The sequence below is a fragment of the Colossoma macropomum genome, unplaced genomic scaffold (assembly GCF_904425465.1).
Source record: "Colossoma macropomum unplaced genomic scaffold, Colossoma_macropomum, whole genome shotgun sequence".
Taxonomy (NCBI): Eukaryota; Metazoa; Chordata; class Actinopteri; order Characiformes; family Serrasalmidae; genus Colossoma; species Colossoma macropomum.
In genome coordinates, this window is record NW_023494791.1 from 36096878 (window position 1) to 36168966 (window position 72089).

At 38.3% G+C, this 72089-nt stretch overlaps 2 protein-coding genes across 2 annotated transcripts; one reads left to right on the forward strand and one right to left on the reverse strand.

Moving 5' to 3' along the window:
• Nucleotides 1-21948: 21948 nt before the first annotated feature.
• On the forward strand, nt 21949-25736 carry LOC118809985 (caspase-6-like). The gene is made up of 6 exons (XM_036573502.1): nt 21949-22070; nt 22724-22859; nt 23186-23262; nt 23358-23533; nt 24005-24146; nt 25289-25736. The coding sequence occupies exons 1-6, from the start codon at nt 22046-22048 to the stop codon at nt 25501-25503; spliced, it is 771 nt and encodes a 256-aa protein (XP_036429395.1). The 5' UTR covers nt 21949-22045; the 3' UTR covers nt 25504-25736.
• Nucleotides 25737-28964: 3228 nt separating this feature from the next.
• On the reverse strand, nt 28965-55585 carry LOC118810855 (calcium uniporter regulatory subunit MCUb, mitochondrial-like). Its single transcript, XM_036574952.1, has 8 exons — nt 55326-55585; nt 35495-35564; nt 35135-35305; nt 32485-32589; nt 31858-32018; nt 30552-30755; nt 29600-29716; nt 28965-29511 (listed from the first exon to the last, which is right to left on the reverse strand). Exons 1-8 carry the CDS (start codon nt 55410-55412, stop codon nt 29431-29433), a joined length of 996 nt encoding a protein of 331 aa, XP_036430845.1. The 5' UTR covers nt 55413-55585; the 3' UTR covers nt 28965-29430.
• Nucleotides 55586-72089: the final 16504 nt, after the last annotated feature.

Consider the following 72089-nt stretch of genomic DNA (forward strand, 5'->3'; position numbering starts at 1 on the left):
TGTCCCAGCGGTTATTGGGCATAAGGCAGGAAACAACCTGGACAGGTCGCTAGTCCATTGCAGGGCAGACAGACATATACATTCACACCTAGGGGCTATTTAGTATTTCCAGTTAGCCTGACTGCATGTCTTTGGACTGTGGGAGGAAACCCACTCACACACGGGGAGAACATGCCGACTCCACACAGAAAGGACCCTGGTTACCCAGCCAGAGAATCTAACCAACTCCCTTCTTGCTGTGATGCGATAGCGCCACCCACTGCGGCACCGTGCCGCCCCCAAAGAGAAACTTGTGAAGTAAATCTGACAACTCGCTCAATTTCATTGAAAGAACACAGCTGACTCAGTTTCACTGACTTACATGCATTTGTCAAGTAAAATGAGCAAAAGATGATAAAAAATGAAATTGCTCTGTTGTTGGTTTTAATCGTTCTTTAAATTGCGATCTAAACACAGACTGATTTAGCAAATTTCACAGGTTTTCTATTGGGTTGAAATCTAGTCTCTGACTTGACCTTTCTAAGACACTGATCTTCCTTTTTGAAACATTTCTTGGTGGACTTGGATAAGTGCTTGGATCATTATCAATCATGTTGGAATGGGAAATTGCTCTTTATCTTAAGCTTTTTGACTGAGGCCAGTAGGTTTTGTGCCAGTATATCTTGATATTTTGAGGTTGTCGAAATCTTGACTAGAGCTCCTCTCACAACTGAAGAGAAGCAGCCCCTAAACGTGATACACCCAGCACCACGCTTTACATCAGGCATCATGTTCTTTAGTTGATGAGCTGTGTTGTTGTCATCAAATGTATTCTTTATAATTCAGGCCAAAAACTTTTGTCCCCTTAATCCAGACATAGGCAGAAAAGGAGGGGGGGGATTGTTTTCACTTGTAAGGAGTGGCCAGTACCTGCTAGACGGTTTCTCGCTGTTTAAAAATTGTTTTAGACATCTAAATAGCCTCCCTAATAAAATTTCCTTCTTGTGCTTTGTAGGGTTGTCATGACCATGGTGATGTCCCTGTGGTGCCACATTTTCTCCATCTGTGCATCACCTATATGGCGCATTCTACTGAATTAGTTCAAACTGCAGTACCACAGCAAAAAACTGTTTTTTTTTGTTCCCACCAGCCACCCCCCCTCTTCGGAGGACTATTAGGACTTTGTTATTTATTTTGTAATATTGTAAAATATTACATACGCACGTAGACACAGTCATAGGTGGGGGGAAGAGAAACGAACAAACAAACAAAAAAAATTATAGTAATACAAATCAAAGAGCAAAAAAAAATAAAGAAAAGGAGAAGAAAGAAAAGAAAGGAAAAAAAAGACAAACACTTGTAGGTACACCATATTTTTAGTAATTTGACTTGATTAATAGCATTGACCTTTGCTAGCTTTGTGTGTTTGTGTGTGTGTGAATGTGTGTGTGTGTGTGTATGTATATGTATGTATTCCAATGTGTGATCATATAGGGGTTTCTAGTTTGTAGGATGGCTCTTGGGGGGTTAAATCTTGTGACTAGGAGTTTTGGAGGTTACTGTAGGGCTTTGCAGGGCTTTTATCAGGAGTGTCCAGACTGGTTCTGGGTTATTGTTTTGTTATTGATGGATTCAGAGAGTTTTTCCATCGATATATAATCCATTGATTGGTTTTTCCAGTGGTTAATGCTAATGTTATGTTTTGTTTTCCAGTTCATGAGTATGGTTTTCTTGTCAATGGTTAGCGTTATGAGAAGCATTCTATTATTTTCTTTTGTCATATTGGTTGTTGATATGTCACCTAGTAGGCAGAGTGATGGTGATGGTTGGATGTGACTGACAAAGGCATGGGATAGGACAGTGATGATTTCTTGCCAAAACTGATGAATGGGTGTGCAGTGCCACATGGCATGGATATAGCTGTCATTTGTGTTTTGGGTGCATTTTGTACAGATTGCTGTGTTTGTGAATCCCATTTTAAACATTTTGTGTGTGGTGTAGTGCACTCTGTGGATGATTTTATACTGATAAGTTGTAAGTTGGTGCTCTTGATCATGTGGTGGTTATTATTGCATGTCTGAATCCAGAAATCTGCATCAGGAGCCAATGGTAAGTCTTCCTCCCATTGTCTGATTGGCATAGTAATTGTGAGGTTTGATTTAGCTATTATTTGATATATTTTGGATAGTAGTTTTTTTTTTTGTAGTGGTGATGTTAATAAATTCTGAGATTGGAATCGGTAAGTCTAGTGTTTTTGAGTTGATTTTTGGACATATTACTGATCTTAGTTGTTGGTATTGTAAAAACTGAGTGCTCCTGATATTATATTTCCGCATAAGTTGTGGGAGTGACATAAAGTTATTGTTGTGATAAATATGTTTAAGATATGTGATGCCTTTTTCCATTCAGGTGGAGAAGTTTAATGTTTTTTTATTGATGATAAAGTCTGGGTTATACCAGATGGAAGTGTAGATAGTTGGTGTGAGGACTGAATTTGTTATCTTGTGGAGTGACCACCAAGCTGTCAGAGTTGTTGCCACTGTTATAATGTTAAAGCATGAATGTTTTTTAATTGACTGACTGATAAATGGTAAATCAGATATTTGGATGTCTTTGCATAGTGCCTGTTCTATACTGATCCATGATCTGTCTGTTATGTTAGGGTTTTTCCATTTAAGTATGTATTGGAGCTGATTTGCAAGGAAATAATGGAAGTAGTTTGGGGCTTCTAGGCCGCCGTGAGACTTTGTGTTTTGTAATGTGGAGAGTTTAATTCTGGGTTGTTTATTTTTCCAATAAAATCTAGTTATTGTAGTGTCCAAAGTTTAGAACCAAACAGGTGGGGGTTGAATGGGGATCATTGAAAATAAGTAGTTCATTTTAGGTAATACTGTCCTTTTGATTGTTGCTATTCTACCAAGAAGGGAGAGGGGAAGGTTTGTCCAGAGTTGAAGGTCATCAGTTATTGTTTTGGTTAATGGATTAAAGTTAGGTTTAAACAACTCTGGCAGCTTGGGGGAAATTGTAATACCCAGATATGTGATGTAATTAGTGCATACAGGGATGGGTAGTGTTTTAGTTTTATCATTAAGCTTTTTCATATTTAATGGAAGGATTATGGATTTTGACCAATTGATGGAATATTCTGAGATTTATGAATAAGTTTTGATAGTTTCAATAGTTTCTGTTATTTATGGGTTCGGGTTTTGTAAGAAAAGCAAGATTTCATCAGCATATAGGCTAATTTTGTGTTCCACGTTAGGTGTATATATTCCTTTTATATTTGTGTTTTGATGTATTGTGGCTGATGGCTGTGATTGGCTGTGATATTACCCCGTTAGTATTGACTATGGCTTTGGGTGAGGTGTAGAATATCTGGATCCAATTAATAAATGATTCTCCAAATCCCATCTTATGTAGTGTGGTAAATAGGAATTTCCAGTTTACTCTGTCAAAAGCTGTCAAAAGTGTTATGATTGCTGTTGGTATTTTTTGTTGAGAGGAGTAGTCAATTAGATTTAACATTCTGCGCATATTGGTAGTTGAATAACGGTCTTTGATGAAGCCTGTTTGGTCGAGATGTATTAAATCATGGATTACTGTTTCGATTCTGTTGGCTAGTGCTTTACTGAAAATTTTTGTGTCTGAATTCATGAGTGATAGTGGTCTATAGCTAGAGGGTAAAATAGGGTCTTTGGTTTGAGGTGAAGGGAGATGGTTGCAGTATTCATGTTAGCTGGTAATATCATGTTTTGTTTAATTTATGATATCATTCTGTGAAAAAGTGGGGCTAAGATTGGCCAGAAATGTTTATAAAACTCGGCAGGGAATCCATCCGGGCCGGGAGCTTTATTGTTAAGCATGTGATTTAGGGCATTATAGAATTCTTCTTGCGATATTGGTTCGTCAAGTGTTTGTTTTTGCTCGTCGGTTAATTTTGGTAGATTGATATAATTCAGGAATTTATTAATGTCTTCTAATTTAGGTTCTTGATCTGTTGAATATACCTGTTCAAAAAAAAAAACTCGGAAAGTCTTGTTTATTTCTTCAGGTGTATGTACAATTTCTCCTGCTGAGTTTTTTATAACTGGAATTATTGTTTTTTCTTTATTTCGCTTAATGAGATTTGCCAAGTACTTTCCTGAGAATCCCAGAAAGGCTGAATATTTCAGAAGTAAAGATGGGCAGCAATTCACCACTCTGTGAAAGACTGTGTTGGGAAATAGTGCAAAAATTCAAGAACGACATTTCTGAACATAAAGTACAAGAGCTTGGGGATTTCATCACCTATGGTACATAATATCAGTAAAAGATTCAGAGAATCTTTCACATTCTCCATGTATTATAACAGAATGGCACTGCAGTTAAAGAGTCCAGGTGCTAAACTGGCCAGACCTGTCACCCACTGAAAACATTTGGCGCAATATGAAATGAAAAATATGACAAAGGACGAACTGTTGAACATTTTACTTTCAAAACTACAGTAATTGGTCTTCTCAGTTGCCAAACGCCTTAAGAGTGTCCATAAAAGAAGAGGTAATGCAACCATAAAAAACATACTCCTGTCTGAACCTTCTTAGAACCTGTTGCTTGCATCAAATTCAAAATGAGCATATATTAAAAAAAAAAAAAGTTCTATGAAATATAGTGTTTAAATGATTTGCACATCATTACATTCTGTTTTTATTTACATTTTGCACAGCGTTCCAGCCTTTTTGGAGGGGTTGTATACAAAATCATCACTTATGGGCTACTGTCTATTGGGAGGTGGCTGTCTCAAACCCTTACTCCAAAATTTCAAGTTGTGAAAACAATACTTACATATTTTGCATCTTTTTCATCTTTTAAAGTGAAGTTGAAAAATTCATTAAGTTTAAATTTTAAACCGAAAAACTTTATTTGGACATTTCTGTCCCACGTTTTCATATCAATACCGAAACACAAAGAGTTTAAGTCCATAGATGGAGCCTAATTTTAGCCACATCCCTGCATTTTAGAGCAGGAAGTGAGGCTGCATCCTTGTCCCTCATAGCCACATGGTGAGCAGTTCGATGCCATTGTTTTGAAGTAAATGTGTCCCAAATGTGTAAATCAGTGTGGAACATTAAGAATTAACACTACAGAAACACAGATTTTCTGCAGTTAGCAGAGGTGAGAACAAGTCACTAAGTAGCAAGTAAGTCTCAAGTCTTCATACTCAAGTCCCGAGTCAAGGAAATGTCGTGTCCCAATTCAGGTTCCGAGTCAGTCAAGTATGTATCTTTGCAGACCGGAGACCAGCAAGGGGGGAGGGACTTACACCGCAAGTGGGTGGATACCAGCAAGTGGGAGGTTTTTGTGCCACTATAGAGCTTTTTACCGAAACAGCCAAAACCATAGAATTTCTTTATGTGGAAACAAGCATTGCTGAAGGAAGCAGCTACGAAGATTTCATTGCACATCCGTTAAGGCACTGTAGTGTCTGTTTTAAAATTGTCTGTTACTTTATAAATAGTAAAAAAGCAGAATACATGTCTTTTCTCACCATGTGGGCTCTGTCATTTTTAATAGTAAATTATTTTGTTTGCAGTAACATTTGTGTGCTTTGTAAAAGCAAAATTTATTGTAGATGGGTATATCTGAGTAGAGGTTAATTTATTAAGTTTGATGTTTGCACTGGTATGTATTAGGTCTACCTACGTTGCACATGCATCTGACTTAGAAACACCTACCAACATATCACAAATGTCTTAACTGGAAAATGCTACACTAATATAAATAATCATTACTATATTTGTAAAGAATTTGATATTAATACTTCTAAACATGTGAGAACCTATTGTCTTTTTTTTCTACCCCTCAACAAAAGGAAGTTCACTTTGAATCCTCAGTGATATTTACTCATGGTGAGGGGCATTTCAAGTGGTCAGAATATATTCAAATGTTTACCCTCATTATTTTCCATAATAATTTTCATTGATCTCACCACATACAATGATAATGTTTATTCAAAATCACATGAAAACACTCAATAGTCTTATGTAGTTTTTAAATGTACAACAATGTTAATGCTAAAAACAAAAACAGAAATTATGTGGACATGCAAGCCTCTGTATTTGTAAAAAAAACAAAACAAAAAAACAATACAATTACTCAGTCACTAGAAATAGTAATATACAACAAAGCACCTGCTTTAAATATAAAGATGTGGTAATTGCAGACATAAGAGACCAACAAATCTGTGAGTTAAAAAAATAACTTGTGGAAATTAATATTATTTCTTCAGTTGTTTATCGACATTTAAAGAACAGTCTGAAACAAAAGCTCAGGCAGTGCGTGGTGAGGGGCACTGCAGTCCAGTGTCCATAACTCAGGCAGTCCGTGGCAAGGGGCACTGTGTAACAGTGAACATTGCGTTGATCCAGAGCTTCTGCTCGTCAAGGCAGGCTTGCAAAAACAGCTCCATATCCTCTCTGTATTCAAAAATAAAGGATTCTTTGGCCTCTGGGCCATCTCCTTTCAAGACTTCACTGAGGGCTTTCTGTCGGACCTCCTCTGTCATACACAAAAATCTTGGCTCAATCACATGCCGATGGAACAGTGTCCGATTTCTGACTTTCTGTTGGAGTGGGCTGTGACAGGTTTACCTGATCTTGAGCTGAGATGGGCTGTGACAGGTTTACCTGATCTTGAGCTGAGATTGGCTGTGACAGGTTTACCTGATCTTGTGCTGAGATGGGCTGTGACAGGTTTACCTGATCTTGTGCTGAGATGGGCTGTGGCAGGTTTCCCTGATCTTGTGCTGGAGTGGGCTATGGCAGGTTTCCCTGATCTTGAGATAAGGTGGGTTGGGACAGGATTGCCTGTGGCAGGTCCTTACATTCTTTGACTGGTGTAGATTGTTGCAAGTCCCTCTGTTCTTGTTTAAGGATGCGTTTTGTGAAGTCTGTTATTCTTATAACTGTTTGGCCACAGCTATGACAATGGTAGTGTGACTTTTCACGGCAGGCAAGGTGATATTTGAAGATTCTGAATTCTAAAATGAGTAACGCAGAAAGTGTCAACAATCATACAACTTTCTAATGTAAGCATTTAACTAGACAATAAACAATCTATGATAAATATATCAGACAACTGAATAATCATTTAGTTGTGTAATATAAATGTTTAAATCTTTAATTCGCATAAGTAAGTAATTTACTTACGCCCATGAAAAACCACCCAGGACATGTGAGACTGAAGTCACTTTTTGGACACAGACGGCAGTGAAAGTTGCTGGTCACTGGTATGCCACTGCAAGTCACTGGTATGCCTCAATGGTCTCAGACAAGTGTTGCACGGAGCAATGAACCTGAAAATGACAATTAAAGAATATACCTAGAGCTAAAATCTTACACTGGGGTGCAGCCAGCAATGCATATCATCATGTTGACTAATATGGTCACTGTTCTGAGACATTACAAGCTTTTCTTTAGTAGTTATGTAGCTAAAGTATTCGTAATTGGTGTGGTGTTTTACACCTGCCATTAAAACTTGTCTTTAATGGGGTCGGTAATAACTAATGCATGTTTACACCTGGCATGGAGGCATGCAATTAAAAAGATAGTCAATGATTTATTTAGATACAAGACATGCTCACGTCTGCTTTTAGTTTTTTGTTAGTACACAGACAAACAGCTTAAATGGCTTTTTAATAAACTCAACATGGAACTTGCTTTACCATATCTAGCTAAATGAGCAAATGGCTATATTCCACTGAGAGTGTTGTTGTAATTAATTTGCTAACATTAATCTATGGTTATCTGCTTGCGTCCGTCAACTTTTGACATGGCTTTTAATGAGAAATTACCCGATGACCCGAACTGGAGACACTTCCCAAAGCTGACAACATGAAAAAAATCTTAAAACTAACTTTAGCTACGTTCTATCATGCAAGCCTGCGAAATTAGCTGGCCAGCTACACTAGCTACAGGTTAACATTACCACTAACCTAATATTAACACACACAGCTAACACATAAAAAACGAAATACTGATTGTACATTACACACTGTATACACAGGTGACATAAAAAGTATTTTAGCTGTGTAGTCATAAGTCTTGCCTGTGTGCAATTTTACTTGCTACTTATGGTCAACAATTGACATTTTAACACAGGACGAACGAAAACACATTGAACATGCTGAAAATAGCCGTAATCTGCGATGTGCTAATGCATTGGCATGCCCCTTGGTGTAATGTCCAGCCCACTTGGAGCCAGTCCTGCGTATTTGGAGCTGTACCGCCCATTTGAACCTAGCTCCAGTCTGCAGTGATACCCATCAGTATAGGCGACCCTTAAGTCGAGTCCCAAGTCAGTAGTCCTAATCTTCAAGTCCTACACAAGTCAGTCTGCATTCTTCAGCTAATTTAAGGCCACAACACTGAATAATGGTAACAGTACATTAGCAGTGTATGGCTATATATTAATTTTTTATTATTATTATTTTACCCTTCAACTAAAATACAAAATTTAGACGACAACAGAAACCAAAATGACCAACCTGAACAAAGTTTACAGAAAAGAGCAAAGTGATGGTGAACGTACGAAGCTTAAGTTGCCAAATTCTTACTTGAATTTTCCGTTCCACAGTCAGGCACTGAAATGTAAATGTGTTTCCAGCTTATGGAGGCGAATTTGAGCGCTAACACTCTCTTGTCTTCTGATATAAAATAAGCTGAGAATCAGCACAGTAACAGACATTTGATGAGGTTGCTGTTTATTCAATTTACAGAAGGAAACAAATCAATAAACATGAAAAATAATCAACTGTGTGGAGTCCCGTCTGTAGTCAGACTCTGTTTCTTCCACTTTGAATCTTTCCAAGTCATTCTGGGTCATGACGCTCAAGTCTGAGCCAGAGTCCAAGTCACTGGTGTTCAAGTAAAAGTTGAGTCCTTTCTTGAAAGAAAGTCATTCTTGATTTTCTTGAGTCAAGTCTAAAGTCATCAAATGTGACTTGAGTCAGACTCATATGATTCAAGTCCGCACCTCTGGCAGTTAGGTAAACTTTTTTTAATAAAAATATTATGATTTTATGTGTGTACAACTGTTTAAAGCTGTGCTTCCTAGTCATGTAATGGCTAGTGTTTGTGAATTCTGCTCAGCATCAGTAAAAACTGTCACTACTAAATTATTTGGTAATGTTTTCATAGTGTTATGATTATTAGTGCCAAAAGGAAAAGGCCAATGTTTTGTTTTGATAAAAATAAACATAATAAAGTTACAGAGTCACTCAAAAGGATTTTAATCTAAAGTGCAAGTCAGTTTAAACACATCGTAACATGATCATTGAGAATATCTAAAGAGTGACTTTTTTTTACTGTGGAAACTAATCCTCTTGAATAGTTTATAAAATGAGATCCATAATTTTATTTTTTTTTTTTTCGTTTGAATGAATCTATTTCTTTCAAGTTTTACTGCTACCCTCTTAAAATCCCATGTTTTTTATATTCTAAGGCTTTTTATTGAGTAATTACATGGACTAGAAAGGATCTTGGCTGGGTTAGTCGCTCTCTCCATGGCAACCATAGAGCCAGAACTGGAGCCATCCTCTGCAATGTCCATTATGACATCATTCCATTCCTTTATAGCATCATTCCCAAATTTGCATATAGAACACAGCAGAAGTGAATCTAACAACACTTTTCTCATTCAGTGTCTTATTTGACTGACTTTCACCTGTGAAATTTGATTCTACGTGTTGAAGCACCTTTGTAAGGACCATGTCTGTGTATTTTCTGCGTTCCAGGAAAACAAAGAGTGAGTTTTGCCTGAAGGGTTTTTATCTCACACGATAATTACTTAAAAAAATTCTCAGTAATGAACTTTCTACAATAATTAAAAAACTTATTACAGAAGATGAAGCATAGCAATGTTTATGTAGTTGGACGATTCATTAAAGAATGGAAAAGCTCTGAAATATTTACTTTAAGTGGTTTAAACTTTATAATGAAGAGGTAAATTTAAGAAATGAGTCATGAATCAGATTTTATTCTGTTATAAGTCAGGAGCCTAAATGTGCTCATGTTTTACAGCTGTGAGACAATTAAAAAAATCTATTTTTCTTTGTTTCAAGCTGTTTTAATACATGAATGAGGCAATCTGCCAAAAGGCAGATACAGGTTCTGTAGTTAAGAGACATAACTAGAGCTCATGGATAGCTAGAGTCAAAAATTCAAATGGCCTTTTACTGTACATAATGTTCTACATAACCATGCAGCCTATGACTGAAACACAAACGCTTTTTCTTGGGCATTTAATATGTTTTGAAAGTAGAAGCCATAATGTGTGAAGGCAGATTTTCAGATCTTTTTGCTTTGCAGGGGCAAATTCAGACGACATAGAGCCCCAAGTGGACCACAGCGGTCATGACTGCACCTGCCTCGGCCCGAGAGGAAAGAGGAAGAAGAGCAGCAGCAGGCCGTCCCAAAGAAAGAGACAGAGAGTGGAGGCGGAGGAGACAGAAAAAGAAGAGCAGCAGGTTGTAACAACCACTGCAAATAGTGAGGAAGGGCAGCGGAGCTCTTGTGAGTCATCCAGTGTGTCCAGTGATGATGTTTCATCTGAAGGACAGAGTGAGACAGATCGCAAACCCGAGGAGTCACAGAGTGACCACAAGTCACAGAGTGACCACAGGGACAGCAGGGACAAAGAACTTGACAATCACAAAATATTGAAGGGTGTGTAACATGACATTAGAACCACACACAGGCACACACACACACACACACACACACATACACACACAGTGCATCCATTGATTAGTTAACTTTCTATTGTCCTTGCAGAGGAGCTGGATCGTAAGTATGTGCAGCAGGACCGTCTGGGTGAGGGAGGATTCGGCTCAGTGTACGCCGGCTACCGCAGAGACGACCTGCTACCTGTAACTAACACACACACACTTCTACAACTTCTGCAGCTGTTGTATAGATGCTTGTGAGATGGAGAAAAAAACAAAGACCACTTGTTAATACTGTGACAGTAAAAATAGTGTTTAGTTACTGATTTAAAAGCATTCACCACATAACAGTAATGTGTTTAATCCAACTTTTCTTTATCTTGCAGGTGGCTATTAAACACATCCCCAAAAACAAAGTGAAACGCACCAATGTGGTAAGCATACGCGCGCACACAAACACACACACACACATACACACACAAAAAAACATTACCACATTACCAAACTAAAAAGCATTTCCAAATGAAGAATTGTTAAACCAAACATTTTGTTAGCATTAAATCTAGAACCATTGTTACTATGGCGAGTGAGTTTGCAGCCAACTAGTGCTGGAGTCACCAGTCAACAAGGGATCCCCCAAATAGCAGGGGGTATTTCACACACATGCCTGCTTACCTACTGTAGGAGCAACACAATAGTCTTGAGAGTGAGATCTTTTGGTTTAAAGACTAGACTGTAGACTAAAGACTGTATGACATATTTGAGTAATGCATACTGGGTATTGTAGTGATATCACATCAATAGATACAAGGAAACAATATTTTGGAACCAATGAGGGATTCAGTGCTGAACTGCAGAATATTACATAGCATGATAACAAATTCCACACTAAACTGTAAAAGTCTCTAACTGAACACCTGCAAGGTGGATCTACAAGACAGAAGTTTTGTTGAGGTCTGAAGGAGGACTATGTGTAATAATGTGTTCTGTTATAGATCTTGGATGGAGAACAGAAAGAATACCCACTGGAAGTGGTGCTGTTGGCAATGGTGGGGGAAGATGATGCCGGACAGACACAAGGCGCTTCTGTGGTGATGCTGGACTGGTATGAGCTGCAGGATGAGCTGGTGATTGTGATGGAGCGGCCAGTGCCCTCAAAGGACCTGCTAGACTACGTCAAAGAAAGTGGAGGTTACTTACGAGAAGAGAAAGCAAAGGTGATGATGCTCCTGAAAGACACTCCCTTGCCTACTGAGCCTGGTTTTAATTTAAGCTACACCAATGAAAATAAGAATCTGTATTATTTCTATTTGTAGTTATATTGCTTTAGTTATCATCAACTTTAATAAAGAAAACCTGCACTTCCATTCTGCCTCCAACATTATACACGGGTTTCTGACACACAGTTATCTATAAAACCGGACAAAAGTACAGGCAAAATTCAGTTTTCAGGATGGCTCCTCCTAGTGTTCATAGCTTTGAAATGTACTTTTGTCTATTTTAATAGATAGCAGTTTGTTATACAGTGTCAGAAACATCATAAGCAAGTCTGGCGTACAAGCATATCGAACTGAACCAAGCTATGAATTTTTTGATGACCTTCTAACAAAAACGTGCTGCTTTTATTGTATTAACTCCATCCTCTTTCATACTGTAGGTAATCCTGAGGCAGCTAGTGGAGGGTATGATCGACATCCACTCTAAAGAGGTCCTGCACCGAGACATTAAGCCAGACAACATTCTGATACACATGGACCCTGAGGGTCTGCATGTGCGTGTTGTGGACTTCGGCTGTGGCGCCTACTTGCAGGAAGACCCCTACACCTACTTTTGGGGTATGGATTCACAGTAAACACTGACAAAACTGTATTTTAGGTATATTCTTCAACACTCAGCTTCATGTTCATCAACTGCCATCTTTGGTTTGAAGAGTTTGTCTACATAATGATTTTATGAACATAATGACACATAATGATTTATAACGATTATAACTTATACAACATATGTTTAAACATTATCATTGGATATCAGCCTCCAAACGGAATTTTTCAATGTATTCAATTTTTCAAGTATTTTTGACCAAAAAAAGTGATTATATGATGATAATTTTCTGTTATTATCTATTTATAACAAATGTTTTGTCACTTTGTCTGCCTTCAGCTTTGATCATCATTTATAGAAGTGTATTTTAGAATTTTGAAAGTTTGTACAGCTTGCTAGTTATATGAAACATGAAATTACACAGGGTTATCATATTAGACTTACCATATAAAACTGATTTTATGTAGTACAAAGAACTCTTATATACTCCAAAGAAGCCTTTTACTCTACAAGAGCCTTTATATGCTCCAAAGACGCCTTTATGGCTCCTGTATTATTGAAAAGGTTGATTGTGAAGTTTTGAACAGTAGTGTTTATAGTAAAGTCCACACGTGTCCACTCACTGTCATTGTTGTATTTTAAAGGAACGGCTGAATACGCTCCTCCTGAGTGGTTCCTCCAGAGGTCCTACCAGGCCGAGCCGTGCACAGTGTGGCAGATTGGAGTTGTGCTGTTCTTCATGCTGATTGGACAGCACCTCTTCAACACCTCTGAAGAAATCATTAGTAAGGAGCCCTACATACGATACCCGCTGTCCAAAGGTGAGTGTGGACACACAGTTGTCTGCAAAGCGTTCTCTGTGCATTTATTGTCCAAACGTCTGTGTGTGCGTTAGGGGTGGGAATCTCTAGGCACCTCACGATTCAATTCAATTATGATTCAGAGGGCTGCGATGCGATTATAACAATTATCGATGCATCTTGATGCAACCTTTTTTTCTATACAGGATTTCTTTTTTTTCTCACTGTGTGAGGACTTGGTAATGTTAAAGCAAAGTATTTGTAATGATCCATAATGAATTTATTTCCAATATCGTTTCTTAATAAAACAAACAGAAGTGATGTGGCAAGTGAACTGGAAGACTCTCCTTGACTGCGCTTCTTTGGAGCACATGAGATGCAGGCTGCCACTCATCTGCGCAGTAACAGTGAAATTAGATTCTATGGCAGTGGCTGTCCATGCAGCAGATTACAGCTATCCTAAGCGTTTTCCTGAGTTTGTAATTCACCTCCGAGTTTGACATCGCTTGCTCGATAGTGCTCTGGTTGGCAGCAAGTACAACCGGATGGGAAACCGGTGGAAACATGGTTTCTCATGTTTGTCGTTTCCAAAATATTTTAGTTTAGTGTGACACAATTTGCATATAGTGTGGCTCTTGTCCAGGTCCTTTTTCCCCTTCAACTTCATAGGAGCCAATTGCTTCCATACGCTAGTTCAGCAACATGTGGATCTTTTACTGTCCTGATAAAAATAATCCTCCTTTGCAGTAAAATAAAGCTCTGCTGATCGTTCTAACGCTGTTTTAACAATAGATGGTATTAAACGCTGCTAATTCACCACCCTATAACCCTGCAGGCTGGCGTGCAGACTGCAAGTCACATAGCTACGCACAGTCTCGCCTCGCTAGTAGCTAACGAAAAGACAAAAAGACAGATTTAAGATTCTGAGACAAATGGACTTATTCGCATTTATAAGCAGCGCAGTTGGTCTCCTGGTACATTCAATCTGCAACAAGAGACTGTCAAACGCTAAAAAGTCGCAAAGCTGAAGTCAGCTTCTCTTTCGAATTGTCCCATTCCACCTTAAATGGTGCTGCATTTACATTCTGGCGCCTCAGGCACCATTTAAGGTGGAACGGGACAATTCTAAAAAGAAGCTGGCGAATGAGAAGCGACTTCAGCTTTGTAAAACAGTCGAACATTGAGAAACATTTTATAAGAAACTGATCTATTTTTGAAGAAAACTTTTCTGGCGGAGAAGGGAGGAAAGCGGCTATAGCTAAAGCTTAAAGCAGAGCGAAGTAAGTCATTTTTTTAGTCTATACTAGGACATTAGCACATACTGAGACATACTGGATATTAAATGTTGTGGCTCCCAAGGTGGTTTGATTTTTGTTGAAAGGACAAAATGTCTCTTCTTAACATTTGGGTTGTCGACTCCTGATCACAATCCTGACCTAACCCGGCTTTTAAATGCAGAGGGTGCCGGTCAGATTTCTCACTCATCCATGTGTGTTTTGTTATGTGCACCTCACAGAGTGTCCGGACGCTGCACTTGCGCACTTCTAGGTTCCGCCTTTTGCATAGCATCAATATTACGTTATACAATAAATATTTAGAAAATCGATTTTTAACATTTGTGAATCGATTTAGAATCATCCACGTCTGCATCGCGATGCATCTAAGAATCGATTTTTTCCCGCACCCCTAGTGTGTGTGTTCACATACATCTACAAAGATACACAACCTTTTAAAAATTTGGAATTACTTGCACTATTAACATTTTTCATCATTTTATGCATAATATAAACTCATACTGTGGATTTAAATCTTTTAAATCATTTCATATTTTAAGAATTATTTAAACAAGAAATTATTAAATGATAAATAATATACTGTAATTTTCTGTTTATAGTCATTTCTACAGTGTTTACAAAATATCATTTAATATGTAGTTTACAACATTTTAGTAATTCCAAACTTGTAATGTGAAGTCACATTATATTTGTATATAACAGGACATTAAAAATGCACAAGTAGAAATACCTTCACCAGAGAGAACCAGTTAAGCTTGTGTCCAGAAATTCTCTCTCTCTGTCTCTCTCTCACACAAACACACAGTTCTGACCAAGCGTATCTCTATGTCTCTGCAGAGTGTGAGGATCTGTTGAGGAGCTGTTTGGACAAGCGGTCTCAAAGCAGACCCTCTCTCCAAGACATACTGCAGCACCCCTGGCTACAGTGACCCCCACGGACCAGCTGATATATTTTGATGAATCTTCTTTTAATGCTTTTATTTCAGTACCCTTAATTTGTTACTCTTAATTTAGCAATATTAACTCAGCAACCTTAATTTAGTTCTTTGATTTCAGTACCCTCAGTGCCATTCTTTCCGTCGCAGCTCTTCCAGGGCATGGCAAAGCTGACCCACAGTGCGCCTTCCATGCCCTTCGCCACCCACCACTGACGCTTACATGAACGCTGCTTGTGTCCGGTGGAACCACGCCTCCACTGCTGGTAACTGACCTGAGCTGGACGGTGGTTAATGTGTGTAAGCACACCTAGTTGCAGTGAGAATATCAGAGATCCTGTGATGGCAAGTTCGGTGAGCCGTGTGCGTCCACGCTGCACTGGACACACCACGCCCAAACCTCCCAGCCTGCATCCGATTACCTGCCGGCTCATTTTCTCTCTCTGCAGTCCTCGGTCAACAACTGCTCCGCCGCTTGCTGCGATGCCTCCACACTCCACTTCAAATCATTCATGAAGAGCCCTACATAGGAGACCAACTGTCCCAAGGTGAGTGTGGACAGACAGTAGTCTGCAGAGTCTTCCCTGTGCAGTTATTGTCCAATATTGTGTGTGTGTGTGTGTTTGTGTGTGTGTGTTCACATACAGTCATCAACAAAGACACACAACTCTTTTAATTTAGAATCAGTTTAGAATTACTTGCAATATTAACATTTTTTTATTTCATATACAGTAATAACTCACACAGTGTAGAAGTGTACCAAATATATTTTGGTAAGCACCTTCAGCCACAAAGAACTGATTCACAGTTCTGACCAATGGTGTCTCTGTGTCTCTGCAGAGTGTGAGGATCTGTTGAGGAGCTGTCTGGAGAAGCGGCCTCGAAGCAGACCCTCCCTCCACGACATACTGCAGCATTTCCCTGGCTACAGTGACCCCCACCAACCCATTTTTTTAATAGCCTGTTTTAAAATCTTTATTTTAGTTCCCTTAATTTTTTCTATTAACTTACTATCCTTTGTTTTGTACTCTTCATTTAGTACTTTTATTTTAGGACCACTCATTTAAGACCCTTATACCCAAAATGTAATATCCTTATTTTTATACCCTTTGTTTGATGCCCTTATTTTAGTTTGCTTTAATTTAGTACCCTTATGTTTTACCCTTAATTTAGTACCGTTTTTATTACCCTCAATTTCATTCTTTTATTTTAATATTCTTAATGTAGTACCCTTAAATTTAGTGAACCTAATCTAGTAATCTTATTTTATTTTCCTTCTTTCCTACTTTCCTGCTACAACTTATACACAAATAAAAAATGTACATATGATTTAACATCATGACTCAGTTTGTCTTTGTAATGAGCAGTGGAACTCTAGGGAGGCCTTGGCTGGCTGAGAAAATCACAAATGGGTGTGATCCAGAACTTTTTTCAACACTTCCAAAGTTCAGTCTTAGAAGTTGGTTTCATTTTCTGCTTTTCACAGCCCAAGTAATACAGGTCAGAGCTCATGCTGCCCTTATTGAGAGCTTCTCGTGGCTCCCGTTAGCATTTGGTGTTCAGTTGCTGGCGCCATGCCACCTCTTGTGGCTCTCACCGCCATATATAAGGTAAAGTCTGGCAACTGACAGAACTTTAATTGATGGAAAAAGTAGAGGTTTTACAGTAGTCATACACCTCAGGCCTCCAACCCTTCCCATCACACACACACACACACACACACACACATACACGCACACACACAGTAAATCTTTTGTCGTTATTTTGAGGGACATTATTTTGCTCACCTTCTCTTTGGACATTATTTTGAGGGACATTATTATGCATATTCTCTCTTTCATCATTATTTGGGGCAACATCTATCTGCAATACACAAAGTCTAAATTTCCTAAAGCAATAGACACAGATGTTTTTCAGTTGGTCGATCCTCTCGAACACACCACCTTCTGCCTCATACTCTTCCTGGACTGGATCCTGGACTGTTTCTTGGTACACTATGTTGCTGACGACTTCAAAAAATGTCTGAGCACAGAGCAAGTGATTGGAAATACAATAATAAGAAAAGAAGAACAATTAAAAATGAACTACCTGAATGTGTTGGAGTAATTACAGAAACAAGAACCCCACTGTTAAAATCCTCACCGGGATTTACCTTTACAGTTCCTTCATCATCATCATCACCTCAATATAAACAAAAATCATGGATGTGTGTTAAAGAAAGTGTTTTAAAACAGAAAACAATTGCAATCTGCGTTAATCACTTAAAGATGTTTAAACGGATGTGCGAGGCGGAGGTGCCGAGGGGCTGCAGCAGCTCCAGATTCAGGACTGCAACCACAAAAAATAACGATAATAATGAAAGGTTTTAAACTTTATCATATTTTGAGCGTAGTAAAGACCCATGTGTTCTTATTTTAGAATTTGTATTGCATTTCATTTACATTTAAAAATCTAGATTTTTAAAATCATTAACACGCATTTTCATTACAGTGAGCTGACAGCTGTAAAGACAAGAGTTCCATAAAGAACCATGAGCCAGTCCAGAACCATTTGCATGCTTTAAAGTTTCTTTGCACGGTGAAATGGTTCTACAAATTTATGAAAAGTGTGTTGTTTATGGTTCTATGTAGCATCAAAAAGGGCTTCTTCTGTTGTTGAATGCTTGACATCATAACAACAGCAGAACCCTTTTTGGTGCTATATAGAAAGGTTCTATATAAAACCATAGACAACACATTGCTCATCAATCAGTAGAACCATTTCAACATGCAAAGTATGAAATGGTTTTTAGAGTGTTTGCGGTTCGATATAGAACCATTGTCTCTAGCAATAAACCCTTTGAAGAACCATTAGCATTAGTGACCATTGGACTCCACCAGGAACCAGCAGTATCTTTGAATGGTTTCTGTGATGTTTTTCAGCAGTTTTCAACAATCTGTTTGGTTGCCACTCAGCTCATTTGCATAAAGTTGGTCCAGGGCGAAAGAGCAGAGTGATGATGTGTGTTAGTGGTTTGAGGTGTCAGTTATATGTAAATACTGTCATCTGACTGTATGACACATTCTGATGTACATTGGCCAAAATAAATAAATAAATAAATAAGTAAAAAAGGCGAATCATTTTGCATGACGTCACCGTTCACATCACATATATGCTACTTAAAATATCAGCATCCCCAACTTAAAATACCTTCCTGCATCCCTGTGTTTAAAATTCAGTAGCGAACCCATACTGCTGTGCGTAGCCCCATTGAAAGACACATTTAACATGTAGAATGAGCTGCATGCTAGCAATGACTGTCTATAGCTGTCTAGTTGACGGGAAACGGTACATCATTAACTGTAGTTGTACAGAATGTCATGGTAATTCAGGTGCTCGGTGTAAGAGATCACAGTATTTCCTCAAATGATCATTCATGTGATGCGCGGATAGATGACAAATACTGTGCTCATGCTTACAGTCTTTTATATTACGTCACTAACATCATTTGTAGATCAGCATTGTAAATAGGATCTTATAGGGTCCAGCACAAAAAACAAACAACAAAAAACAGAGAATTAAAAACATAAAAATGACAATTAAATTTACTTGTTTATTCTCTATTGTTCTCAGACCAGCTGATGCTCGCAAGGCATGCACCTCCACCCACCAGCATCTAATATCAACCTATAGGTTTATGTTACTTGTTTGAATCACAATAATTACACGTCATATTGAGCACAAAAGTCTTGAAGAAGTCTTCAAGTTCATCGATTCGAGTGCCACTATGCCACAGGCGCAAAGGTCAGCATTCAGCATCGGAGCACAGATCTACGTAACTAAAGCTAAACAACTGACATCATTCAGTAAAACATCCCGTATTATATTCAGTTTATTTCGCTATTATTTTCTTGAGCTGTATGGTGAGTAATGATTTCAGTGAAAAGGTCTCAGAAAATGTTTTGTGCAACCCAAAATATCACAAAACAAGTTCAATCAAAATCTGAAAAAGCTTGTGAGTCAATCAATCAATCAACCTTTATTCAACCTCAGAGAACATTAAGGGTGACCTTCATTTATAATGTTGCCGAGTTGTGCAAAATGTAAATAAAAACAAAATGCAATGATGTGCAAATTATTTTAAGCCTATATTTTATTGAAAAGAGTACAAAGATAACAAATCAAATGTTGAAACTGAGAAATTTTATAGATTTTTGAAACATATATGCCCATTTTGAATTTGATGCCAACAACATGTTGGAAGGGGGGGGAAAACACCTGGTGGTTGATTGACAACAGGTCAATAAGATGATTGGATATAAAAAAGCATCCCAGAGAGGCGGAGTCTTTCAGAAGTAAAGATGGGGAGGGGTTCAACACTCTGTGAAAGACTGCAGGAGCAAATAGTGCAACAATTGAAGAATAATGTTTCCTAACATAAAATAGCAAAGAACTTTTGCTTTTCATCATCTACAGTACATACTATCATTAAGATAGATTGACATCATAAATAGATAGAGAATCTGGAGGAATCTCTGTATGCAAGGGACAAGGCCAAAAACCAATATTTGCTGGCCATGATCTTTGGGCCCTCAGGCGGCACTTTATGAAAACCACTGTCTGTAAACACAGACAGCCCTGCATCCACAAATGCTAATTGACACTTTAAAACGCAAAGAAGAAAAACAGGATCCAGAAATGCTGCCACCTCCTCTGGGCCCAAGCTCATTTAGAATTGACTGAGAGGAAGTGGAAACGTGTTCTGTGGTCCGATGAATCAACATTTGCAATTATTTTTGGAAATCATGGACACTGTGTCCTCCGGGCTAAAGACTACTCAGCTTGTTATCAGTGCACAGTTCAAAAGCCAGTATTCATGATGGCATAGGGGTGCATTAGTACATGGCATGGGTGACATGCACATCTGTGAAGGCACCATTAATGCTGAACAATATTTACATGTTTTGGCAACACGTGTTGCCATCCAGATGACGTCTTTTTCAGGGAAGGCCTTGATTATTTCATCAAGACAATGTCAAAGCACATTCTGCATGTGTTGCAACAGCATTGCTGCATATTAAAAGAGTCCAGGTGCTAAACTGGCCTGACTGCAGTCCAGAACTGTCACCACTAAAAACATTTGGCACATTATGAAATTAAAAATATGACAAAGGAGACCCCGAAACTGTTGAGCAGCTAAAATCCTATATCAAACAAGAATGCGAAAACATTTAACATCTCCTCAGTTTCCAAAGCCTTACAAAGTGTTGTTAAAAGAAGAGGTGATGAAACACAGTGGTAAACATGCCCCCGTCACAACTTTTTTGGAAGGTGTTGTTGGCATTGAATTCAAAATGGGCAAATATTTTTTCAAAAAACAAAAAAAATTCTTAGTTTCAACATCTGAAATGGTGTCTGTACTATTTTCAATGATATATAGGGTTTAAATGATTGGCACATCATTGCATTTTGTTTTTATTTACATTTTGCACAGCGTCCCAGCCTTTTTGGGAAATGGGGTTATAGATTAAGCAATAGGAAATTGCAATGGATGTGACTCATAGCCCCACACCCTTTTGTGTTATTTAAAACACCCACACACACACACACACACACACACACATCCACACACATCCTCTAAACAGCTCATCCTTCTGGATCGCGATGGGGAGCTGGAGCCTATCCCAGCTGTCATTGAATTGTCCTCTCTTTTATATTTTTTTTTCATACTTTTCTGAGATTTATATTTGTTTGTTATTACTTGGGCTTAGCTCTTTTTTATTTCTACCTTTTGTTTAATCCTATAATCTTTACACTGTACCAATGAAATTTGTCATACACACACACACACACACACACACACACACATTTTATGCTGTCAGAACATAACACAAAAACAAAAAACTATTGTTTTAGTTTTTGACATAATTTGAAAATACCTGTTGCCCTTCACATTGTGTGTGAACCTCATGAAGAATAGATCAAAAGGAATGGCCCAAAATTACTTGGGCAAAAAGTCTAGTTATATATATATATATATATATATATATATATGTGCACATAAATGTTACATTGGTATTGAAGTTTGTGACATTAAAATACTTATTTTAAACCATTTTCTATGCTTAGGCAGTTGGGGCCCCCCCAAAAAAGTCATACTTAGAGCCCTCATATTCATACTTCAGCTGAACCCACTCTCTCTGTTTTTAAGGGCCCAGGAGCACAGTGTTAGACAGTATACTTCTTAAATGAGCTTTCCATCAAGTATAAACCATACCCTTTTTCTATTACTGTGAAGTCGTATTAAAGCGATTCATCCAGCAGTTCTGCAGCAGTCTCTAAGTAGACGAAAAGAAAATTCATTTATTTAACAGAAGGTGGCGCCATATGTCTGGAGTACGTGGTTACGAGGCTTTTCTGTAGCTTGGTATGAAGTGAGGGTAGTATTGTCTTTGCATATGGAAAGTTCTTCCTGTAGTTAATCTGTTCAGTCCTTCTTCTTCGTTACTGGAGCTCAGATGCACATTGAGATGCACAATGGCATGCCAAAAGAAAGCCTCAGGTAATTAACAAATTCTGTTTTCTTCTCTCATATTGCTCTTATCTTGCCTTGTCTTGTTTGTATTCTCTGTATACATGAGTATTTATCTCAACTGGGAAGTTAACGTAGCGTTGTGCTTTTCCCCTTAACACAGTCACTGAAAGACTGTTAGCTACTGGATGAATAAAGGGATTTGGAACCTGGAGCACTACATTTTACTTTCTTAAGTTTGCACACAGGCTACACACTGAAAATTATATTATTAGTTGTGGTTTTAGCCAATGATATTAGGAGCCATGATTAGGTTATTGACAAAACAGGGATAATGATTTTGTATTTTATACTTTCATTTGGCCATTTATGAGGGTATAAATGGTTACAGGAAATTCCAGCTGTGAATCATGTACAGCGCATTTGCAGACTGGGACACTGGGATCTACTCCCACACGATACACAAGGGAATGTAGGAAAATGAATCCTCTGTATGAGCTTTTGTACTGTAGTCTTGAAGTTCTTGTGCTGGTTACACCAGACTAACAAAGAAGTCTAATATTTATATAGAAACGCAGTTCTTAAAAAGTTTAATAAGTGTAGTATAGTTTTAAAGTGAACTCAGTATGAATGCAATCTTATGTAACACGTTTACATTTGATCTATTCGTGTGGTCAACACAGATTTGATTCCGGAGTACAAGATGGACTACAAGCAACGAGGAACAGCCCTCATCTTCAACCAGGAACGCTTTTTATGGAAGTTAAAACTGAGGGAACGTCATGGCACAGCTAAAGACAAAGAAGACCTCACTGAAAGGTGCACACACAAATTGGGTGAAAAATTAATTCAGCTACATGTTTTGTTGGTTTTCTAAGTAAAAGAAAAAAGAACACATGCTCCACATAGAAAAGACTTCAATTTGACATTTTTCTTCATAACATGAAATGCACACATAATATAAAAGTAAGCATAAGTGTAACTTTTATACAGACCACATTTTATGTTTTTCCAATATGTTAAATTCAGTAATAAACAAACAGTAATTGTGCCTGGTTGCGATTTTATAGACCAACTTGCAGAACAGATATGGACAGTGCTCAGAGATGGACAGTTTCTTTTCTAATACACAACTTTTGTTTCAGATTTCAACAGCTAGGGTTTCATGTGGAACCGTATAATGATTCAAACAAGAAGATCATGATGGACAAATTACGAAAAGGTACAACCTTTCAACGTTTGATCTGTGTATCTGCTCAAGCATTTCTGAGAAATGATTTATTTACTATAAATTCTCTGAAATGTGTCTCATCACAGCTGCTGAAGCTGACCATACAGATGCCGACTGCTTTGTGTGTATTTTCCTGAGTCATGGGGAAGATGGCCATGTCTTTGCCCGTGATGATAAGGTTGACATTAAGGAAATAACAGCACTCTTCAGGGGAGACCAGTGCAAAAGCCTTGTAGGAAAGCCCAAGATCTTCATCTTCCAGGTGACTCTCACATCATGTAACGACAACAGATATTAAAGTGTGTTGTAATTTTATTATCTGTCTTTTTGTGCATGAACAGTGTTGGGTTTAACATGGTACAACGTAATGTGTTAGAGAAATGTCATTACGTTTCTGTAACAAAGTAGTGAAACACATTTAAATCCTTCTCATCAAATCACTGAGGCTGCTACAGAGAAACTGTTTCTACTAAGTAGTTTATCCGTTTTCAGACAGCATTAATTGTTCATGTTTTTTAGTCACCATAACCAGTGGTAGAAACAACCAGGTTTTACAAGCGAGCTCTATGTTTTGTTTGTTTGTTTGTTTGTTTTTTGTGCATGCCTTAGATGCCTATTATGTGATCTAAACCAGGGTTTCTCAACCTTTGGGCCACGGGCCACCAGTATGAATGAACTCTAACAGCACTCTTTAAATCATAAAACCAAGCTTATTCCTCCTTTGTAAATGTAGGCATGCCGCGGTGACATCACCGACAATGCTGTGACTGGCATGTCCCAAGATGAGATGTCTAGTGAGGTGGAGGAGGACGCTGCCATTGTCTACACACTCCCAGCAGGGGCAGATTTCCTCATGTGCTACTGTGTAGCTGAGGGTGAGTGATAAAAAGTGTGCAGTTGGATGACAAAGGAAAAAAGCTGAATGAATGAGGTTATAAATAAATAAATGAGAATAACAATTAATAAACTCATTACAAAGAAGAACGATGGTTTGAGAGTTCAGTGGTTGTGAAATAGTTGTGGGAGAGCAGCGTGCAAGTTGGAAACATGCTATTGAGATGGTGTGTCCATTAGAACACAAGAGGGTCATTAAACATGCAGAGAGATATAGATAGTTGATCTGTATTGAACTTGATAACAGTGAATTAACAGAATATGGCACAGATTTCAGGTTGTTATCTACAATCCAGAATACATAAGAAATAAGTAAGAACACAGTTTACCAACAGGGATACAGACTTAGTAAAGGAAAAAGAAGGAGGACACAATATGAACATAAACAACTAACAGAAACAATAAACACAAACATGACAATAACAAAACATACAGGGTAAGGATGTGAAATCAATTACTTACAATAGAGGACTAACTAAATAAATAATCACACAAACTAGAAACTCAGGTTTGAAATGGATTTGGTTCATTTGAAGTGGAATGTTCAATACACTGATTCAGAGTTTGCATCAAATAAAAAAGTCATGTGACTAGCTTTAATTAGGGCTCATTTTGTCACAGTTTTGAAATGTTTCAAATGTTTTTTGTGTGTTTTGGTATATACTGTAGATAGAAAGAAGCATATAGTACACAAGAAGCACAAGCTGTTGATCTGGCCCAGGATAAGAGTCTCACAATCCTATGTCTGATCCCAGATTTATGAGTAGGTGCCAACATGATATTTCCTGATTTTCCAAATTCTTGCCAACCATAAAAGTGGTGTCCCTGTTTTTTCTGAAGAAAATTCCATTTTGTTGTCATTAGGCTATTATTTTGTTGCTAAACATTAACATAGTACGACAGAACAGATGTTTAATGTTTTTAATAAACATAACTGATTCATCTTATTGTTACTGAGTGTAGATAAAAGTTGAGTGTAGCTAATAAACTGACAACTCAGTGTAACTAACCCTATATAATACATTTTGTCCTTTGAATCTAGACTGAAACATCTTCTGAAGCGATGTATCTTTAAGTGATCCTATTCAAAAATGAATTCTAATGTTATTTCTTAATTGAACAGGATTCGCTGCCTTCCGCCACACAACGCTTGGCTCATTCTACATTCAAGACTTATGTGAAACCTTGCAAGAGCAAGGCTCAACTCTAGAGTTCACTGAGCTCTTGACCCTTGTGAACTTGAAGGTGTCCAGACGCACCCATGGAATCAAGAAACAGATGCCCTGCTTCACCTCCATGCTCACCAGGAAACTCTACTTCAGGCCCAAAAAGGAGTGAACAGTCAGACTCAAAAATATCTGAATCTTTAAGGTGGAAGTACTCAGGCCCAACTCTCCCAAAGAGAAGTAAACCATCAGACACGATGCTGTAAGATTTGTATAACGTACGGCATTTGATTCAATACATTTTCACATTTGTTACTCTTATGTGTCAGTTAACGTGTGTTTGTTTTCTCCCCCTCTTGTTCGTTTTTGTCACTTTTCTTGGCTGTCATTTTCCCTCGTATGGCTGTTTGGTGTTTAGCTCTAAAAGTCTTTGCACTGTGAAAAAGTGCAAATTCAAATCTAAAAAATATGTACTATTTTGTCCTGTTTAGGCTGCTTCCTCTTATCAGCACATCAATCACTGAAAGAATGAGGGCTGACAGAATTTGCACTGGAAGACTTCATCCTCCCAGTTTGCAGTTTTCCATGATGTCCAGCTCCAGACCCTGTCTTCTCCACCTACTGTCCAGTGGTGAATCTAGAAAGTTTTACCAGGGGTGGCAAAGGAGTGACAGAGAGTTATGGTAGGGCATGTACATGTTCACCCACATCTATTAGTACTATATAGTGAACTCTCCATGACCCTAACCTTAACCCCCTGTCATGGGCTGGAAGTTAGGGAACCTTGAGCAAGGCACCTAACCCCCAACTGCTCCCCAGGCGCTGTGGACAGGGCTGCTCACCGCTCTGGGCAAAAACTGAAAAACGTCAAAAATGGAGAAACGAGGTCTTCTTCCGACAGCAGCGATATGCTGAACATTATAATATACACTGAATAGGCATAACATTATGACTACCTCCTTGTTTCTACGCTCATTGTCCATTTTATCAGCTCCACTTACTATATAGGTGCACTTTGTACTTCTACAATTACAGACTGTAGTCCATCTGTTTCTCTGCATACTTTGTTAGCCCCCTTTTACCCTGTTCTTCAGTGGGCAGGACCCCCATGGACCCCCACAGATCAGGTACTATTTGGGTGGTGGATCATTCTCAGCACTGCAGTAGCACTGACATGGTGGTGGTGTGTTAGCATGTGTTGTGCTGATACAAGTGGATCAGACACAGCAGTGCTGTTGGAGTTTTTTGACACCTCAGTGTCACTGCTGTGTCAATAGCAGATGAGCTATTGTCTTTGACTTTACATCTACAAGGTGGACTGACAAGGTAGGAGTGTCTAATAGAATGGACAGTGAGTGGACACAGTGTTTAAAAACTCCAGCAGCACTGCTGTGTCTGATCCACTCAGACCAGCACAACACACACTAACACACCACCACCGCATCAGTGTTACTGCAGTGGTGAGAATGATCCACCATCCAAATAGTACCTGCTCTGTGAGGGTCCATGGGGGAGAAACAAGGAGGTGGTCATAATGTTATGCCTGATCAGTGTATATTATAATGTTCAGCATATCGCTGCTGTCGGAAGAAGACCTCGTTTCTCCATGTTTTTCAGTTTTTGCCCAGAGCGTCATAATGTTATGCCTGATCGGTGTAGGCTGCATATTAAAACTCCTGCTTACACTCTTCTTTTTTGTCCTGTTCCCATAAACAGATCTCTGATCTTTCTAACATAGATCACAAGCAGAATGACAGAGCTAATGCTACACTCCCATGCAAAGAAATGTGCAAAGCTCAAAATATTAATGGGTTTTACTAGGAATACATCAACACCAAAACTGGTATTGGGTATATACTGATACCATGGTCATTTACTTATACTCATAAAAATACACCGATACTAACACCCAATACCAGCCGATACCATGCGACATTAGTTGCGTCTATGCTGCCATGCTAATGAACAAATGACTCAAGCTGGAAGTGAATGAGGGTCTGCTCTCACAGCAGTGTTACTGACTCCATGGAGGTCAGATGCTTCCCCAATACAGGTAGCCAAACATAGGCTAGCAAAACGGAGGCAAAAAAAAAAGAAGCCAAATTTTCTACTATTTACGCTGAATTGTGAGGTATAAATGTTAATATGGTGATTTTTTGTAAAATAGGCTGTAAAGAGACCATGCACTGCTTAGTTTCTCAGCATGTTCATGTTCAGCATGCTCAGTACTTGGTGCACAGCCTGTTATTTTGAATGAAAATCTTTATTTGAAGACAGAGCGTTTCATGTAGCATGGGCCAGGTGTTTTCATACAGTGTGAATGTATTAATCTTAGGTTTTGTCCATGCTTGATGGTCTATTTAAATGTACAGTGTGAGTCACCAAAGAACAAGATTTCTAAAATCACACAGTGCATTTCAGGCTCTAGAGGACTTTTAACTACAGCTCAAGCAGCCATACAAAAGACTCAGAGAAGACATAAAACTGCACAAGTGAGCTCCTTGCATTAGCTTCGAATGGGATTCTTGTAGAGACTGTTGTTGAAACAAACAGATGAGGATCAAAACTATGAAACATACTGTACTCACAGCTGTACAGATGTGCTTTTCTCCACTGCTATTCTCTACTGCAGTGCTACTTGATTCAAGGTAACTAATGTAACATAGTTGACTAATACACATTTTAAAGCAGCTAGATTTTAATGATTTGACCATTAAGGTACACTGCTCTCATTTACACTAACAACTACTTAATTCTAAGTAGGTTATGGTTATGGTATTTTAACAGAATCTGTATCAGTGAGTACTAAAAAAAAAAATTGGGATCAATGCAACAGTAGTTTTTACTAATGGTTTTGGCCTGGTTAGAGTAGTAGAGCCCACCTTAAAAGGCAAAACAGCTTGTTTCATTCTGGGACCAAGTCATAGAGTTGGAAATGGGCATGTGAACTGCATCTGGGCTATGGAAACATAGCTTCTATGCAGACATCAGAGAACTTAAATTTAAAATACTGAATGAATGCATGTCGCCTAGCAACTTGTGAACGGTACAGTATTAATCACTTTTACTACACTGGCTGTGCAACTGCTTTATTGAATAGATGAAGTTAACTGATCCAGCTTAAGCCTGTTAAATGAGCAGAGAGCTGATGGGTGTTTTAATTCCTCTCATATTTGCACTGAGAGCAGAGAATTTTGTGTCCTTTTTGCAGGGAACTTAACCACACCCGTTAAAGTTTCCACAAGTCTCCTTAGACGCCTCCTGTGGTTGAGCGTGCAGTTCCATGTAAACATCTGAAAGATGGAATGTCACCCTTTCTCATTTAAAAGAGTTTAAAAAGTGAGAAAAAAAAGGGAGAAAAAAAAAAGTATTAGTTTAAGAAAACGTCCGTACAAAACAAGCTTACACCTCTTTGAAGTACATGTATCTTGGCTGGCGTTGTAGTTTAAATAATTACACAAGAAAGGAAAGTTCATGTTTTTTTTTTAATTGTTTAAAATATAAACTGTGAAACGGCTCATCCGTAATAATACAGATTTAAAACAATTTTCTTGCAGATTCTGATAATTATCCAGATTTTTTATGGTTTTCTTAAAGTGCACAGCCTGAAAATATTCCTCTTTGGACTGACAGTTGTTTAAAATGACCTTTAATAGCACAAAATTGTTCCCAAAGGCAAAATCCAAGTAATTAATGGACAGCATAAAATTAAGTTTATATTCTCTTCAAGATCAAGTAAAAATATGAAGCAGATTTTAAAAATGTATCATCAATTCCAATTCCATTCATCTAATTTTCAATCAATTTGCTTGATTAAAGTTAAAAACATGTCACTGTGGCCCAGGGGATAATCCCTCCATTTTGCCAATCTAAATCACAGCAAAATAACAAAATGAAAGCATGAACGGTGTAAAATTCAGGGTAAGTGCTTTATTTCAGTATGTAGATGCTCCAAATAAGGAACACAACAAATTTTTTTTTTCTACAAGCAGTTCATGAGATGTCATCCGTTATCGATATTATAAATAGCAGGAGTATCAAACCATCCAATTTAGGGAACGGAAGCATGTCCATCTTTTGCGTGGGTTTTTTGCACGTATTATTCAGCACTGGGCTGGATCTGTTCCACAGGCAATCTGAGTCGATTTGGGTTCCGCAAACGTCTTAGGTCTTCCTCGACCTGAAGAATGAGACAGAAAGAATGAATGTTGTCAAAAAAAATAGTAAGAACATAAATCTGTCTTTTGAAAAGTATAAAAGACCAGTACCGAAGACAGCTCGTCCTTAAGCCTGTTGTACTTCCGCACATTAAACTGTTGTCTTCTGGCACCCTTGTAGAAGTAATGCAGGAACTGTCGGTCCTTTGCATCTGGGTAAACATAGTCCTGTGGAAGAAAAGTCGATATTAAACATTTTAACGGTCCAAGATAGATAGAACAAAGAGACAATTCTGATCTAAGGTAGTCTCAAGACAAAACCTTTTCTGTCGTTCAGACGTAGATCTGATCATTTGAAATTTTCCTTAAGTAAGTATCTTAACAAAATAATGACAAACATGACAAATTTTTAAGGGGACTTACACTGGTTTTTCAAAATTTCTGCATAATTAAATTGTTAAGCTGTAAAGAAAGTCATTCACAGTATTTTGACATTAAATACACCATTCTAAGGAAACTTGCAGAGTAAGAACTGTTCACAGCTCCAGTGATAGGAACCAGACTTCCGAAGCATATAATGGCTCTAAAAACTACTTTGTAAAATTATTCCGTGAAACTGTTAAGGATATGAGAATGTTTTCTGATAGCTTCTTAAATCTGTTCACAGTGGAAACATACATGCAGGGTGATGTGAGGCTAAACAGTCCCCAAAGAAAATGTAAATTTTACCAGAGAAATTTAATGTTATAATGAAAAAAACGTTTAGTGTTCAAGCCTCAATCTTAAAAAAAATAGGTGTAATAGACTTTTTAGCCAAATTAAGTCTGGAGTTTACCTTTTATAAATAATCACATTTAAATCACAACTGTAGTCTTATTCAGAATAATGAGATATTTTTTGCCAAAAAAAAGTCAGCAATGGTGAACAACTGCATTATCACCCAGCTCTACGCTATGCCATGCTAATAGCAAGGGTCACTACAGATCTAGGATAAATTCCTCTCATATCTTTATAAGGCTGAAATTAAAGTTTAGAATGGCTCCAACTCTAATGATGTTCTTACCTGTTTGGTTAGAACATAGTAGGCGTAGACCCCAATGCTGGTGGAGTAAGTGATGAAGTAGGTGACAGGTTCCATGACGTCCCAAGAGTAAACCCACCAGGTGAGCCAGGCCAGAGCCCCTCCCTGCACAGAAAGCAGAGCCAGGCCCACCCAGAGCGCCCTTGAAGAACTGCGCTCAGCCCTGAGATCCACCTGGGCCTTCATCTGCATTCACAAACAAACCAACATAATCATAATCTACTTAAATCATCCAACTGCACATAAAATACACAGCCTGTTTATTTCAAAACATTTGTCTTGCAAATATGATGCGTCAACTATGACCATAAGACCATATGACCATTTTCAGTTTTTCACATCATTTGAAAATACCTGTTGCTCTTTACATTGTCTGTAAATTTCACGATGAATGGACCAAAAGAAACGTTCCAAAATTACTTGGAAAAATATCTGGTTACACTGACTTACATTAAAAGTAAGGTATGTTTTTTGCTTCTCCCGATGGCTCTCTGTTGGCTGGATATTGTTGGTTGGTGGACTATTCTAAGTCCAGCAGTGACAATGAGGTGTTTAAAAACTCCAGCAGCACTGCTGTGTCTGATCCACTCAGACCAGTGCAACACATACTAACACACCACCAGCCCATCAGTGTTACTGAGGTGCTGAGAATGATCCACCACCCAAATAGTACCTGCTCTGTGAGGGTCCATGGGGGTCCTGCACACTGAAGAACAGGGTAAAAGGGGGCTAACAAAGTATGCAGAGAAACAGATGGACTACAGTCTGTAATTGTAGAAGTACAAAGTGCATCTATATAGTAAGTGGAGCTGATAAAATGGACAATAAGCATAGAAACAAGGAGGTGGTCATGTTATGCCTGATCGGTATATTTATTTCACCCTCTACAGTGCAAAATATCATTAAAGGATTCAGGGAATCTGGAGAAATCTCTGTAAAGGGCAATGCTGAAAACCACAGCTTAAATGTCCATGACCTTCACCTCTCAGATGGCACTGTATTAAAACCCATCATGCTTCTGTGATGGATATCACCCCATGAGCTCAGAAGTTCTTTGACAAATAGGTGTAAATAAACACCATTCGATACAGCCAAAAGACAACTACACATTTTTGGAGGAACATATTCTGCCTTCTAGACGACATCTCTTTCAGGGACATCCATACCTATTTCAAAATGACAACACAAAGCTACATTCTGCATGTGTTATAACAGCATGGCTGTGTAATCAGCGAGTATGTGTGCTAGTCCTGCCTGCAGTCCAGACCTGTCTCCCACTGAACACTACCTGCTCCAGAGGCATGAGTTCTTGTTTCAGGATGTCCAGTTTCTGCTGCAACTCCTTTTCCTTCATCAGGTGGTGCTCAGGTAGCTGAAGTGCTGTGTGTAACATGTGTACTGCACTTTTCACATCCTCCATGCTCGTTACACGCTCACCGGTCAGTGGTTCTAGACACACACAAAAAAAAACCAAAAAAAACCCAAGTAGAAATAAACCTTAAACTGTCTTTTTACAATATTTGTATACTTATACCAGTCAGTGCCAATTATACACAACGAGCTCAGGCTCCTCTACCACACAACAACTACAATAAGAGCACAATTGCTATTTATACTAAATAGAGGAGTGAGATTTAACCAATCCAAGTGACCTAACACAGTCCAACGATTGGCCAGTTTGCACTGAACTGACTCATGTTACTCTCATAGCTGTCAGGCCAGGAATGGCTGTGGATTTGCTGGGAATTTAATTTCATTCACAGAAATAGTCCATAACGACTGTAGCTGACTGAGCAACTGCCCTTTTAAAATCCAATCTAGCCTGTAAGGGAATCTACTACTTAGTGTTATATATACTCATTTAGGTCTTTATGGGGTAGCGTACTTTAGAGAGGCCAAATGACGCATCACATACCTCTTTGCACTGAGTGGACATTGTAGACGACTCCATTGATACGTAACTGGAAGTCTTTGTTGAGCAGAGTGTCCATGGGTGTACCAGAGGCAACCCTTACACCATCTGTGTGCAAACAGCATATTTTAAACCCTGCAGACATGCAGTGTTTGTACTAATGATCAGCATGATTTCTATCAAGGTTTGAGATATACAGCATTGTGCAAAACTCTTTCTTCTCAGCGAAGAAAACAGTTTAGAGCTGCGAAAAATCAGCAGTAAGTGTGCCCTCGCCAGTAATTGCCAAAGAACATTAAAAACAAACAAACACACACACACACACACACACACACACACGCGTACATTTTTAAGCCACTTATCCTTCTGGGTCATGGGGGGGAGCTGGAGCCAATCCCAGCAGTCACTGGGCTGAAGGCAGGGTACACCTGGACAGGTTGCCAGTCCATCACAGGGCAAACAGACAGACATATACATGCGCACACACGCACTCACATCTAGGGGCAATTTAGCATGTCCCACTGGCCTGACTGCATGTCTTTAGACTGTGGGAGAAAACCAGAGCACCTGGAGGAAACCAATGCAGACACGGGGAGAACATGCAAACATAGAAAGCACCCTGGATGCCCAGCCAGGAATCAAACCCAGGCCCTTCTTGCTGTGAGGTGACAGTGCTACCCAGTGAGATAAACTAGTTATTGGATGGTAACTGTTAACTCAAATAAAGGTTTGGAAATGATTAAGCTAACACACACACACACACACACACACACAATATCAAAATGTATTGTTTATCCATTATTGTGTTTCGATGAAATAAATGCTTACTTTCCATATAAATAGTTTAATATCAAATTTCTCAGATGCTTAAAGTCTGCACAGAATTATAGGTTGATTTGGACAGAATTCATCAATATTTTCTAAAAACTGTTAGTAGTTGAGTATTTGAATGGTTTGACAGTCTAATTTTAGGTGCTCACCTTAACTGAAGTGCTTCAAAAAACAACAACAACAACAACAACAAAAAAAGCTTATTTTAAAGATTAGGAAAAAACATTGGAACAGTATCAGCCGATATTCAAGGTATCTGTATCAGTTAGGGGGTAATGACATGCAAATCTTACAATACAACACAGATTGTTATTTTTGCATTAGAATATATTATTTTCTCCACAGAAACAGAAAAAATGATAATATACATTTTTGCATTTATTCATTTATTTATTGGCAAGTCCCAAAATTCCTTTTTTGGTAATTCCCACCGTTGTCTTATTAAGTTATTTACATAAAATTAAATAACAAAAAAAAACAAACAAACAAAAAAAAACATAAAAGTTCAAGATCCAGATTACATGTGCACATGTGGATTTGGCAAATATGTGTGTTATTATGGCTGTTTTATGGTTATCTTAATGCCAAGCCCCAGGTGCATTCAAATTCGGCTAACACAGCAGAACATTTGCACACAGTTTTCTGTTTGTCCTGCGTTCTCCACTAATGTTTGCGAACACCTGCAAACAGGTTCAGGAGGTAGATCTCCACAAACATACAGCTGAGCTGGACAAATGGTTACTGTTAAGGTGAAATGTTTACACAAAATCATTCAAATTCAACTGTTCATAGAGAACGACTCTACAGCAGGGAATATCTGCTCTCAAAAGAGAGCAAGCCTCCCACAAAGGCACATAGAGAAGCTGACTTTCCTCCGTTTCAATAAATACCTGTGATTGCAGAGTGTAGACAGACAGCAGAATGCACTGTTTAAATGTAAAAAATTAAATTTAGATTGGTGTTTTTATTTTCTTGATTAAAGGAAAACTGATTTAGTTGTGTTAAATTTTATTGCTGCTACTTCACATCCTTGGTGTTAAATTACTGATAAAAGATTTTGGAGTTTTATTTATCTTTTGTACATTAAAACATTTTTTTTCATGTTCATATTCATCTTTATCTTCATTGTAAGTTAGCAAATGCATAAAATAACCTCAAGCTAAATGTGAAAGCTGGCAGCTACATAAGGGGTTTCTTTTAATTGAGCGATTCATGATCAATTATTCATTTCAATATTCATTTCATTATTATTCCACTATCTAAATAGTTGTTTGTTGCAGCCCTACTTGAATCCTGTGTAGAGGAGAAGCTGCTGGAACTCTACTTTTCTTCTCAGTCCGGTAACTGGGACATTTAGGTGATGTCTTGATAACTTTATTTACTCTTTGATTTATCACTGTTTGCATATCATTAATGTACTCGACTGGGAAACTGAAGTGTTAACAAACAGGAGATGAATGCAAGGATGATTATGTTTGTTCCAGCTCAAGTTTGCTCTCTTTGCTCACACGCCATTTCAAACAGCTTGGCTAATCAACCATCCAATGTAGGCAACTTAGGCTAACCAAGCTGCAGTATATTGTGTTCTTTACAGTTTTGTTTACGCAGATGACTGTAACTACAGAAACCATTCATGGCATCACATACATACACACACACACACATACATATACATATAATATATATATATATATATACTATATATATGTAGATGTAAATCGCCGTAAACTGCAATCGATTCACTGAAACTATAATCGATTCACAGCCCATATCATCATATCAGAAAAAAATTTATATTATCATGCATATACTGTGTACATACCAGTGGTGAATACAGAAGCAGATGACACTCCTGAGTCTTCTGTCCGGATGTCCTGAATGAGGTCACTGACGGTCGTGAGCATGGGCCGCAAGAAGAAGAGGCACTTCTCCTGCCTGGACGGCAAAGGCAGGGCCAGCACCGGTCGTCCATGTCTGTACTGCACTGTAATATCTACAACACAGAGAATTAAACTGTATGCTAAACTGAAATGTACTACAAGCTTTTGCTAATAAACATACAAACTGCATTTTAGAAACTCTACCACCAGATGGTGCTACAGACAATATGATAATATATAAACTGAAATGTCAGGAAACTTCCTACTTATAAAATGTACAAACTGTCATTTAAAAATGTTACCATTAGATGGCGCTGAAGTGCTACAGCAGACAACTGGGTGGCACCTCCGCAGGAGCTGGCTGGGCTGGACCTGTGAGAGAAGCAAAACACCTTAGAGAAGACATCAGTATCCTCGGCCACATAACCGGATAATATATACAGGACTTTTATACTGACAATATGCACTTATTTATTTTATCAGTTCACATCCATTCTAAAAAGACTATCTCTGCAACATTTACCACTGAAGATTGTGATGGTTGGCTGTAATACACTTTCACTATTTACATTAGTAGGGTGTGGAGAATTAGTAAGACAGGAGGTTTGTGCTAGACTAGACATGCAGTGAGCTGAGCACAGGCTGCCATATGGACACACAGTACGAAGGAGAAAGGAAAAAAAGAAAATGCGGAAAAATCTAGTCTAGGTGAACAGCTGCCAAGTGGATCCTGGTCTATTCTGCTGACCTTAACCCTCAACCAACCTGTTTTGCAGAGGCACAGACATTTAATGGAATTTTCAGCAGTTCTTTCATCATCAGTGCACTTTTTCCCATGAAGGTGACACCATTCCAGATCAGTTGTCAACTTTTTTTTTTTTGTGGTGTTAAGAACCGCTTTCTTTAGTTGTGGCATGCCCGTTCAGTTCTCAGGTGTAAAGAGGCCAGAATTTGCCAGGCCATTCAACATCAGAAGCTCACAAATTGGCATCCGTGGAGATTAATTCAGAGGAGAGCTTCCATTTTAATAGCTTGGTGTGGTATGTATGTGTGCCGGTGCACTTGCGTTTAAGCGCGCATCTTATTTACGGGTGTACATTAGCTCACATAATCCTTATTGTTAGAAACGAAAGCTGGGTTCTGACCTGCTTATAATTCTGTAATACAGACAGAATTGATAACTTCATTATAGTGAGCTACAATCTTTTACAATTTTTATTGCCTGCTTTGTTTTAATGCAACAATAGCTCTCCCTTAATTAAATCTTAACAATCCCTGTAAGTAGAGTTGGAGCCCATCTTGGATCACCTCCGAATATATGGATCGTATTCCAGTCGTAAGGTTCCACCTCAGGCCATATGCCCAGCAGCCAGATATCTAAAAATAATTAGCATGATATTTTCTAGTTAAACCCACCCAAATAAATTAATAATAGCAGTACATGTTTTTTCAAATGTCTTTATTAAAACATATTAAATCGGATATTGAGTTACCCAACATCTTTAGAGAACTACTTCATCTGTCATTATAATAAACATTGCAAACCTGTGCGTTCATGAGCTTCTTCTGCCGCAGATTCACGGCGACTTGCTCCCTGCTCCCTTGGAAAACTTCAGACTGCAAGTGATTTCCAAAGCCACCTCCACATGCTTTCCACATTAGGAACAAGACATTTTCTGTCATTACAGTGGTGTTTTCATAACTCCTATAACCTCCAGGACATTTAATCTGTACAGAAACTACTGTGTTACAGCCTAGACGAGGATCAGAGTAACTTTCTCTTCAGGTTAGAGTTAACTTAGCTGCTCTACACAAACTTTCAGTCTTGTCTCTCTGAGGCGAGCTGAAGTTCTGAAGCATGTTAGCATTCATTTTGGCTTCCATTCACCTAAAGTAAATTAAAAGGGATCTGTGCGGTAAAGCTAGCATTACAGTGCGTAGCAGACAGAAATAACACTAGCAGCTTCTTAACAACCTCTCTCTCTCTGTGTGTGTGACACTGACTACTGGTGTGTGAGCCTGCACACTTATTAAATGTGAACCCCAGTTTCCCAACGTATTTTTCAAGCTGTTTAATGGTAACCATTGGGTTACTTGTCCATCATCGACATGACCAATTACATCGCCCTTTCACCCAGGCCTGGAGCACAGCTTAGGTTATCTCTGAACATAAGGATGGTCCTAAGTCATCATGTTCCAATTCAGGCCATTTGCCTCATGCTCGCTGGCTTTCAGCATGATCCTAAATCTTCCTGGCCAGATCACTGAATAATTCCCAGGAGGTGATGGCCCTGCTGAAGGCAGTGACAGAAAGACAGCTTGACGGCAGTGGCCCACAGATTCACAGTCCTCCATATGGTAGAGCGCCCCATCAATATTCAATTTAAGACCCAGTCAGAACTCATCTATGACCACTTATTCAAAGTCAACACAGGTCCAGTACAGTTTACAACTAAAGCTCAGGACTTTAAATGAGAAGCATACCATTTGGCAGAAGAGCTAAATGAAAACTGGGCTTTAGGTGAAAAAAGAAGCTATATAAAAAAAGCAACAGCTATAAAACTTAACAGGGGAGCAAAATAACAGTGGTTCTTCAGGCAGACTTTACCTTATCTTTCCTAGTGAAGAACACTGACACTGACAAGGCTTTCAAACTGGCCAAATAGTCTCACTAGAGATGGAATATCGGCACTGAGGGTATTGGGCCGATATCAGCAGAGAATACTATTGTTTGGATGTCAGAGGAACTAATGTGATCCTATCCTGTACCACATCTAGCTTGAAATAGAGGTCTGCACTGGAATGAAATTGAAGCTTGAACCCAACCTGTAACCGCAACACAGTCTCAGCTGACACTGCTAAGTGTGCAACCCAAACATGACCCGAACCTGTTCACATGCACAAACAGAAACAGATTATCGCAGACACGGTTTTACAGTGTTTTGCTTTTTTACTAAATGCTTGAGTTGGTGACAGACAACGTCTTACAACAAAATTACAACCAAAAAAAAAGTCTACTACATTAGTAGGTTGCTAACAGAGGCTCTGCCCACAGATGTACATTAAGTTTTCTGATGTGAACCGCACACTAAAAATCACTATAGCTCTCACGCTCACCTCTCATGAAGAATTTAAACAGGCTCTGCTCTGGCACTGTCCAATGGGATACAAGCAACTGTTTATTAAGGTAAATGGTAGTAAATATGAGTGGGCAATATGGTATTTTATCATTATAAATTATGTAAAAATATGCTTTTTTGAGCATATCATGGATATCATCACTACTTAAAAGCACCGACCCACATGTTTCATTACAAAGAGAGCTTAATTGGATTTAGTTAATTACAGTTTGTGAAACATGAATTTAAATCATTGTAGTTGTAGGTTTACTATAGTATTTTTTATGTGGCACTACTGGTTCTATTTGGTCTGTTTCAAGTTATTAAATCTCAGAAAATAAATATCATAAGCATATTGTGTATTGTGAAAATACCTTGAAGTATCATGATACAATATTTTGGCCATATTACCCACCCCTAGTAGCAAGCAGCTGCATCTACTGACCAGTACGTCTTTCAGAGCAGGATACAGGCCTCATCACTAAACCCGGATATGTTCATGATATCCTATTTTAAAAAGCTATTCCTGAATTATGTCTGAAATTGTAGGTACCAAGTAAAGGAGATATAGTGTGTTTGCCTACTGGTAAATTTGTTTTTGCTGAGCTCATCACGTACAAAGTCTGTTATTGGATGTTTTGCATGTCAAACAGCCCTTCTCAAAACCTACCTGGTCAGGCCTAAGAGCCTGTATTTCAGCACAGTCTTATGCAGCTTGTGTAGTATTTCCATGTTAATGAAGTACTATGGGCTCTGTGTTTGGCAGAAATAAAAATGAAAAAAGATTTCTGTTCTCTTTTTATTGCCTCTTCACTGCAGTTTTTACCACTGTCATATTTAAGACACAGTCCTCAACTAGTTGACTTTTGCCCTCAGCACCAACTACAGGATTTACTAGTTAAAATAATGTTATTAGTTATAATGCTTCTCTCACAACTGTTGCTACTGCAGAAGCACTGGAGTAATTTGATCATGATAGCCTAATTTTAGATGCTCATCTTAAGTAAAGTGCTTCAATTAAAACCAGCTCACTTTAAAGCTTAATAGTTTTCAATAAACAAATACTGGATCGGTATCATCTAATATTCAAGGTTTCAATTTCAGTATTGGTGAAGCAATACTGGTATTATGCCATCTCTTACCCTTCTCTCCACTGACACATCAATGAATACATGTTAGAAAACTGTTAAACAAAGCTTGTTAGAATATGTTACAAAGAAGTATACTGAAAAGGCCCTGACAGTTATTTCCCCTGACACTGCAATTACACAGCAGACACTGCCTGTTGGTCAAGACTGTGTTTACATCTTAAACAGAAAGACACTGGCATGATGACATTGCAGCCTAATTAAAGCTCTGGAAGAGCCTGAGTCTGCATATTCTGTGGTCTAATGAACTCCTAATGACATGACATGAGTTAAGAGGTACTGGAGAGGACAGCTGAGGCACACTGCCCTTTATAAGCTGGAAATTTGAATCTTTTCAGAGCTACTTTTCAAGCACACAAAATACAAAGTTTGTGTGTTTATTAACATAAAACAGTTAGTAATACTTCAGGTGTATGCTGCAACACTCAGCTTCATGATAATCAAAGACTCCTTGGTATGAACAGCACAGTTTGCCTAATAAATGATTTCAGTCAATCATCAATCATCTAAAAGATCTGCTGAGTATTGATATCAAAGCAGGGCTGCTATGATTACTCAGCTTTATTTTTATTGATGGTACGCTGCTTGCTCAAAAATGAATAATCTTTATAATGCTCATATGATACACATGGTCCGAAAGACTGCAACGCTGTACAGAAAGCTTTGGCAATATCACAATATTGCTTCAGATGTCTGATGCACCATGAAAGTTAAAATTCCCTGTTGCTCAAATGGAACTTTCCCCCTATTCTATTGTCTTACTCCCCTCTGCTCTCATGAACTGTGTATCTTCGACATTCAAGTGCAAAATCTGAATAATATAATAATTACTATAATTTGTAAATAATATATAATCTAAACAAAATATAAACTCATAAATTATAATATATACTAATATAATTAGTAAATTATAGAAATCATTGTTACTTGCATAAACATTAACTGCATAAAAGATGTGTGAATGATGTGTGATATTGTTTTCCTCTAAATACACCTGGTTGGTCCTTACTATGTTAAGAAATTAGAAACCAACAAAGAAAACAAGCTCAATTGCATTAGGTGTGTGCATTCCAACTAATTTTCATGATCATGAAAGGATATCTGGTGCAGAGAAGAACAAAGAATGGCTAAAAAATAAATTAAATAAATAAATATTAATTAAAAACAAACAAACAAACAAACAAAAAACCAAAGAGAATAATGTACAGATGTGCCTTACTTTTTAGGGTGACAGCACTGGTGCTGCACAAAAATGTAGCATCATGCAAAGGAACACATTTAAAGCATTATTATACAAAAAAACAGGTTTTCATTGATGGATATGTAACAAAGGATACTGCTTCTGAGCTAAATCTACAGCTAACCAGTACAGCACTGGATGCTGATGAAGACACGTTGTCTCTAGAAGAATTCTTGTCCTTAACATCCTTGGCAACATGCCTCGACATAACATGGTACAACATGACACTCACAAATACGAGCAAAACTTAAACATAAAACATAAATCTATGGTTTTACTTAATTGTTAGTCTGTATATTTTCCCCGTGTTCCTGTGAAAAAACTCAATAAACATCCGAGCAGTAATTTCAGTAATCAAATACCAGCACCTCGAACGGTTAACCATGCGCTTGAGTACCTGTGCACATTCTTAATATGCACTGAAAATATTCGGCTAGGAGTCCCAAAACAGGCAGTGAGTATATCTAAGTTATTCAATAGAACTAAACCTGTCCTTTGGCAACCTATGCAGTCTCGTTAGTTCCACAGAAACTGTATGTTCTGTCTGTATGAACAAAATGAACCAAAAAAATTCCAGTCCAGGACAGACTTTCTACTGTGATTTTCCTACTGAGACCTGTCGACAAACTGACCAACGCTGCTCTGCCTGCAGGTTGACTGAGGCCAAAGACCATTTGTTAAAATACTGCTTACTCATTTGGTTTTCTCATTAGTGAAGTGTCCTGTGCTGGACTGTTAGTCAGAGAATGTAACTGCACAGCAAAATCTCCAGTGTTAAATTAACTCTTACAGCGTTCACTTGTGTCCAGCTGGACTTGATTCAACACTGCAGGTGTCAATTCAGCAACTGAGGTTTTGCTGTGTGGCATGTTTCCTCTCAGCAACATTAAAGATTTGCAAACCGTAAGAATATCTCAATGATACTACGCAGGAATGAACCTGCTGAATGAAACCTCAAAGAGTCCAGCTTTGAATCTATGCAAATTAACAGATTAAGGAGGTGCATTTATAGGTCACTCTTTATTTTGATACTCCCCTAAAGATTATCAATAGATGCTGAAGTTACTAATCTAATTGAAAAAACGAAACTGTTAAGAGAACTTAAAAATACTGGTATCATTCTGTAAGGGATATTACCACATTGGTTCAGGAAAACTGTTGTCAATGAACACTGTCCATCGCTGTAACCACAGTTGCAAGTTAGGACTGTCCTATGCACAACAGATGCCATATGTCAACTACATCCAGAAATGCTGTTGACCTTTCTGGACTAGTTAATCTGAAATGGATTGGTGCATAGTGCAACACCATGGCTGCGTATTCAATGAATGCAGGTGTTAGACTGGCTTGTCTGTCAAGCAAAATCCAACAACGAAGCCCTTATATGGTTGCACAGCTGAACAGCTGAAGACTTGTCTAACTGACGAGATAACTATTCTGTAACTGTTGAGACATGGTGTCTGTTAGATAAAAATGACAATCACATAGTGGGTAACACCTCTGCCATCCACTCAGCAGATTGGGATTTGATTCCTGGCCCAGCCAATAAACGTCCCAGGGAAAGATTAATAATACTACTACATCAATTCACTCTGCAACATGGTCCTCAGGGCCCCCCAGATGCACCAAATTGTCCTTTAGCCTATGTGTTCTGAGTTGTTTTGGAGCCAAAATGTTGACTGTCTTGAACAACAGAGATAAAACTAAGGAACAGGGAAGTGGTGGGGTGCAAAAACTGTCCCAGGAAACAGAAGATATGATGCCATTTATAGTAAGTTGGATTGGAAGGAGAAAGAGCTTCAGGCAGGGTCCTCCTTCCAAACTTTAACTAAATGGAGTTACAAAATAACCAAAGGCAATGTGAACATTTACAAAGTATCTAAAATGGACTTTCAAAATAAACTATTACCAAGTTGACAGCGCTAGCAGCTAAAGCAAGTATGAATTTAACCAACATAAAACACACAAATACTGCTTGCACTCGCTAAATAATAGTGGCTAGGTAATACGCATGGCAAAAAAAAAGAACAAAGGGAGGGAGTAATTAAATAAACTACAATTGGAAACAGTATAGCCTATTAAATACTTAAAATGCTGGTTATCTTGCTTGTCCAACTAAAGACAAGTTTGGTTTATGTGGACCAGCAGTGTGGCTGGAGGGGGCTGATGAAAAATCTACCTGAATTACGAATGGCATACTCCTGCGTACCCCAGTCAAACTCAAATCCAACAGAAGAAACACAAAAGTGCAAGAATCTCTCAGTTGAAATGGCCAACGGTGCTCTTTGATAATTAGCTGCAACTTTGCAGAACCCTCTAAAAAAACAGAATAAATAAATAAAGCCCATTTAATGAGGAAATGGGGAGAAAAGGGAAATGGACAAATGAGTGGAACAAGAAGAGGAGTTTTCAGTTAGAAGTGCTCAACCAACAGCCAGATGACCAGGAGCAAAAATACAGTTTCTCTATATTACACAACAACAGGATGGAGGAATGAGTCAGGGAGGCACACTATCTTTTTTTGGGAAGATACAGAAATGACATTACATGAGTCATATACAAAAGAAGGAAACTTGTAAAGTATTCTGAGCAGACAGCTGAGCACTGCAGTGCTAAGATCATGGTCTTCTCTCCCTTTCCTGTGTTAAACTACAAATCTAGAACAAACCCAAAAGGCATCTGCTACATTATTCTCAAGGGATGAATGCCCACACACTCTCCGCAAAGGCGAAGAAGCACAGCACAAAACTTGTTATAAACAAAGAGCTGCTTCGAATGGACACTACTACGTTGACACATGCAAATGGGCTGTGAAAGCATATAAAATGACCCAAGACAGACTCACCAGGCACAGCAGGGGTGCATGCCAAGGTCAGTAAATGACATTCAGACAATTTAACCAGACACACAGCAGTTCTTACACCCTGCAGTCTATGGATAGGGGTTCTCAGCCCTGAGTGTGACTGCAAATTATATTGTTCCTTGATTGTTATCATGACATCAGCCCGCACTGATATGCACACCCTCACAAGGAACTCTGTGTCTAAGCAGTTTTTCTTTATGGGAAAAAGTGACAGCATTTTCAAAAAATGCCACTATTGCACCTTTTAGTAAACAAACCTGTTCCAAAGCTGATAAATTTTGTCCAGTATACACTCACCCCTCCCATCTCCCACGGCCCCCCCCATAACACCTCTACCTACTCCAACTGGAGGCTACTACTGCCAAAGCAGTGTTGGTCACTTATATGTAGTAATACTTGTACTCTGACTACATAACATTGGAATTCAGACGATCCAGTGATATTCAAAGAAAAAATGTGTGGGACAAAACCCATCAATTCTGGAACATTTTTGACTACCTAACCAAATAATTCAGTTCTCGAAAACAGCGGTGGTTTTTCAAGAACATCATTCATTTTCCCATGGAGAAAAAAAAGTTTAAACCCAAACTTAAATCCTTACATGGCCAGTCTTTAACTACATCACATCAAGCGTTCCCTGCTGTGTTTTTACTACATGCACACGGTCAGAACAACAACTTTCTTAACTTGTAATAAAAGTTAACGTAACAAGATAAGAATTTTGGATCATTTCTGTTGGTCTGTTCACTTTATCACAATGCAAAGGGTAACTGGAGTCAAATAATGTTACAAAAAAAGTAGAAAATGACATAAGACAAGTTTTTTGCATGACAGCAACAATTTGTAGCAACACTATGGTATTTTGTTCATATTATGCAGCTGAACCAGGTTACTAAAGTAAACCAGGTAACTGCCATACCCCTCTAACACACCATTGTCCAGCAGAGTTTCACATCCTCCCTCCTGTAGCACACCAGCTTTAGCTCATGGTGGGCTTGATAATTAGCTGATGAGCTGAAGCTGGTGTGTTAGAGAAGAAGCTGTGCAGAGCAGGCTGGAGTTGAGAAGCCCCAGAATAAAGGCATTGTTCTGCAGTCCTCTACTTTGAAGTCTGTAATGTGGCTGTGACTGGTGTACTAATGATGGCGATCATGCTGATGATGGATTTTTTACTTGCTCCAGAGGGCAGCCCCTAGCCCCTTCATTACAGCTGTGTTTACAACTACTCAGTTCAAATTCTTCACTGAGATCTGATCTTTTCGCTTTGACGATTCACATTTTGTTTCTAAACAACCCGTATCTGTCATTAGTGTGGACAAACCAGAAAGGACCCGCATGTGCACATTTGATTAAGTTAAAGCTGTTGCTGACATGCTGCCAAGTTTTATCCAATGTAACACTGAGTGGAAAGAAATAGGAGAGGTCCAGGGAACGCCATAAGCCTTGAGGGCAGATCTCAATTGTATGTACACAAAATAAGCTGATGCTGGCAGACCAAACTTAAACATTTCTGATTTTGTAACAAAATTATTATACCAAAAGAAAACATTATCTAATACAGTTTACACTGAAATTCCCCCCACTTCAATCTTTTTTTTCTGAAGCAAAACACAACTGTGAAGTAGATAAATCAACATTACAAACACTCAATACATACATGTGCAGTAGGTGCTTTTATTCGTGAAGCAGACAAAGCAGCATTTTAATCAGGCTTCATCCACACATTTAACAAATTCTTCTATCCAGAGCAATTCACAAAGGCATTCTTATTGGTATATGAAAGTGGTGTTTCTGACACCTATATAGATGGGAATTGAACTGTGCTCTCCTTTCCGCTTCCTACTGAACACTGCAGGGCGAACGTTTTATCCACTGCGCTATACAACCATTCATAATGTTCCTCATGACTCCACTGATAGAAGTCTCACCAGGCAGTAACTGCACTGTCTTAGGATAAATATTACTCTAATAGATGGGATAGTGGGTTTGTAACACATTAAAATATTTATAATAAAAAAACATGCCTGCACTGAAACTGTGTATCAATATTATTTTTAAATCCAAAATTTTGCAATATTTTTTTTCTCCAACCCCTAATAACAAAAATGATATGCTACTGTAAGCAGTTGCAGTGAGGTGTGACATTTGATCACATGAATTCTGATCTGATTGTTCTCACTACAGTTGCACAGCCATAACACAGATGTGTTGGATGTAGGACTATGTATCACAATGGCCCAAATCTGATTTGAAAAGATCAGATTTTTATGTTCACACCACTCTGAAGTAATCAAATCCTTCACATTTAGGCAAAAAAATGGATTTATGACAGATTCAGCCCTGTAATATAAACATAACTAAAGATTTTCATCACTTCTGAATTATGGCTCTGTACAGATATGCCGGTCCAGCCATTCCCACACTCTTAAAACCTTCAAGACCTGTATTTGTAAACCGTCTGTGTGACGCTCTCATCCCGCAGGCCCTGGCCAAAGTGTCACAGCCTTAAATTACACAGAACAGTGATTAATTATAGTTACTGTCAATATAGCCCTGTGGGTGAGAGTGAAATAAATAGGCTTTATAAGCCCATTTCACAGCACTCAATCCTCCCCAGCAGCCCTCAACAGAGTGAAATATATCAGTAGCCAAATTGCAACAGAGCCACTGCTCTGCTCTCTCTGTACAAAGTCATTTGTATGTAGACATTTGTCTTTCTCCTCAGCTCAATAAAGAGAAGGCAGGTATGCAGGAGAGCCAGGGAGAGCAGTTTTTCAAATCTGCCTCACCTGAATTTAGCTTCTGGACTGAAATAAATCTGTGAAAGAGCCAATTAAACACCAAGATCACAGAATGTAATACCCTAAATCCAAAAGGCAAAGTCTCACAGTATAAACTGCTGATACTCTTAGTTACAAGATTGTATTTTGGCTTCTAAATTGGCTTAAGAAGTACATTTACAACACTATAACGCAGCCCAATATATCTATATCTATCTACCCAGATTTCTTTAGTATATTAACAAGGTCTTACTTTCTCTGGTCATTTATGAATTAGAAGTGTAACTACTGTCATAGAGAACTGTGTAATATTACCCCAAGTCTTTGCCTAAACTCATTTCTATTCTTCACACATGCTTAAAGTGCCTCCTTTAATGACACAAAATGACTCAAAATTGCACTTACGACAGCAAATTTTAAATCGCAAGAGCTGCCATTTTAATTTTAATTTTTTTGTTCTCAGTGTAAAAATGCCTAGAGCTTAATTTGTAGAAAGTAATCACATTTAAGTCAAACCCAATACTTATCAGAAAAATCATATTTACATATTTTCCCAAAGTTGTTCAGCCCTACTGCCGTTTCCCAACTTTTTCTTTGAGCTAAAATGCACAGACAGAAGTGTACAGTAGCAGTGGATGTTGCTGGGCGATATGACCTCAAATCAATATCACGATTAATTGAACATTTTACCTCCATTATGATTAATGAACAATTATTTTGTGGAGGTTTTTTTTTTGTTTGTTTTTTTGCCCTCATAGTTCAGTGACAAGGTTTGTACTGTAAATATGCTCTGCAAGTTCCTTAAAAAATAGGAAATAAATAACTTGCATTTCTTACAAATAAAATAAATTATTTTAAGTACTGCCATGTGGAAAGCCGAAAATATGTTTTGTACATGTTGTGCACCACAGTTTGGGAAAAATATTTTCACGATAATGCAGTGTATCTTCTGTCGAGGGTTTTAACAAGGTGTTTAAACCTGCTGTGCTCTACTAGTACAAAAATAGCATCACTTATTTCTTTCCATTTTCTCGAATCCTTTTCATATTGTGTAGATCTGTAAATGCTTGGGTTATTGACGGCTGCTTTTTGAAGGCTGTGCACTTGCCAGTCTCTCTCTTTATTTGAGCCACGCACTGTTCATATTCGGTAACATGACTGCGCTCCAAGTGTTAAAACAGACCGGTGGCATTGCTGTAAACACAGCGGATAAACAGTTTCATTTGACTTTTTGTTCTGTTCTGGCCAAACAACGGACAGAACATTTTTCTTTAGTATAAGCTGCTCGAGTTGCTCAGTTGGCTTGGTGTTTGAGGCTACATTTTCACAGCAGGTTAAAGTGGCCCAAATCTGATCTTTTTCTTTGTATGTGACACAGATGTGTATCTGTGTGGCAGTGTGAACAGCAAAAAACACACTGAATCTGACATTTTCAATTCCGATTTGAGAAGCTTCCACATGTGGTACTGAAATCCGATCCATATCCGTTATGCAGCAATGCGACTCAGTCTGAACAGCCAGTTCGGAATTCATGCTACTTTTACGTCAATCCAACTTGACATTGGTCATAATTTCATGCTTTTCAGACCTCATAAACATTTGGGGTGATATTTCTGTAGAAAAATTAGAAGAAACTTATCCAAAACCCTCTGTGTTTGAAAGGATTTCAAATTAAATGGCCGAATGCGTAGAGAACGAGGCTGCAGCATCAAAGAACAGTTAAAAGTCTGAAAGCAAAGTTTAAAGAATCCGAGAACACAAATCAAATAAGTGACTGTGGCCGTATAACGTGCCCTTTTTACGGCGAGCTCGAACACATTCTGGGTGATGAGCCCAGCTGTTAGTCAATGAAGCTTCATTATCACTGCTGTGATGCTGGCGAAAGTGAAACTGAGAGCTCCAGGAGCGACTGGTGTTCGTTTACGGTCATGATTGTTTACCTCTGGATGAGCCACTTAACGCAATGTGACGCGTTGTTCTTTTGCTCATGCGGTTTAGTTTAAAAGCTGATCTGTTCAGACTGATGTTGCATATAGATCACATCTAAAAGATGTTGTAAACAGCCTAACAAAAAAATCGGACTTGGTGAGAAAATCAGATTTGGGCCACTTTTACCTGCTATGTGAACATAGCCTTAGCTTCCATGTCGCAGACTGGACGTGGCGGAGTCACATGACTACATGCGCAGTAGTATGTTTTTAAGGGGACAGTACATGAACACACAGAGTGGGGAAAGGATTAACAGAATTTTTAAAAAATCTAAATAATGACATGGGCAAGATTATGTCGGTAAGAGGTTCTGAACGTCGGTTTTGATTACTTTTCGATTAACTACCCAGCCCTAGCAGCAGGTGATACACAAGTTAAAATATACATTTGAACACTGTTCGAGGCATGAGTTTTGTAATTACTGTTATACCAGTATGCCTAAAATAAATACAGATAACCCAACATACCTACAGTGCAAAACACAGCCTCTCACATCCCACATAGTGAGCTGCAATCTGAGGTAAGTCAGTCTAGTTTGTTTTTGAAGGAGCACACAACAGAATGTAATAAGTTAATGGATTAAACAGGGAAATGAGAGTGGAGGAGAAAACGGGCTCTTGGGATTCGCTGTTAGCCAAGCATGGAGACTAGCAATATCTGAAGCTCGCAGATGAAAGCTCATGTGTAGTAGATGCATGTATGAGACGAATGGCGTGAGAAATTCAGAGGTAAAAACCATTTAGAATGGACTTATTACATTTAGCACTGTTTTTGCTGAGCTTAGGGAGGCTGCTTTGTGCTTACATGCACTTAACTTCATTTCGTTATGGTAAGCAATAAAAACATCTGTCTATGTAATGTTCATATTTGTTTTTACCATTTCTCCTAATACAAATATTTCAGATTTACTTCAGTTGTTAAATATGGCTCTTATTAAAAGTGAAGGCACATCTTACAATAATATAGCAGTTAATCTACAATAATAGGCTTAGTTAAAAATCCACAAACACACTACACCACGATAAACTGCTGTACAATATAGACACAAAATGTGCTGTTTGATAAAGCTGTCTGATATCACGATGACAACATGAGAAGTGATAAATTATTATTAAAATAGTGTGTAGTGTACAGACCTTTTTTGAATGCGTGAACAGAAATTTAACTAACCTCCCCTTCAAGTAAATATCAAAATACAAAATGACAAAAGCACCGATCACCACTGTGCAAAGTAAAAAGAAGAGAAATACTAACAGCTGCTTACATCAGAACTGCAAGCACATTTTATGTGCCCTGACAGGCTGAGGAAAAGTCAGTATTTCCTCAATAGATTTGTCTATGAAAGCTACAAAAACAATTAAATATATACACAAGAAAAAAAAAATTTACTGCCTTGCACACTTAAAACACAATACTGAGTGTGAGAACAATCCTAATGTTTGGTCCATTTTTAGCCTAGTGGTTACTACATACTACATGACTTTCAAAGTCATCAAATTGTTGTACTGTTCACACTACGTACCTTGCTGTCTTGTTGTAGTTTGTACACTGGTCAGTGACAGGGGGGTCACACATTACAAGATCTTTGACCAGAAGGAATCTGATTCTGTCTTGTTTCCAAACTACGTTTTGTCACAAAAACACATGCAAGAAGTCACACGAGAAATGATGCAGTACAATGCGTGAGACAAGAATTTTTTCCTTCCAAGAATGGAGGTCAGCAAAAAGCAGGCAATCAAAGTTGTCTGTGTGCTGCAAAAAAAAATTATAAAAGAAACAGAAAACAATATGGGTGGGAGAATGATTGATGATGTACAACTCCTCCCCCAGGATTCACCTCAACCCGTGTTTTGTGATCTCACTGGCTATAGTTTGTCGCCGCAGTCACAACCAGGTCATAACCCTTTTCACACTACAGGATTTGGAAAGGAATCTGGAACTCCTTAATTAGGATTAGGAAAATTTGCCTTTGATCTGGAGCTTTTCCAGGCGATTAGAAAATCCAGGCTAAAATTGTATAGTGTCAACTCGGCATTACTCGTCCCCCACGTGGGAGAGGAATGTTCAGTCCCAATGCACTCAACAGGCTTTTAACGGTTTGTGCTGGCAATGGTACAACATCTCTCTGTCGCTGAGTGCTGAGGCAATTTGATCTATTCAATCTTCACAGCTCTTAACAATGTGTTTATCGCAAAAACTCATATTGCACTAATGATAAAACTACTATTTAATGTGCAGCACTACCAAAATATATACTGAAACCATCAGAAATCTAAATTATAACATGATATACATTTTCAGCCATACCACCCACGACTACTGGACAGACTGCTGCCTTCAGAAACAGCTCCATACATACTGCAGCCTCTAATGAGCCAGACTGAGGTCTGTCCACCTGTTCTCCAGAAGCATGTAGCATGGCCTCCTAATAAGACTGTCCCTGGCCCTACCATCCTCTGCACCTGTCAGGTGGAGACAGACTGTAATGACCAGCTTTACTCATCCGTGATGACACAGACCAGGTACTCACCAAGGAATACAGAACCACACAGTCATCGGGAGAGATGTCAGAAAAAGCAATGCAGGCTGTCCTAGTGTTTCCATTACACGTCTTTCTCCCCCAGAAGTGACATAAGCACTGCACAGGGATGTACGTCAGCTTTAACTTTAAGGACTTTCTGACCCATCAAGTTCATCATGTCCATAATTCTAAATGCATTTTACATCACATTTTTTTCTTTCTCTCTCCAAGTGAAGCAGTGGAGGGAGGGGCACCTAATGTCTGCATTATCTGCTTGATGTGCAAGATAATCACACTTGCAATAACCCAAAGGAAAACAATAACGGTCCCCATGAGCAAATTCAACTCAACAACAGCAGGCATAATAAGGGCCACCTCTGGGAATATCCATGTCTGACTCCGTCCTACAAACAGAAGCATTCTGTTCTACTGATATATTCTGTTTCTACTACAACAGGTCCTTTTCCAGTATATCACATCAAAGATATATACATGAAATCCAATGAAAGCGGTTACAAATTAAGTTTCTCCTTTTCCTTCCATTTCTGCTCTTCGTTATAAAAGCAAAGCAAGACATCTGCTAGAATAAAGATATCCAAGTCTGAGAGTACTGCCTTACGGGGAGAAAACCACTTTGGAATTCAAGCAAATTGCCTACTTGCATTATTAGTTCATCAGTATTAGCTGCACACCCAGATTAATGCTCACATGGTAAAATGAATCAATTTGCTTGGGTGCTCACGGCAGAGAAACAGCCTATTCTGGAAGATTATATTCTTCATCACCTGCCGTTAAATGTTATCATCCCAGAATTCTCTTTTCAGAACAACACAGTCATCCTAACATCTGTGACTTTGTACAGCCCGCGCACTCAAGTAGTCTGAGTAAAAAGAGCCAGATAGTACCAAGATAGTAAATATGTACTTTAGCTTAACTGCTATCTAACATGACAAGGATGTGGTGAGAACAGTAAATATATTTTAGTAAGTCATATGATATGCATCATGCATGAAATCATGTGTTGATCACAGGTCCTATCTCTAAAGCTACTATACATCTATAACCTATTTATAATTAACCAAATAGAACTGAGTGAGATGAAAACAGATGAAAATACGCATAAAAAGAATGCTACTTTTCAACTTGTATAAAAATACAAACAGCTGAGTGAGATTTTCTTTTTGCGAAACTAGTGATAGATGGATTATAAGTTAACGACAAGATCACAAATAAAAAACTTTCACGTACGTTTGGAGCGAGGAGTTCCCCTGTGGTCAATAACAGCAAAGGTGCTACACCATCTGATGAAACAACTTCATCTCACTGCCACAATTAAATGCTTCTCTCACTGCTTGGCCTACGGCCTGCTGAATACTATTGTGCTATTGAGCTGAAAGATTACATCCGATGTAGTTATTAGCAGCCAGGTGCAGACCCCTGAGTGGTACTCTGAACAACTGAAGCATTAAAAATTTAATATTGGCAGCTACTATGTAAGGAGCAAAGCAATGGCAATGCACATGATTTACTGTATATTGCAACCTGACTCAGGGATGAAATAAAAGCCTCTGGTCTCTGCACTGAGAACACCGGGCGTGGCTGCAGGGCCTAGGGGCAGTGACACAACCTATCTGTACATGGTTGTCTTTCTTTGTAAGTTGGAGCATGCTACTGAGAGAACGCTCCTGGACGCCATCTTGGTGTAAATGTTGTAAACAAATATGAAAAGAAAAGCTGAAACACTGATATAACAATCTGAATCAATAACATGGTCAATATCAATATTACAGGAGCTGGGGTTTTTTGTTAATCTGTCTATGCTTTTAGTTACAATCTCCTGTATAAATGTAATACTGACTGCCAGATAAAGAACACTTTTCATTTCTAATGAGAGATTATTGCTCATTTGTGTTTCCTCAGTTGCATTTGTGACACATGGATTTAAAAACAAACGTGTCTACAGTACCTGCTTCACAAAAGATCAGTTCCACAATTTCCCTACGGTCACTGGAAATCTAACTCTCCAAGTTTTCCTGCAGAGTTTGCTGGCTACTCTAACTAAGCTGACAAATGTCATGTTACTTGAATAATTTGTCACCCATCATAGCCACTAACCACAGTGCTATACTTTAGCAAATGCAAACGCTGTTTGAACAACTAGCCACCTCTTTGTGTTGACCACTAACACTCCCAGTTAAAAACATAACCTTACCTCTCTAATCAAATATCTCACAAAGACTCAAGATCAGACCTCTGCCAGAAAATAAAAACTTAAAAAAGCCTGCTGTCGATGGGTTATTTATGCTGCCATGGCAACTATATTGTCAATCATCATGAGGTCTGAAATTCATCCAACGTAAAGAAGTTGAGTTTTTCTAACATTATACTCCATCTGAAATATTGTTTAGGAATTTTTTCCCCTCATCTTAATTTGATTAATGCTCAAGTCACAAATTATAACGAATAAGAAGTCTTAATATTCTAATATTTGCAATAAAGTTGTAAGCACCTTTAAGGATTCTTTCTGCTGAAAGAATAACTACAGAACACTTGACTGTACTTGAATTTCAAATGTACTTGAAGTTTGAATGTTGGACATTTCTGTAAGCAGGACCAAGCTAAACTCAATTTCCCAAATTTTGCAGTGCAACTAGGCATATACAGACATGCCTGCAACATGCCTCATACATACCCATGTCCATTTAATGTTCTGATGTTTAGAGATAGGGTCTGTTAAAGTAGCCTCGGAATAGAAAAGTGCCTTCAGCTCCACCATTATCACCCCCTTCATCATGACTTGAGACAGCTGAGAAGACTGACTTTATTTACATGATTGTGCTGAGTAACCAGAAAATGCTGAGCAGTGGAGGATGCCTTGTTTTCTCACTGTATTCCGGGTGCAAGTCTGATGATTATGGATGGCTTTTTTATTTCAAAGTTTAAAAATAGACCTCCTTTTTTCAGCCTTTATGGTGTGAAGGGACAGATCGTGCTATTTAGTTATGAGTTATACATTCCGCTATGGGTGGGCAATGTTATATTTTACTGTTACTGTGACAGTTTGCTTCACAATGTGCTTTTCTAAGGATATTGTGGTTAACGTCAGTACTTTTAAAGCACTGAACAAATGCATGTCCTGTAACTGGATTTAGCTCACCCAAGGATGTGAAATAGTGAATAAAACTAAAAAGCAAATTGGTGCAGTGTGTCGGTTCCAACAAAGAAATTATGATTTTTTTCAAAACTTCAGTTTACTGTGAAATGGTGCATTAAAGAGAAACATACTGACTCAGATATTCTTTACAACGGTGGTGATAAAAACCAGAATGTCTACAGCACAAATACAGCCATTTCGTTTTCTATTTAAAATAAACAGTGAACCTCCACGTGTTTTTCTACGTAATGCTGCTAGAGGTAAAATAGTGGTAAATTCGAAAAAAAAACAGAAATTAAATCTGACATCTGGTTCCTATCACCACTGTTATGAATTTCATCACTATTCAAACCACCTGGAATTACTTTAACATCCTAACGATTTACAGTAGTTATGCAGACATTTTGAAAAATCATTTGAATTTCCATTCAACAGACTTCAGAAAACAAAACACTGTAAAAATAATCCACACGGCCCACCAATAATTTCTATGGAGCCCTTGAGGGACTACCGTTCAAAAAAAGACACTGCGTTCAATCGCAATAATTTTGCATGCCATTGCAATGATTTTGTGAGAGAGTGCCAACATTTTGCAAGTGAATGCGAAACTATTGCAAGAGAACACTAAAAACTCTGCAAGAGAATGCAATGTCGTTGCAAATATACATGTTTTTTTTCACAATGGTACTTTTGGGGGTCAGTTTTTCAGCATGTAAAAGTTGGCTATGAAAATTTGAAGAAATTTGAGGAAAACATCTGGTAAACTCGTGTCGACTTTGGAGTTTTAGCTTCCCCTCAGTGCTCAAAAAAGAAACCGGTTTGTGGCGCATGTGACCAAAAACTGCTGTCTAGTCATGTTTAAGAAAGACTCCCAAGAGTTTTCAGCAAGTTTTGGACGCCATGAGCCCACCTTCACCACCATGACCGCCTGCCTGACAAAAAACCGGGAGGGGCTGAAAACTACTCTCACAGTTATGGGGACAAGAGTTTATCGAGTTAAACCCTTCTCCTGCTCTGTTTAGCCCCATTAGCAGCTTGGAACAAGAAGACACCTACATACTGTGTGTTATGTAGCTAATTCATCTATCAGAAAAGAACAAGTTTCAGCCCAAACTGCTAACTGCCTGACTGACTGCAGCACCGAGCATCGAACTGAAGCAGGAAACGCCGCATTGTTGTGTTCACGATCTCCACAAAACGGCGATAGATAAGTAGAAAAAACGTTCGCTAGCTCAGGCTAACAAATTAACCCGAGTTTAAAACGAGTTTCTCTGGCATTTCTCGAACACCATGAACTCAATTCGGGCCGGTTGTCTTACCTTCAGCTGCTGCAGAGCAGTGAGAGTCGCGGTGCTTCTGAAGCGGCTCGGTCCGGCCAGTCTGACCACCATCCTCAAACAAGCCATGGCTGGAAAACTCGGCTTTCTACGGCATACTTAGAGAAGAGTTTCTTCAGGAATTTACACCGCGAACATCGTTGGTGTGTGTTGTAACACACACACGCTGGGCGTGATGAGATGAGTGTGTGTTTAAAGAGGGCTTGGTTTCTTTCCTGTGACGAGCTCGCTCCTCCTCTCGCGCGGACATAACCGTCGAGGAGGAGGAGGAGATGTAACGGCATCCCGCTAACCGCCACACTTTCAGTACAACATGGTAATTTAAAGGGGAAGTCCACTAGTTGTTTCAAACTGCATAATTCAGTAGGTGAAATGTAAACAAAGTCAGTCATAGTGGTTTGATGTGAAATGGTTCATTGTAGAGAAACCTACAAACTTGGATTTCTTTACAGTGCTGGTGAGAGGAAACAGACGTCACTATGTCTACAGCGCAAATACAGCCATTTCATTTCCTGTTCAAAACGACCAGTGAACCAGCACGGGTCTTCTGAGTTTTTATTTGCAATGTTAATTATGGTAAAACAGTTGTAAACGTGAAAACAGTACGTTTCATGGTTACTATTTTGCCATAAAACACCCTGCATAAATCTCTTTTCCGTGAATGAATTTAAAAGAAACACATTTTCAGCCAGAATATTATTTCAAAACTATCGTAAAACAATAGATGCATTTACATGCGCTCAATTATCAGATCATGATCGGATTTCAGCAGTTGTCCGATTATTCAAATTATGTAAACAGAATACTCCGGTCCAGAAATCTGATAAAGAGAGCTGGATAAAGAGAGCTGGAATTTAGCTCAGTAATCCGATTTTTCAGTGCATGTATACTCTTACTCAGATTTCTTTCAGATTTCTCAGTCTGCGCATGTGCGGAATAGACTGCTGTACTGGAAATAAGCAAGCACCGTTGCCGCGAGATGGCAGCCAAACACATTTGGAGCGACGGTGAAACCAACTACCTTCTGGACGAAATGAAGGATTAAATATTCCATCATTTTCTAGATGGTGCATGTTCATTTTTTCAGGTAAAGTAACGCAGTGTTTTTTTTTTTTTTAAAGCCACGGCATGAAGTTTGAGTTTTACATTATGTTTACATCACATCTTGAGTTTATTGGCTGGTTGCAAAGCAGAAGAGTTTTCACAGTATCTGATTACTCAAGTGCATGTAAACACGTTGAATGTCTCAGGCATCAGACAGCATATTTATAGCAATTTTATATAATAACTTTCTGTGAAGCAGAGATAGCAAGAGGTTAGCGGGCCACTGTTGAGCAGCTGACGGCAAAGCTGACGGTCCACTGGCCCTGCTGAAAACTGCTGGTCTAGTGCTTGACTGTTGCTGGTCTGGTTCTAGGTTAGCTGGTCACCCCAGCATGGTCATGCTGATTGACCAGCATATCAGCATCAAAACACAACATATGCTGGTTTTGGTGGTGATCAGCCATGCTGGTCTATGCTGTTTTTTCTTGCTGGGGGCTTTTTGCTCAGCATTTTTGGGAGACCCACTGGTGGTTACGCAGAATATTTAAAAAAATGCCACTTTTCATTTTCCTCTCACAGTCCAATTTACATATTTTCCTTCATTTCTTTCTTTCGTTATTTGTTGTAAATTAGTTTAGTAACTGATTCTAATTTATCACAGTGTCAGCAGCAACATTTTCAATTTAATTCATTTTATATTAGGCCTAGCCATTAATTTTTCTCAGTTATTTGTTGTATCTTTCTTAGTTATTTTCCAAAATAAAAGTCTGTGTGCAATTAAAATCTGTTTGAGGAGATTTGAAACTAGTTAGGCCTTGTTTTCAGGACAGTAATCTGGGTGATCTTACCAGCAGTGGCATACAGTCACTGGGGTGACCTTATTTAGCCAGCAGACTGATATATGCTTGTTATCTGAGGGTAGACTTTAGAGGCTTCAAACACTTAAAGACATCTGGTTCCTATCACCACCACTGTGAAAAATTCTGACTCTGTAAGTTTGTCCAGCATGCATATTTGGTTCTTGTGTGCCTCCAGAGAGATGGGACAACCAGCAGTTTACACACCTCAAATTCCTGAGCGGCGTGTTTCTAAAAGCACAGTGAAATATCAGGAATTTTGCATGGCTGAAGCTTGAGAACAGTGATGGAAATACCATTAAGGGTTTTACACAGCAGCTCTTTCTCTGCCTGTGGATGAACATAGGAACGAAACTCATGTCCTTCAGTTAAAGAAACCCAAGCCGCTGGCTCCGATGGGACCAATTTGAGGGAGGGGCTCTAATACAGGGTCTCCTTTTTTGAGAAAAATGGATTTATTCGGTTATCAGCAGCACATACCTCACATTCAGGTTCTTAGTTGCTAAATGTCTAATGGTTTAGGACCTAAGGCTGAATCTCACATGTCTCCTTACTCTCTGTATAGTACACTGTGAGTTATGAAATATTGGCTTCTACACCCAAGCAGTGCACTATTTGCGAATTGTGCATACATGAATGCGTTTTGTAGGCTGTAGGTGGCTATTTGAGATTCAGCCAAGAGAATATTTAGAAGAAAAGTGTTAAAGTTCAATGTAAAATTGGCTTTAAATAAACACGTGAATGAGAAGGTCTCATATTAAAAGCTACATGCAGCTAATATATGACCAAATAACCAGTTAGGGACCCATCCAGGTCTTTGGTATACTGAGCCACAATATTCTCGCAGCCTTCTCTCAGTCCTCATTTTCATTCTGTCTCAGCTCCAAACTAAAGGTGGGCGATATGACAATATGAGATTGTTGTCATGACAAATGATCATATTTCCCACCCCTACTCCCAACACAGCAGAACTAAGTCAAAACACTGAAGAGTTGTTGTGCTCATATACAGTGAAAATGTGAACTGTCTGGTGGGCCATAGAAGACAAGGGGATGACTGATGGCCTGTCTGTGTCCCTGGCCTGTTCATTAGTTTTCATCTGGCACACAAGGATGGATGAAAGGCTCCACAATATAATCAGCAAGTCCACGGCAGAGTCTTAAATAGGCGCGAAGTAAGGCATAACACTGCTGTAAACTCGCTCCTGATGGTGGTGTACTGGGCACAGAGCCAGTCTCACAATAGCAGGCTATGGGCTGGGCTGTGTGCCTGCACTATTGAACAGCAGCAAGTACTTCATGAATAGTTTAACAGCACTGATAAGGATTTACAAGATACGCAGTGGAAACTAGTAAATTGCACAGTATTATGAGTCAGAGATCATCCTTCATGTTCAAAATGGCCGTTAAGTATAAGTTACTCATTTTTAGCATTAGTAAAAAAAAGTAGAAAACTAATATTTAGAAGAAAATTACACAGAAGCCTCAACCTAACACCTAAATATAAGATTATTTTATTCAGAATTTAGTGTGTCCATTCTTTTCCTTTATCACAGCCTTCATTTAATTTTTTTCCAATAAATCTGCAAGGATATTTTTCCACACCTCGAAAGTTCAGTTGTAGAAGTTGGTTGTATTCTTACAATCCAAGTAATCCCAAACACATTCAGTGATGTCTGGACTCTGGGATGGTCAGTCTGTACTAGCTTCTTTGTTAGCTTTGCATATTTTCTTCTTTTTGTGTCTATTTTCTTTTTTCAGTAAGGGCGTTTTGACAGCTACACATGATTTCGTCCTTCCAGCATTGAGTTGTTTTCTCACAGTGGAAGGATAGAAAGAAACACTTATGGATTTTTTCAGATTCAGGCAGAGTGGAGCTTGAATTTCTCCTCTCTCAAAGACGAAAGCTGCTGAAAGTGCTGTTTGTCTGGTGGTGGTCTTGCATGGTTGTTAGGAGTCCCATTTTCCCTGTAACTCCTCTTCCTTAGGTTTTCCTCTTACTTATGCAAGGGGATTATCTTAAATCACATCAGGAACAGATGCAAAAAAAATAATAATTTAAAACTTAGCAGTCTTTTGACTAGAAATTAAACAAATGAACAGTACACCTTGATAAATCTGCAGAAAAAAATAGTTTCAAGCCTTTTTTATGATCAAAAATTACATTGTTAGCAGGCTTTTATATAACTTTTTTGCATATTTGTAATGAATTAGAATATTTTGATTAATACTTTCCATTTTTTTGGCCAAGAATGAATTCAGGATGTTCACAGCACACAATAGACTTAACTAACAATGTACAATGGTGCTTAAAAGTTTGTTGACCCTTTAGAATTTTCTGTATTTCTGCATAAATTTGACCTAAAACTTAATCAGATTTTCACACAGTCCTAATAGTAGATAAAAAGAACCAAATTAAACAAATGAGACAAAAATACTAGACTTTCATTTGTAATGTTTTAAAATGGATGGATTGTGTGCAGTTTGAGACAAACACAGGCCTAAAATGAACTGAAATCTGTCCATAAATTTCTGCATATGCTTCATATACGAATAACCAGTGCTTCAAAGTAATTACAACCAAGATATTATCCTTGAAAATGCTGTCAAGTGTTTTGCATTGCATCAGTGGAACGTATAACACTCACAGGCTTTACTACAGGTGAGTTAAAATATTTGTATGTGCATTCTCCGTGAAGGATTGGTGATGTTACCTTTTAACAGCACGACTGCAGTTATCACAGTCAGATGCTCTCTTTACTCCAACAGATTTGCATGGACTGAATGTTTTAGTATGTTAGTGTTCTTTAGCCAAATGTTGAAGACAGAGCTAGCATTAATAGGGCTAGACTGAATGTGAATGCTGAATGTGGCCCACAAGCAGTTTTTGTAGAGATATTATATGGGCTGGGTCATATGACTGGCCCTGAGTGCCTGGTAAAAGGAAAACCTAAGAGCTGCTTGAGGAGAGAGAACACTGCTGGAGCGCTCCCACTGCTTTGACATGGCAGAGGACTGGCAGTCTATACATCAACCCAGCCAAGCAATTCATGATTTTCATTTAATGCAATGCGCCTCACGGAGAGGCACAGCCATTTCTGCAGTGCTGGCCTTTGAGGCGAAGCCCTGTACGTTCAGAGTAGGCATTAACCCAGTTTTGTGCACGCTTCAACGCCATTGAGGCCAGACTTCATTGTTTAATCCAGCTTGAATAGGGTCTGCTGAACATGCATGTGTTTTATAGCATTTGACAGGTTGTTTTTATTTTTTCATAAACAAAGCATTCTCTGCATAAGCTCCCAGACCATGAATGTTAATGTAAATGTTATTATTAAATTCTATATTGGTTCTGTTGGGTGGTTTTTTAAATGGAAATATGACCATGTATCTGTTTTCAAATATGGCTAAGGCAGGGAAAACAATCACAAATGCGGTTAAAATAATTAAATATCACATTTTCAACACCAAACTTGACCAATAAAGAACCACAATAAAGAAAGGCACCAAGAGGTTGCTCCTTCTCAGCATTGGAAGAGCATACAGAAAGGAAAGTAATGAAGCATGTGAATATAAATTACTACAGAAGCCCTAAAGGGCCATACAGTCACATTTTTCTGTCTTTTTTGCCCTGATAATGAAATATTTTAATTGTTTTCATGACAAATTGAATGTTGTTTTCTCAAGATCTTGTGATATTTATGTCATTAGCACAACATAATGCATGTTAGCTCATCCCAATGATATTAATAACTCAAGATCTCAAGAAAACAGCATTCATTTTGCCATGAGAGTGACATGACAACAAATGAAAATAACTTGCTATCACTGTAAAAATCCACGCAAATCCACAGCCCTTTAGTGCTTCCTTAGATTACTAACGAAAGGCTGGCAACAATGAAACTAACAAATCATATCAAGATGTTGACACATCTGCATAATCAGGCATTAAACAAACAAAGAGGCTATTTATATGTAAATTAGACAAAATATGCTTGAAGTTTCCAGCGTGTTGTAACAGAGCAAAAACAACAGGGGCTACGATTCCTTCACAGATATAACAAAGATAAATTCCTGTTGGTACAATCCACACAGATGGCTTCAGTTGACAATAGCTGTGTGCTTGTGGGTCTTCACCCAGGTTCACAACCCCAGGAGGCATTGCTGTGTCCACCAGGACAATCTGGGGATGGAAGTTCTTATCTCAGATCATCATGCCGTGCGAGGAGCTGTCAGTCTCTAAACGCTGTACTGCAACTATTAGTCAACAAAGTTGACTAGTCATCAATGCTGATTCTAGTTTCTAGGACTTTGAGTGTTACAGGTGTTGCAACAGGAACAAAGCATCATAGTATAATAGTCAAATAAGTAATCAGCCCTAAAAGTCATAACAATCCTAAACAACAACCTCCAAAGCCCAAATGAAGTCCCAAGTCATACATAGAATGTTGAGTCAACACTACAGAAACAGCAGAAATCCAGTAATGAGCAGGCCTACAGTGACAGTGGACACTGTGAACAGGCAGGAACCTTTAGAGGATTGAAGGCTTAAAATAAGGCCTTACACTCACTACATCTAAGAAACTGTAATGCAATATCAACTTAGGTTTATGCAGTACATTTTGCATTTACCTGCAACACAGCTGCAAGATTGAAACAAAAAAGTGCTCTGGCAATCAAATATTGCCATTCAATTTGACTTGTGATATATTAAAGGGGCATTTGGACTATAACTAGTATTTAATATGTTGTTTGTCATATTATATAGTATTTTGTAGTGCACCATTGTGTCCCTCAGACTCAACAGTTTGACAGAAATCACGGTTTTGTATCTTTTTGCTGTTTTTGTCAATCAGTATTCTCTCAGTAGCATTAGTGATCTGGCTTCTGCATTAGTCAGCTAGTGGGAAAATCATCTGCAAAGGGCTTTAAAATGGAATTATTGTGGCAGCACTGTAGGAGGGAGGTGGTATGTTTACAGCAGATATAGATCTGGTTACATTTTTCATTTTTGCAGGAGGGCCCCTTTAATAGGAACTGTGAATCCTTTAATATGGCCTGGTTAAAACCTGACCTGCATTATTTTGACCAAAAATGAATTCAGGATATTCACAGCAAACATTAAACTTAACTAACAATATACTGTGCCTAACCTGCACTAAAGTTGATTTGAATGAAAAAGATGATTTTCATACCAATTTTGTGCAAAATATAAAACAAATCAATAACTATCAAGCCATTTATTTCTATAATGTGTCTTTATATTTTTATGGTATGTTTTGTTGTGAAGAATCCGTTTGTGTTGGCAGATGTTATATTGTACAAAACACAAGATCTAATTTATACTAACCCTTTAAAGTCCCAGGCTTATTACATACTAAGGCCTATTATTCAGTAGCTACAAGGACTTCAATACAAACTGGTTGAGGTGTTCTTAGGTTATAGAAGTGCCTAATAAAACCTTAGGGCCTGGCCTGTTAAGGGGTTAAACACTAATAATTAATCTAAAAAGAATGCTCCCAATCTTTGAATTTACTATTTGGAATTAGAATCTGTGTTGATTAAAAACAAGACATTTTTGATTAACATGTCTAGTACCAGCTCTGAACTGCTCTGAAGAGATCATCAGTTTGGATCATCACTCCAGCACTGCCAAATTCTCCAGCAGTGCTGACTGACACCTGGAGATAGTTTTAATGTTGGAACCACAAAGCTTTCATTTCAGATTTAGGCAGACGTGACTGAATCACAGGCTCTGTGAAGTAACAGTTCACATCTATTAGAAAGCTTAGTGCAGACTTGGTGATGGTTTGTAATCAACAGGCCTCTGCTCTCCAGACAGATGTCAGTTACTGACTTTAGAGTAGACAGAAAGCAAAACAGGGCCCACCCAAAATAATGAGAATTTATAGGTCCTTTATAGGTCCTCTACTCTATAATGAAAACACCCAGCTTTTCCAGCAGTGCACTACTGCAGGGTGTTCATGGGTGAAAACTACTGAACAGAGTGTACGGCAGTTATTAAAGAAGTCTGCAGTTTGCGGATTAAGGGTGGTGATTGTTCTATCAAATCTACTGAATTTCAGTTGGTTATCCTTTTTTAATGCACAAATGCACAATTTGCTGTGGATCTAGTTTAATTATGAATAAGTAAAATTGTACTGTGTGTAAATCTGGATATTTTCTTGATTGATCTTTTATCTCTCTGGTACTCTATTTAACTTAAGAAAAGCACAATAAGCACAAATCAATAATTATTTATAGGAGTTTAAGAACCTGTTCTTTGACTCTGCCACATGTAGGAGTTGAGGTTCCCTGCCCTGGTCCAGGAGTACAACAAACCTGATCTCGCTGATCAAATAGCTATTCACAGTCATTTAGTGACAAGTAATGACTCTAACTATATAACTATGGTTAATTATTTAATAATATTTACTGTTTTGGTTTTATCATGTCATAACTTCCCATTGTTTACACAATAGGTAAAATTTTAAATAACCCATCAGTTTACATTTTGGTGTCTAGATTATAGATTATAGTCTACGTAGTATACATTATTTTTGAAAAACAATTGTGGCATTGATATGAGCGGGCATTCCGATATTATTTGGAAATCTGCTTTGGAAAAGCTGCTTTGACCTGTGTGGTGCTACCTTTCAGAATATATAATGTAATGCCCTCTAGTGGTCATAAATAAGTAACACATCTACCTAATAATCTCCTAAATCCTGAGACTAGACACTTTGGAAACAAAACAATGTTTTGTTATGAAACATGTTCTTTCCTACATACTTAATGACATAATATATGAATTCATTTTTGTGTAATGAGAAACATATAACATTTAGTGTCTGGACAGTTGCACTTGAAATGTGGGAGTTCTTGAAAAATTAAAATAAAAATACAAAAAATAATATTAATGTACATAATAATGTACATTTGCATGAAAAATTTCTGAACTCTTGAATCTATCTGGACTTCTGCATGAACGGCTCCTAAAATATTAAATAACTTTCAATTTTTATATCATATAATGAACAAATGAACAAAGAGCTTTTTAACACAAAGCATACATTGATTTACATTACAATGTCTAAAATGAACAAATGGTTGAAACAACTGAGGTTATTGCTGAAAAAAGTGTGGGAAAATTGAATTAAGCTCATACAACAATTTATGTATTCATTTACTTTTAGTGTATTTAATTATGCAGAAATTGACAGAATTGCCCCTTAACCTGGAAATCAGATCAACCTTCCTCTTCAATCAGTGTATGCTTTACTGGACTGGCTCAGTTTGCAGCTTGCGTGAACTTAATTAAATCTCACATATTATTCTTCTGACTAGGAGGAAAATAGTTTTTCAGTGTTTTCTAATCATATGGTTGAGACTGGCTGTTATTGTGAGTCAAGAAACTACCATAATTTAAGTTCCCTTTGATATTACTGAGATTCCGCCCTCCTAGCTGTGATGGGTGCCCACTGTGGCCAGGGGTCTGAGGTTTGGGTCAGTCAGATGGAGGGCATCTATAAAAAGTATTTTTTTATAAAAGAGGAAGAATTAACTTGTTCCTAGCTTTTATATGCAGAATGTGGTATCTGTTGATAAACATAACCAAAGGTTTTGCATGGAAAAACAAACTGTGGGGTTTGAAGCTGAGGCTGAAACGTTCTGCACTGCAGAGTTATAGAGAGGTCATCATTTATGTATGTAAGTCTCTAGAGCAAAGATAGGTACGATTGTGCAAAGTACCATACAGATAACCTGTATAGTTTTATAAACACACACGTGTACATACCTCAGAATACAGCGTGAAGTGTCTTCCATAAGTACTGGGATGCTAATGAAGTAAAATTTTCATTTTAGCTGCATGCTAAAGCAGGTGGACTTGGAAAGTTGACTACAAGGTAAAAGTTGAATTAACCATCTAAAATCCCAGGTTTATTACACACTAAGTCTTCTTATTCGTTAACTACAGGGACTTCAGTGCAAACTGGCTGAGCTATTCTTAGGTTATAGAAGTGTGTAATAAAACTTTGGGCCTACTGGTGCGCCCTGGCCATTTAAAGGGTCAAAATCCCTTTATATCTGTGGGTAGATCTTAGGTGATGTTAAGTATTGGCACAGTTTGCCTCCAGGTGTTTCTTATTGGTCTGCTGTGTCCTATGCATCCTTTGAGTGAATATATAATGTCTTTGGACCCATTGTGTAAGTAGGCCTACTTGAAAGCTACTTAAGGGGCATTCTGGCCTGAAACTATAGTTTGATATGTTTCTTGTCATGTTATGCAGCATTGTGTAGCGCACTGGATCCCACAGCCTCATCAGTTTGACAGAATTTATGACCTTATATTGTTTTCATGTTTTCATTCATCAGTGTTTTCTTACCACAATGCATTACACAGATACTTACTTAATACGACCACTGGGAATCCATCAAGCATTCCCGACTACCCTTACCACTGAGCTACTGGCTAATAAATACAACCATGCTAGCATTAGTGTAACTCTTACCTCAGTCATCAAACAACATCATAAATAAAACAGTGATTCTGTCATTATTTAGCACAGATAAGATGGTGGAGAAAAGCAGCCAAACTGAGGTAAGGAATCTAGGCAGCCAGCTATATACCAGCAAAATGAATTAACAAAAAAACCCATCCAACCCAGAGGAGTAGCAGCTTTTCAAAAGTTCTTCCCTTTTATTATTCAAGGTGCATCATCAGGAGGAGTCTTACCACTCTTTAAACCATAAATTCTCACTCTAGAGGCTACTGCAGCACCACATGAGTAGAATTGTTTACAACAGCTGTAGAGATGGGTGCATTTTTAGTTTTGGCTGGAGTGTCCCTTTAACTTTTTGCAAAGGAGAAGAAAAAAGCCAGCACATCTTCTCTAAGAGATACAGTCCCACTGTATCAATAAAACATAGCCAAGGAGAATGTCACAGTATTGAAGTCACAGAACTATTCAGTCAATGAACTGTTTGTGGGCATTTTCTCATAATTAAGGACCAAAAAGTCTACGGTTCGCCACACAACAATGGACCTCATTCACCAATCGTCCTCAAGAAGACATTTCTTCTTAAAACCCACTTACGCAGTTTTTCAAGATTCTAGTACCTTACTGACCCCACATGGCACTGTTTAAAGTGTTTTGAACCTCATTCTGTCATGGCAGTGTGAACATTTAGCACCATCTTGTGGTCTTATAGTGGAACATGCTGTTCATTCTATTAATGACCTTATCTAATCCACTATTTTGTTACTAAGATTTCATTACTAATGATTGTTGAAGTTAGGCCCTATGTGTCCATGCATTTGTTGGAAGCAGAATTAATTATTGAAATGCATAGAGAAAAAAAGCTCTAATTATAAAAGCTAAAGCTATGCCAAACACTTGTGTACCTCACAAGATGTCTAAAGAGTTCACTTTACACTTAACTGTAAACTTAAATTAGTTAATGTTAGTTAAATAAATCATAAAAAATGATTGCCTCGAAAAAATTAAGTAAACCTACCTAAAAGGTTCAAGCTTAAATAACTTAATATTTGAGTTATAGCTACTCCATTTTTAAGTGATCCACACCTCTGCAGCAGGAAACGTTACCTCAAACCACCTAGTCATTTTAATCAGCTGGCAGTACTCTTCTTTTTCAAGTTTTGCCTAATCTTGAAGTAGTTAGGTTAACTTGAATCCAGTGCTAATCCCTGTGCAGTGAATTGATATCAGCTGAAACATTGTTTTAGGTGGATTATTTCATGCAGTAATGAACAAATAGCTCAGACAGACAAGAGCCAGCCATCTCTGAGGACTCACATGGCTTCATGCATGTTTGCCATTGTCTTCAGAGACTGTTTGTGAAATTCTCACTCTATAGGCTACTGCAGCACCGCTGAAGGAAGCGTGAGTAGAAATGTTTACAACATTCTTAATTTTAGCTGGAGTGTCCCTTAAACTGTCTGCAAAGAAGAAGAAAGCCAGCACATCTTCTCTAAGAGATACAGTCCCACTGTATTAGTAAAACAGAGCCAAGGAGAATGTCAGAGTATTGAAGTCACACAAATATTCAGTCATTAAACAGTTTGTGGGCATTTTCTCATAATAAAAGAACAAACAATCTCTTTTTTTCTGACTCGGTTGCTTTAGCTTTTAAGGTAGCTCGGATAAAACAAGAGTCGCCCATCTCTGAGGCCATTGTCTTCAGGTGGACAGATATTTACCAACTGACAGCATTCCTGGCTATAGAGTGAGCACAAACACCAGCATTGTGAAAATGACAAAAACAAGCAAAAACAACAAAACAACATTTTGTGAAGAAGACAATATAATAAAAAAGAAAGAAATAGAATTAATTAACACTAAAAATGCTTGGAAGTGATATAGCACATTTCAGTGTGGTGTTGATGTTTTTGTAACTCAGTGGTCTGGTGGAGCCACCGGATTATTGTCTTTTTAAATAAATACAGCCATAACAATTTATGTAAAAATACCAGATGTTTCAAATATCACAAGTGGTCAGCATAGGGTTCTCCTTTAGCAGCTGTAGCCAGTCAGCAGCCTGTCCATGTTGTCACCAGTGGTGGACAGTAACGAAGTAAATGTAATTCGTTACTGTACTTAAGTAGTTTTTTCATGTATTTGTACTTTACTGAAGTATTTCCATCTTGGCTGACTTTTTAATTTAACTCCACTACTATTCAAAGTCAAATATCTTACTTTTTACTCCACTACGTTATGTGAAATCTGTTATTCCTGGCTTATGTGTGTATAAAAATGTAACATGTCAAAACAAAAGAAGCACAAAGCAAGTACACCAATCAGGGTACAGGACGCACTTTGTTTTGAGCTTGTTTTGACCTGTTGGACATATTGACCCAGTGCAAGCATACGGTTCAACGTCGGTGCAGCAGCGTAAAGTTTTGGGAGTGCCTATTCAACATAAATGATGGAACTAACCTAACTTTGTGTAAATAGACTACAATATAGAAATATGTACACATATGCAGTTGTGACTGATGTGTCTTTTTCTGAATTTATACAAACACTATTTCATTTTATAGTAAATTTGTTTTTGCTAGATTATGTTTATGAACAGAGACCTACAGATGCAATATAATAAAGGAAAACACATTTGTAAGTTTTTTTTATTAAACTGAAACTTGCAACTAAGTTGCAAATAAATCTTAAACTGAAACTTGTTTGCAAAAGGTTATTTTAGAGTCACTTGTTTTTGTACTTTTGTTTTTGTACTTTTACTGAAGTGGTGGTCTAAAGGGAGGACTTCTACTTTTACTGGCCAAGGAATCTGAGGTTGAAATAATAATAAATTACATAATTTTTTTCCTTTTGTAAACATTGAAAATGGGCCCCACAGACCTGAACACCACACAAGGGTTAATTTAGATTTACCCAAGTAACTACAGCTTTATACAAGAAATAGTAAGTGTTACTTGATCTACATTAGTAAGTTTAACAGATAAGTACACCAAAAAGGTATGAACCCTCTGTGTTCTACAACTGTGTCAAATTCAATGTTCCTATATATGTTTCTCTATCTTTGTGATAATCAGTGCAGAAATATGGTTCATTTACTGAATCTGCACAGTCGCCTTTTCCATTCCATCTTATCGTGAGATCGTATGTGACTCACATCCAGAGTTATGAGGCTATGAAAAGGGGTTGAGACACATCATCTGCCTCTCACCATTTGTAATTGGTGGATTGGTGTGTTTGAATCCACCAATTCAGACACATGAATCCACTGAATGGTGGATTACACATATAACGATGTGCAAAAATCAAGAAAAGACCTTCGACCACAGAGGATTACGTGCAATTATTAGTTTTAGAGTGTACCATGCTCAATGGCTTGTACAAAAATTCTGAGCAGGCCCAGTTGACCTCAAATTTGGATCAAGATAGCAAGAGAAGAGGGTTCATTAGTGTAGAATGGATGGCAGGAGATTCAGCCACAAAGTCTGGTGTAAAAACAACAAGCAGTGGTCTACAGAGATGTGGAAAAAAGATGAAGTCATCCTTCACCATATTCTCCGCAAGTGGGCGAGAGCACGTGCATGTATACCAAGAGACCAGTACAGGCCCAGTGCTTGACCCCTGTAGTGAGTGGCTCTGTTATGCTGTGGGGGACAGGGTTTACTGGCATGATTTGGGTCCACTTATCCACTTGTTGCAGAGGGAAGGGTCACTGTAGATCAATAGAAAGTAGTTCTGACTGATCACTTTCATTCTTTAATGAAACATCTGTGTCTTGGTGGTAGTGGCCTTCTCCAGGATGATAATGCCTGGATGAAGGATCGCAATAAAGTATATTGTGCACTTCACACAAGATCCATTTAGTTTGTAATTAGCATTCGTCATATTTGATATGAGTAGTATGTTGTATACAGTATATCAGTGTCATGTGAAATGCTGTAAACAGAGTGAAGAAGATTTTTGCAGCTTTACAAATCACTCAAGAGGCTCAGTAAAGATGATGACATCACCATCAACCAACTTCAAAGCAGTGTGTGCTGAGCACCATGGGCATTTTAGAAGCTAATAAAAATGTTTTTATTCTAACACACACACACACACATTGATCCAAACATCCTTCTACACTCATTGATTTAGCAGAGAAATGTATAATTATGTCAGATTGATTAAGAACATCAAAGGCATTCAGAGAGCAGTTCAGTGATTTATGATGTCAAATTCTTTTTAATTAGCCTGAGTTTGAGCGTGTATATGAGAAAGAGAGAGAAAGAAAGTGAAGAGAAATGAAAAGAGAAATACGGGTGCAAAAGAAAAAGAAAGCAAAGATAAAGAATGTCAGGAGAGAGAGAGAGAGAGAGAGGGAGAGAGAGAGATGCAGAAAAACAGAGAAAGGAAAGTAGAGTAAGAGAAAGAAATAAAAGATGAGAGATGAAAAAGATAAAGAAAGAAAGAAAGCGAGAAAAGGAGAGAGAGAAAATGTGTGAGAACACGAGAGGGGGTAGATAAAGAAAACGGGGTGGGAGAGACAGAGAAAGAGGCAAAGAGAGAAAGCACGTGAAAAAGTGATAAAGGCATATAGAAAAAGATAAAGACAGAAAGAGAGAAAGACAGTAAGTAAGAAAGAAGGAAAAAAAAGAAAGAAAGAGAAAATCAACAAAGCAAGACAGAGGTAGAGGTAAGAGAGAGAGTGGTAGATAAAGATACAGAGAAATTGAAAAAGTGACAGAAGGTGAAAGAGAAAGAAAGAAAGAACGAAAGAAAGAAAAACGAAAGACAAAATGTATGAGACAAGCGAGATAGCGTACGAGTGAAAAAATATAGAAGACAGAAGAAAGAAAGAAAGAAAGAAAGTAAGAAAGAAAATGTGTGACAAAGCGAGAGATATAGAGGTAGATAAAGAAAGACAAAAAGGGAGAGAGATACAGAGAAAGAGGTAAAGAGAAAGTGAAAAGTGATAAAGGCAGAGAGAGAAAGAAGGTGACAGGAAGAGAGAAAGACAACAATAGACAAAAAGACAACAGCAAAAAGACAAAAAGACAGAAAGAGCATCAGAGAGATAGAAAGATAGATAGAGAGAGTGAGATAGAGAGAGACAGACAGAGAGACAGAAAAGTTTCCACAGTAACACTGAGAAACTGCTGCATATGTAGAGAACAGTGGGCAAGATCTGTGACAGACCATCGTAACCTGAGAGACCAGTGCAGTCATGCCATTAGAACACCACTGAACTGAACTGAAAGAAAGAGGGAGAGAGTGAAAGAAAGAAAAGAGAAAGAGACAGAGAAAAAGAGAGAGGTGATGAAGGAGAAAGATGGAGAGAGATAAAGAGAGAGAGGAGGAGTGGAGAATGGAGAGATATCACACTGAGGCGAGTGTGTTTGAAGTTGGCTCTGCGTTGGGGGTAATTGTGTCTGACGGCCGTGCGATAATGAAGAGAAAGAGAGGGAGAGAGAGAGAGAGAGAGAGAGAGAGAGTGAGAGAGTGAGAGAGAGAGCTGAACCTAATGCGGCCCCCCGCCGCTCCCCCTCGCTCTCCACTCCTAATTGACCAGCCCCGGCTCCCCTGAGCCCTCTGTTATTATTTATTAATAATTCATCCCTAAATAATTCAGGCTTGTGCGCGCGTGGACAGCGCTGTTAATTGAGCATGGGAAAATTAACTTCAAAATAGCACCAGTGTGCAAAGCAGAGAGTTCTGAGCTTTTTTTCTTCCCTCTTTCTTTCTTTTTACTTTTCCTTCACTTGTTTTCTTCCTTTCCATTTCGTTTCATCGTCTGTTTCCATCATGTTGCCTTAAAGAGGTGACAGGACAGCAGAGGGGCCGAGATAAAGTTCAACCTGGGATAACCAGACCTCTCTCTCTCTCTCTCTCTCTCTCTCTCACACACACACACTCTCTCTCTCTCTTTCTCTCATTCTCTCTCTCTCTCATGTTTGTCTCATTTTTATGTCCCTCTTTTTTCTCTGTTCTTCCTTTCTCTTTTTCTCCCTCCCCTTATTCTCTCTGTCTCTCTCTCTCTCTCTCTCTCTCTCTCTCTCTCATTCTTTGTCTCTTTTTTCTTTCTCTTTTCTCTCTCTTCTATCTCTTTCTTATTCTCTTTCTCTTTTTACCTCTTTCTCTCTTTTTCTTTCTTTTTCTTCCTCTTCTCTCTTTACCTCACCCTTATTCTCTCTCACTTTTCATGTCACTCCTTCTTCTTCTTCTCTCTCTCCCTTTTTTCTCTTCTCTCTCTCTCTCTCTCTCTCTCTCTCTCTATTTCTCCCCTCATTTCTTCTCTTTCTCTCTCCTGCTGTTTCTTTATTTTTTCCTTTCTCTCTGTTTCCTCATTCCTTCTCTCTCTCTCTCCCTCTCTCT

Coding starts and splice junctions, on each gene's coding strand:
- LOC118810855 (XM_036574952.1), bottom strand. CDS start 55,412: ATGGCTTGTTTGAGGATGGTGGTCAGACTGGCCGGACCGAGCCGCTTC. Junction 35,565..55,325: donor CTGCTCTGCAGCAGCTGAAG/GTAAGACAACCG, acceptor CTTCTCTCACAG/GTCCAGCCCAGCCAGCTCCT. Junction 32,019..32,484: donor TGTCCACTCAGTGCAAAGAG/GTATGTGATGCG, acceptor GTGTGTGTCTAG/AACCACTGACCGGTGAGCGT.
- LOC118809985 (XM_036573502.1), top strand. CDS start 22,046: ATGGCATGCCAAAAGAAAGCCTCAG. Junction 23,534..24,004: donor CCAAGATCTTCATCTTCCAG/GTGACTCTCACA, acceptor TTGTAAATGTAG/GCATGCCGCGGTGACATCAC. Junction 24,147..25,288: donor GTGCTACTGTGTAGCTGAGG/GTGAGTGATAAA, acceptor TTAATTGAACAG/GATTCGCTGCCTTCCGCCAC.